This window comes from Chamaea fasciata, unplaced genomic scaffold, assembly GCF_029207755.1.
Source record: "Chamaea fasciata isolate MVZ Bird 193981 ecotype frontalis unplaced genomic scaffold, bChaFas1.0.hap1 SCAF_6, whole genome shotgun sequence".
NCBI classification, from domain to species: Eukaryota; Metazoa; Chordata; class Aves; order Passeriformes; family Sylviidae; genus Chamaea; species Chamaea fasciata.
In genome coordinates, this window is record NW_027094091.1 from 67,217,851 (window position 1) to 67,289,939 (window position 72,089).

At 40.9% G+C, this 72,089-nt stretch overlaps 1 protein-coding gene across 1 annotated transcript; it reads left to right on the forward strand.

Annotated features, from left to right (window-relative positions):
• Positions 1-18,299: 18,299 nt before the first annotated feature.
• On the forward strand, positions 18,300-58,051 carry ANKRD50 (ankyrin repeat domain containing 50). Its single transcript, XM_066186679.1, has 5 exons — positions 18,300-18,559; positions 19,379-20,661; positions 40,698-40,927; positions 49,306-52,853; positions 55,088-58,051. Exons 2-4 carry the CDS (start codon positions 20,183-20,185, stop codon positions 52,848-52,850), a joined length of 4,254 nt encoding a protein of 1,417 aa, XP_066042776.1. The 5' UTR covers positions 18,300-18,559; positions 19,379-20,182; the 3' UTR covers positions 52,851-52,853; positions 55,088-58,051.
• The last annotated feature ends 14,038 nt before the right edge of the window (positions 58,052-72,089 follow it).

Here is a 72,089-nt window from a genome sequence, read left to right on the forward strand (position 1 = left end):
TGAGCAATTTTTTTTTCATCAAAAAGGTAGTAATTTCAGCAAGGAATATTCCTTGTCTCCTGAAGACAGCAACTTTGCTAAAGAGCAAATATTTGCTTAAAAAGAGCCAAATCATTGATATTTCAGCCAGGGAGTTCTGAAAATGGAAAAGCACAAAGTATCTAATAGGACTCAGAGAAACACCAGGGCAAGCAGGTAAAAAAGTAAAGGAAATTTTACCAGTTGTACTTTAGATTCAGTCATATCTTCTAAATTTTATTTTATTTTATGTTTAGAAAATGTTAGGTAACATGAAAAACCTAATTCTTTCAAAATAAGTCAGCAATATACCTGCATCTGGTTTACATCATGAACAGGATACAACTTCTCCAAGTTAACCCTTCTAACCCTTCTAGGGATTATTTGAAAATGAATTGAGAATGTGATTTGTCAGACAGTTTCTCAACAGGATGCAAAAATGCAAACCGTCTAGCTCTTTCTGGATTTTTTTTTTTTTGGTTGGGGGGGGTGTGTGTGTGTGTGTGTGTGTGTGCTTTTGGTGGTTGGGGGGGGCGCATTTTGGGAGAGTTTTTTTGGCTTCCTTGTACTGTTGTTTAAAAAGAAACATTCAAGTATCTTCATTGCTTTTTATGTGCCCCTGCAGATTACCACAACCTGCCTTGAAACATTTTGTGGCTCTTAACTTTTTATTGACAGCAAAATCTCAAATTGTAAAATAAGAACTTCTTTAAAATTCTGGATTTAGAAACATGAACATTTTGTTTGACATACTCACTCACCAAAAGTGAGAAGTATATTGTAATAGATGTTTAATTTGGTCCTTTCACGTGAGCCATTCAGACTGGTACATCTGATTTTGTTATATTAATTATTATTATATATGTGTCAGTGAAGAGGCCAAACTGATGAACTTTTGTTTTCATGTGACCCTTCAAAGTCTCATATTTAATATCCTTTTTTCTCCATTTACTCTAAGTTTGAGGTAGGGATAAGGCCTAAAGACTCATTCTTACAACTGACTATAAAATACTTACTCCACCTTGATGGAATCACCTGTACAATATAATACAATTTATTGCCAGAAAGATTATTAAAAATCAAACTTTAAGTGCCTTAGTCATGTTCAAGACTTGCTTTTGTAGATAGAGAGGAAAATCCTTTCTCTGGGGTATTTTTGAATCCCAAAACACTTTCCATGAATTACTTTTCCAGTGGGCCTTCTAGTACGCCACAGGAAGTTATAAAAGCACTCCAGCACTGAAAATACCTAATTCTTAAAGCATATATCAATGTGCAAAATTAATTAATTTCTTACATGGTCATAGGTATTTTCAGAGATACTTTTGAAAAACTTTATTTTGTTCCAGGGACGGACAGGACAAATGGAAAGAGGGAAGGGAATTTTCCATTATTCTCTGGGGATTCCTTTCATCCTGGAAAAGGGATTTGTACCATATAATAGCATTAAATCACCTGTCCCTGCAAGTTAACTCATAAAATCCAGGCCTTTAGAAATGAAGGGTGTAGACATTAAAATAAATGGAAATTTTTTTAATTCTTCAGTTAAATGTAACAAAATTGCTGTAAAATACTCTTTTGTCCCACGTTACTTGAGGGTAAAGGCAGAAAAGTGCAATTGTTTCTATGAATTCTTACTCACTTAGGGTTTTTCCTTATGAAAAAGGGAGATTTTCCTTGGCAGAAATTAGTCTTTACCCATCCTTTACACCTTAAAAAACTGCTGGGTATGACCACACTAGTAAAGCCTGACTTATGGCAGCTGACATATTTAAAATGATTTAGCAAGCTCATTTCACCATTGCATTTTACATAATGTCATTAGATTACACACTTATTAGAATTAAACTTTGGCAACTATTTGAAAAAAAAAAACCTGCCATGTCTAATGATGGGTTTAGAAATCTAACAGTTATAAGAGAGGCTTAATTCACATGCTGCACCATAGCAAGGGGATTCAGTTCCTCTGGAGAAGAAAAGTAATCAGAAGATTTAAGTATGGTCTTCAAATCTTGGAAAGGTCAAGATCTAAGGATATTTATCTTTGGAACCCCTGATAAGGCAGTAAGTCACATTAACACATTATTTCATAGTAGATGGGTGATCTTGCATTTACATTTTCAAATGGAGAAAATGAAGCAATTCCTGAACTAATGTTCTTTTAAATATTTCTATTGGTCTTCTCTGGATAATGGTTTCACATCACAAAATTCTGTATGTCTTTAGTTTTAGCTTCAGTTCCTTTATTTACGGTGAAACTGGGATGTGTGTTTTGCTTTTCATATACATTGGGACTGCAGACTATGTTTGCTCTTTTCAAGACATATCTTGAAAAGAACTGTGTTTATTAAAGTATCTAAACTCCACATTTGCTAAAGACAAGTAGGTCTGTGCTTCCTCAGAGCAACCAAGTGCATCCCAGCTACAGCTCAAAGCCAGAGGCGAGGGCTTTGCATTCCAGCTCTGCTCCCTACAGTGAAAACAGGTCTGAAAGAGAATACTTCATCCAAGAGAAATGAAAATGTTCGTGCAGAGAGCAGGTGCAGGAATATCTGTGCCATCAGATGAGTAGAAATGCAGACCTAGCAGATCTATCATTGTAACTGAGCTGTGATGTTACCTGTGGCTGTCTCCAGTTGTGGGGGATTCCTCACCGTGGGTTTCTCTCACTGCTGCTGCAGGCCAAAGCAACTGGGACAAATTAAATGCACAAGGATTTTGATGACTGCAAGAGGGAAACTCATTCTGGATTTCGTTTTTCTTCCCTGCCTTCCATCCTGACCGCACACTTTGCTTCAAAGCTGCAGCAATATTGTGAGTGATTTGTTTCCAGATGTTTGAGTCAAGGTCTTTCCCCTCAGTAAAAAGTCTTTAGCGTGCCCTAGAAGTAGCTGCCCGGTTTCCCAAACATTTTTTTTTTCCACTGTTAAATGGGTTGTAGAATGCTTTGTTGGAAAATGTGGAGTCTTCCAAACTTAGATCTATTTCCAGTCAAATAATTCCTTCTTTCCAACGACTAAACATGCACATCAACACTGAGCAGCCAACCAGACATGAGCCAACAAAGAAATTGTGAGCAAATATTGCCATACCACTATCCCATGTAAGATGGCACATAGAAAACCTTAAATATAGAGGATTCCTTCTTGCCTACACATAAGAAAGGTAATTTTTCTTTTTTTTTTTTTTTTTTTCTTGGGCACAGCTACTTGCATGGGATGGGACTCATGTCAGTGAGAAACAAAAGGTTCATTTTACTATAAACATTAACTTTTTAAGAATGTGTTTAAGCACTTTACATGCTTAGAGTACTTCATGTTCATGAATGACCATAAATTTGTGCAGAGTTGTCAAGATTTTAAATGTGCACATTTTTGGAACCTTTCCTGACTGAAATATGGATGTGGATAAATAACAGTTTTATCCCTCTGATTCCCTCTGATCTGCTCAGAAAGCAGGAAGCAACTTTCATGCTAGAGGGACAGAGAGAGCTGTCTGAGAGAAATGCTGAAAGTGTTCACAGGTGGAGCTGTTCTTTCACAAGACCTAGAAGGAGGTACAAAGACTGTGTCCCTGTCACAGTGGATTTGAAATCTTGCACGTTTTTGGCCTAGTTCTGTTGGACTTACTGAAGGTCGGTGTCATTCTCATTTCTACAGCCTCTCACAAACCCCAAATCTAAGAGAGCTGGATGGTTATCTCACAGGATCTGTCCAGTCTCCTGCTGTCATTGCCAGAACTATTTTGTCACGCCTCAGTCTCGTCGGCTTCCCCGCCCAAAGCCTGTTCCTGTCATGGTTGGTGTCCTCAAGTCACGGGCCGCTGGCTACTTCTGATTGTGGTGTTGTCACATTATGCTAGGACAAGGTTCATGGGAAGCACTGACTGGAAATGTAACTCCAAGAAACAGGGAGATGCAAAGCCTTGACTGGCAAGTGAAAAGCCTTCACGGTGCTCCCTTTCTCGCCATTTAAATGATGGGCATTTACAGATGTCATGGCTGAGAACCTGTTGTCTCAGAGTTTAAAAACAAATCCTTTTTGTCAGCTCGCTTGCAAAGCCCCAGTGCTGGTTGATCACCAGGAACTCTGCTCAGATATGATTTCTGCATTAGGATAGTGAGCAGCCTTTCTCATCCTCTGGCAGATTGGTGTTTCAGACCACTTCCCTCTAAAAGCACTGGACTAAGATCCTTGGCTGAAGTCCAGGAAGCATGTTCCTGCTCGTGTTTATGGATGCTGGCATGTTTAAGCCTCATCAAGAGTTGGACCAATGTTTTAATTGTGGTCAAGCGTGCAAGATGACCATGAGAATCAGTCTTTTGCATGGAAAGAAGACTATTCTGAATTGCTCAAAGTGATGTCTCCAATTGTACCTGAATCAGACTATCAGTCTGTTTTCTTTCCAATACCTCGCTCCAAACCTGGGGCAAAAATAAACTCTAAGCCTTACACATCAAGATTTCTTTTACACTTCCCTTAGATGCCATGAAGTAATTTTAATTTTTTTTGTTGCCTTTGGGTTCAGCATAAGGAGAAGTAGTCCCACTCGGCATCTGTCAAAGCATTTTCCTCTGCGAAATCTGCAGGGCTGTTACCCAAAATTCTCTTCACACGTTTGCACAGCTCTGCACTTGTCCTTGCCTCCAAGAAATAATGATTGATTTAGAGGGCCAGCTCCGTGCTCTGTGTTTAATTAAAGCCTACACTGCCCTCCTTTTTGGTATACTGTCTTCCACGTTCCAGAACTCTTTACAGAGTGTACAGTTGGCATTGTAATTAAATTCTTCCATTCTGGGACCTTGGTTTTTACTACTAACCACTGGGTTTTTCACCTTTAGAGCGAGGTTTTGCTATTCCACTCATGCCCTAGAGTATAGACTTCACCTTTCTGTATCAAAACTTCCCAACTTTTCTCCCCTGTCAATTTTCTGACTCCGAAGAGCCTCAATACATCAGTAGCCTTGGTACACTGCTTTTGCCTGGACACGTGTGACATGCTTGTGGTTTTATGGCCATAAACTCCATCTTTCCAGATATTACAGTGCTTGGAGTACCTGTAACTCCTCAAAATGCTTCTCTAGACCCTCAAGAGCAGTCACAGCATTTCTAGTCTCATGTTTCTTGCAGAGGTCCTTGTTTTTAACGCTGCACTGCTGTGTACTGCCTTGCTGCAGGGCATACCCATAGAATTTTCCACAGGTAACTGCATTTATCAGCATTGATTTAACAAAGGTGTGTTGGTGTTCACTCAGTGCTGCTTCAGAAAGGTTTCTCAATTTCACAATGCTGATGTGGGTATGTGAAGGGCCACTCATTCTTATCCAAAGATTTGCTGGTTAGTAACCTTTTTTTCTTTACCAAGCAGTTTATAAAGTTTGCCTATTTGTGTTATAAATAGACCCTGACAAAACAAATTTGATATTAAGTGACGCTTCAAAGAGCTCTACATTTCAATGAAAACTTATACTGGGTTCTCCATATGAATATATTTATTATGTACAAATCTGAATGGTTGCACGTACTGAAGACCTAAAGGAAAGCAATTAACCTTTAAGGATCAAATTTTTAATAGGTGTCTAAGTAATCCATGATATTCTTCCTTGAATAACTTGGGTTCTCAGAGGCAGACAGACATCTGTGGGGTAGATAAGCATGTGCTAAATGTCTGTATTTACATGCCTTCCTCTGGTACAAAGGTACATCTAAAATACAGTGGAAGTTTGAGACTTAGGTGAAGGTTACCTCAGGCTAATGCTGCCATTCTTCAAAGCCACCTCCATAAAGAGGTCTCAAAAAAACAATTTAATATAAGACCTTTATTTAAAAATAGCATTTACAGCATTTATATATTATCAGGCTCCCTCACTGAGCACAATATGTGTACTTTAATCCATTTCTCATCCACTTTTATCTTTGTCCTCTGTAATCTGGCTCATTTCTTCGGTGTGCGGAAAAATACAGGGAGTCAGTCTGCTTCACCTTCTCCTCTAAATACAGAATCTGTTTAATGCAACAAAAAGAGCAAAGCCAATAATGGATGTAAATATTGGCACATTTGAAATGCACCAGAAATCCTTCTTCTCAAAGTATCCCATAATTTTGAAAAACTAACTCCACAAAATTATACTATGTGGAAGACAATTTGGATTTTTCTCCCTTGACTTGCTAAACGGGACCTTTCCTAATTGCAATGAGCATGGTTCAAATAACCTGAAAAAACAATTTGATTAATATAAAAAATTGGTTTCATTTCACTAATTTAAATTAAGTATTTGAAGTACCAAAAGCTTAAATAGGAGAATGCAGATTAAAATTAGCATAGATGCTATTAGTAATAGAATATAAATTTGCAAAATCACTGACAATGAGGATCATGCTTATTATTAACTCAGCAGGATTTCGTCCAAAGTTGAACAACATTATTTGATGTGTGTGCTCAACACACTGACAAATTCAAGGTGTGATTTGAACAAACTGAATTGTGATAACATTTTTTAAAGGAAATGCTGTTAATAATTCTATGTTCAAGGCTGGCAGAAGAATCTTCGGTGACTCTTTCAGGCTTTTCTATATTAATGATGACTGTTTCTCAACAGTAATGACTAAATCATTTTTTTTTCTTCCTGGATAAAGTAATCCGAAAATACCTGGCAACTGTGAAGAATGATATGACTGAGATTCCACCTTCCCTGGGATTTTGCTTCTGTAGTGACAGTAATTAATAATTATGAAGTCATTAGGATTAAATGGAAATGTCACATTGATGTTATTATTAATGAAGAAGGTTTTCCTAGAGGTGACAATGTGCCTTGCTTACAAACCAGCGTGATGACAGCCACTACATACTTTTGTGGCAACTGGTGTGGTCCAAATTTTCTATGCTCCCAGGAACAGCAGCAACATGTGTTGGAGTCATCTGGCTCTATAATCAGAACATGAATGTAATTATACACACACACACACACTGCTCTGACTCCGTACCCATGAGGGCTGCTGCCACTGCGCTCTCCCTGCAGCGTCTGGGGCCAGCTCCCTCTTCATGCTGCTTCCCAGACAGGGAATGAGTTCATACTGGGGTTTTGTCCCATTCTGGAGCTGGAAACTCTTCCTGTTCAGCCATAAGATGAGGAAAAGTCTGGGTTTCTGAAACACTTGTGTTGTATTTTCCTAACTCCGCTTGTGCCTGTCATCCCTGCTCCCTCCCAAAAGCTGTGTATAAAAGCAGGCATTGGATTCAGAGTTTTTAGGAATCTGATTTCCTGAGTTGATTGTAATTCTAATAGAGTTAATAATGTTTTTCAGAAAGCCAAATTACCCAACTAATTATTATACATTTATAGTGAGATAACATTGAAGCTGTCAGTCAGCAGCCAGTGATGCTGTATTTATTAAAAATGAACGCTGTTTCTGCACTCCTCTGCTTGGCATAAAGTGGTGGCTGGTTTAGTTTTGCTTTGTTTTAACTGCACAGCTTCTACTAATCCACTTCTCATTAACAGCACCAAAGCAAATCCTTTCTTTCTGCTTTGGCTGGCAGTTTCAGCACTGCCTGTACATATAGCGCAAACAAATTTTGCCTCATTAATACCAACCGCCTACCTCCCGTGCGTCTGATTAATCCGCCTAATCTATGGTGTTCAAGAAATACCTATTGCCGTGGCATAATTAAATTTCCAGATTAAATATAATTTGATTTCACCAGGAGGGAATTACTTTTCATGGCGTGGGTGGATCTCGAGGAAGGGTTTGGAAGAATCACGCAAGCTCCTTAACAAGCTACTCGGGGATTTAGTGGTGGTAACTTCTCTGCTGGGAAGGCAAAACACTAAAGAACATAACCAGCCCAGGTGAATGGCTTGAACAAGGAGAAAATGCAAGTGTGAAATTAGTGAAAAAAAAAAAATACTGGTGGGAGGATGGAGCCTTGCTCGGACAACTGCTGCAGTACCCACCATCCTTGTGTACTGTTCACATCTGACTTTGGTTTATGTCAATAGGATTGTAAAGCTGTTGATACACATGAATGCTATTACCTCCAGTAATAAGATGCTGAATTAGTAGTAAAATACTTAATCCTCTTCCACTGAATTTAATGCTGTGAATACAGTGCAAGAGAAAACACAGACAAGTGTAAAATTCCTTGGAAACAGACATTTAGCTGTTGATTTTCCTTAAAGGCATCTACTTGACTTTCAGGAATTTCTGAGATCTGGAACACTTGTCAAAGGAGGGAAATTATTGTTTTCCTATAATGGCAATGGCATTAGTGAGTGTCTTAACATGGATAGTTAATATAGTGGCTTCATATAGGGCCATAATTTATCATTCTTAATTAGAAAAACATTGAGTTTATTTTCTCTTTTTCTGACAAAACCTGACGGAACTTTTGATAAACCTGTCTTGAAACAATTTGGTTTGATTTACCATAATACTGATTAGTGGTGGAAGGGGAAGAGAATAAATAGCTGCTAAAAACTGCAGAAAAACACAGCAGATATGATAGTGGAGTCCTAGGCACCAAATGGATTCTTACCCCTTGAGAAACACAGATTAATCTGAAAACAGTTGCAAAAGCATTTTAAAACGAGGCTCTCGGCAATGCAATTGAAAAGCTGTTGATGTCATGGATACACACTGATTTCTAGTGCATGTCTATATGCTGTACAGGCAGCTTCTGGAGTTATTTTCAGACTACTTTCAATCCTCTCCTTTATAGTAAGATTGTCTTTGCCATGGTGACTAATGACTTTTTCCTACGTTTGTCAAGGTTGATTTTTGTGCTGCCCTTCTGTCTCACATCACCGAGTCTCAAGTGAGACACCAAAAGTTCCTTCTCACACTGAGAATTATTCCCCAGGCCTTGGATAATATATGAGACACAGCTTCAAGCACTTCCACCACTGACTGTGTCACCTGAAGGGAAACTTAACCTGCACCAGCAAATACAAAAATCCCTTTAGTCCCTGCACTTCCCCAGCAATTCACACCTGACTCCCACCCAGATAATTTAATCTGTGGAGGCTTCAGAACTCCATTTATCATCTCTCCCTCTTCTCATTTACAAGACAGCTAAAGTTATCTCCACCTCCTTCTGCCTGGGTCCTATTACCCCTTTAATCCATTTAAATCCTTCCATTATTTATTTTTTCCTCTGCTAAATCCTCAGCTTCAAGGTCCTATGTGCCACCTCTTAATGTTTCCAAGTATATTCAACACTAAAGTCCTGGAGTGGCTTTTGCCAAGACTGAGTGGAGCCTTGCTGACAGTTTTTTTGGTTTTTGGTGGGTTTTTTTTGGGGTTTTTTTTGTTGTTTTTTTTTTGGGGGGGGGGGGGTTTGTTTTTTTCTGCTTGTGACTATGCAGCAAAATGGACTTCAGGCCTTTTTTCCCAGACTTCTTGCAGGTTCAGGACATCACCTATAAGAAGGTGAATGATTGGACTCAAGATCTTAAAGGCCTTTTCCAACCTAAATGAATAAATTTGTCAATGGATCTAATGGGTGAATTTGTTTAGTTGAATACAGCATTTCAACAATAGACTCATTTTTGTTTGGTCGTTTTTTTCCAGAGGAACTGTATCAACAAATTCATGCTTTTTACTCTTTTAACCTCAACTCCATTTGTATTTTTTTGGACTTTTTTTATGAGACTTGTTTCCAAGAGAAAGCTAAAGTAAGATGATGTGTGTTGCTCTACATCTAAATATCCTTTAATCTTTTTGGGCAGTGTACTCCATAAAACAATCTCATAAACTCTCTGCTGCCTCAGCCAGGCCTCTACCTCCTCTCCCAGGTTCCATTTCAATTGTCTGCGTCATAAGAGCGTTTTATGAAGATGACACACGCATGGAAACAGCCAGTACCCAAACCCTTTGATCTTGTGTCCTAGATTTTGACTTCAGTTTGGATTTCTACAGTGTGTTAATGCCACAGAGAAAAGGCAGAGAAGGGTGTTGGGTAATGCAAGTGGTAGGAGATCAGCTGATGGTGAGCAGGAAGACACTCAGGAATGCACCATCAATCAGTACTGATGAAGCACTCTTTCAAAGCAGTCATCGTGTTTGTTCTCCAGGTTCCCTGACACTGACTGGGCCAAACCAAATGCTACCGAAATCCAAATCCCTTTGGAAAAATCCGCATCTGTCAATTCAGGGGAATTCTTTGTCAATTACCAAAAAAATAGGGCATTTGTGGAAGCTGTCATTGGTATTATTAGTACTATTTTGGGTTGTAGTGGCTTAAGACATTTCATAGGAACAACCAACAAATATCCAAACTTAGTATCTGTCCTGAATCAATTTTATGTACTTTTTGAACCTCTACTTAGTTAACTTTACCTTCTGAAGCGTCAGTAAATCACATGCCTTATGTGTTTGGTAACTGCAGAAATAACTGGTTTTCCTATTACGACACACCAAATTCAATTTTAGTCCATAAATCCCTGATTGATTTTTTTTTTTTTAATGTGGGAAAACAGTAAGTGGAAGAGGTAGTTGCTCTGATGCAAGTATGTGTCTAAAGTTTTGAGTTATTTTGCTGTGTTGCATGAGGAAACATAATTTGATTCTTTCCTTTTCATTCTCTTTAAATGGATTTTTTTTGGATTCCTAAAAACCATTAGAATAAACAGTCTGGATGATGAAAAACAGAGCAAGTTTCTTATTTAGGGGAAGGGAATTAAATTCTGCTTATCAAATGACACTAATGACCAAACTAAATTCACTTCCACAAAAAATGCACATGCTGTTTTTCAATCAACATTAATTTGTCTTTCTCATTCTATTTTCAAAGTCTAATGGGACATTTCTAAGGATATATTTTAGCTGCCTCTTCTAGATTCAGAAGATCTGCAATTAATCTAAGCAAACTTATCCAAAATATGCTCTAAAAATTTCTCATCTCACTATGTCTCATCTGTGTTTAGAAATGTGTTAGAAGGGAACTAATCAAGTGGTTTCATAGATGCAGTGAAACAGATTAAAAAATCTTTTATATTTACCCCTGTTGATTACAATTTGTCATGAATAATTTTATTTTCTGAGTGTCTACAAGAGTTTAGTGGCCTCAGCCCGGGAAAAAAAATATAGTTTATATTGCAATATTTTTTTAGGATTATGCTGATTACTTGTATTTACTTACTTTGTGGGCACAAAAAAAATTCTTCAAGCAATGGGTATGACTATTCCACTAGACTTTGGTGGAGCAGTGGAAGATGCTGAAACAGTTTTGCAGGGCCAAAGGCCAGAGCTGTCCTATGAGGAATTTTTCCAGCAAGGGCCACCAGGAGAGTTCTGAACTTGCTCCTTCTGCTCCTGGCTCATCCAGTGCTCCCACTGAGCTGTAGGTGCTCCACGCTCCTTGAGTCTCCTCATAGGAAAGGAGGATCTATATTTGCTATTTTGATCACGCCTTATGCTCAGGAACAACTATGGCCATGATTGCATTCCATCTTCTTTTCCAAAGTGCTGATAAGTCTGGAAGCTAAGCATATAGATAACCCCAAAGTTACATTTGATCAATGCAGCACCCTTACAGGTAAAGCGATGGAAGGTAGAATGCTGCCCCGGCTTCACAGGAAACAGGCTGTGTGGATGAAGTTTGTTTAAAAGGACGGGCAAAATTAAATCCTGCCATTTTCTCACTTCTGAAGCCAAGATTTGCAGAGCCCCCACAAACTGAGAAGGGCAGAAGTCAGTGCTAACCGACCTGGGCAGCCTGCCTCCCTAAGAATTGCAGCATCATGTTTAAAACGCATGAATTCACAAATAACATGGAACTCTTGAGCCAGGGTAAACTAGATGGAGAGAAAATGCATTAAAATGACTCATTATAGTATCACAGTGTGCCAGCTTGCATAAAAGCTCTTGAGCTACTACCGGCTTAGGGCACAAGTTTGTAAGAGCTTATACAGCAAAAAGCATTTTGGTTATTTATTACTTCTGGTTTAGCCTGAAGAGTTTATGCTGATTCACTAATACATCAGTCAAACTTAGCTGGTTGGAGCAAGTTTATGCCTTTCTTGTGTTACTGAAGTGGTACAAAATATTTTGGCAAACCTTACTTTAGCTTGCCATTTGACCAGGCATAAGAAAGGAGATAGGAAAGATTTACTATTTGTATTGTACTGATGGAGAAATAGAAGCAGGTAAGGTGACATGGGTTGCTCAAGATCACAGAGCAGGTCAGGGCAAGTGTTCAGACACTGCCTGTAACACAGACTGATGAAAACATTAAGATTATGTGAGAAATATACATATATATATATATTATATATATATATATGTATATAGTTACATTATTTGTACACAAAATTTCTCAAAGTTCACAGCTTATTCATGTGTGGCATAAAGCAAATATTTTGTTAGGTTTCACTAGGTTTACACAGAATCTTGTGCCAGCATAATGTCTTTCATTATTGTAGTTATTTTGAATGTTCACATAAGAATCAGTTGCCTAAGAATGTAACAATTTCTTTCATGCTTGGTCTGAGAATGTTACTGAATGTACTTCTCAACCAACTCACACAAAAAGTCACTTTCATGATTTAGTTTTCTCTTTTGACTTTCTGCTATGGATTTTTTTCTTTCTACTCCACATTTTCATGCCATCACTTAACAGCATCTAAACTCTTCCTTTCCCAAGGAACAGACAATTATATTTTCATCCAACAGGACAACTTATCAACTGCAGCACCTGTTTTCAAGAATATCATTGCTTTAGTGTTAATTTTGGCTGGCCTTGTGCATTGTCAACTGCTATTAAATGGAATGGTGATGTTATACCACAATTCATATTGCACAAATATTGGGTAACATGTTACTTCAAGGCAGGAGGAAGCTGAAGCAGATTCATGTTCCTGTACACACAGAAATATTTGAAATTGGAATGACACAGGCTGGACAGACCACAGAACTCCAGAGCAGTACACCAACATGCATTTCTTGGATACTAAAAGCAGTTGTTTGGAATTTTTTTTTTTTTTTTTGGTTTTTCCTGAAGCTGGCTGAAAACTGCCATGAGTTTTGCAGACAACCACCTAAATCCTTGCCCAATATAAGTATCAGAGGTTGAGCATCAATTATTAATCAGAAGATTCCTATCTTCCTAGTTCTGTGAAGATGCATATTTGCTTGTGTATAAACATTACACATATTTATAAAAAAGATGCTGCAGCAAATCTTTAAAGCCAATGCCTGGGTTTTGTTCAAGAGGCATAAAAAGTGCCTCAAAGCCTACTGACTAAATTTAGTACGCAATCCCAGTGCTACATTGGGAGGATGGTGCTCTCACGTCAGCACAGAGCAAGAGAAAGAGCTACTCCTGAAGGAATTCAGAGGATTTAGACTGATCCCTTATTTTGAACAGTCATCTTGTGGAGTGTTTTCCTTGACAGCATAGCAGTGAGGAGCAACTGTACCAACAGGATGATAGTAACACACAGTAGCAGACATACAGGTACAACTACATGTGATACAAATTTTATTTTCCCGGCAGGGAGAGCAGGACTTTTGAGTATATCTTAATTCTGTTATTAAGCTGCAAAATGAACATCCACCACTGCCGGGTATTCAATGCACACATGTATTTGTACAGAGGATGAGGATATGTGGATGCAAACCTCCTGTTTTCCCTTTTTTGTGACTAAAGCACAGACCTTGGCCCTCGGGTAGCAAGCAACAGAGAATTTTTTAACCCAAAGCACAACAGCCATTTCTCTACCAAAATGCAACTTGATTATGTTGTGATGGCAGTTCTGTAATGACCTAGAAATGAATGCTGTCAGCCTGGAAACAGGAACTATTTCCTTTTCAGGGAGAATGTGAATACAGCTCCCTCCTCTCCTGGCCAAGTGTTCCAGCCACCACATGATTCTATCCCAGATCTTTTGTTTAATTTTGCTTCAACTTAATCATTCTTGCATCCTTTGTTCACAGAGCTCCAGTTTCAATAGATGGGATAGATAGTACTCCTACCTAAATTACCTGGTAATGAGGAAGGGTGAGGAAAGAGCTGAAAGGAACTATTATGTTTCCTGGCTATATTCTTATGTAAAAGAACACTATTGCCTTCATCTATTGAAAATCTAAATTGTGAGTGTAAGTCCCTGATAAGTAGGAAAAAAAGAAAAGAAAAAAAAAAAAGACCATTATGTTCCTCTTTAAAAAAGACAAGAAGGAAAAAGATGGTCAGTCTGGACTCAGTTCCTGAGGAGCTCAGGAAGCATATCCTCTTGGAGTCCATTCCAAAGCATGTGACTTAAGTGACCGGCTAACTCTGAAGGATCTAACAATTATGAATAACAACTAACCAGCCCTCTCTGAGGCCTTTGCCATCCATCCCCTGTAGCATCATTTAGGAGCTGAGGGATTCTGACCTGGGGCAATGGATGACCAGGTGGATCAGAGACTGGCTGTGGGTGCCAGACTGGAGATGAGACACTCATGAACAGGACTTCCAGGTGATTTTGTGGAGGCATCTTAAATGATACTGAGAGTCCCAAGATTAAAGTTGCATCTCAGCCTAGACAGATTTCAGGACTAAGACCTGAAACATCAGAATCAAAGGAATGCTTTTGCCTGAATACTTCACTGTGATAAGATTTCCACTATTTGCTTGGGAAATTATAATTTTTTTAATGTTTATATTCCTATGTTATCCTAAGTCTGCACTACCTTTATTTACCATCAACCTCACTAATTTTACCTGTCAGAGAATGAAAGTATCTGAGTTAAAAGATAATGATGCATGAAAATCAAACGTTACAAAAGCAGCGATGAAATGACTACAAAAATGACTACTCCGTGTTTAAGCAGATAATCACGCCTCAGGCCCACCCTTGCAAAACATTTATTTCTGGACGTGAATCACTGCCTGCCCAAAGCCCTACCCAAGACATGAGGAGCTCGCAAGGATGTGCATCCCCGCTCGCTCTGAGCGCAGCACCGGCTCCGGGCTGGCTGGGACGTGCGTGCACTCCGACCACAGACCCCCAAGGGCTGAGTCATGCACCAACCACCACTGAGGGAAACTGGAAACAGCGCCCTGAACTACACACAAATCAAGCCCAAGTTTGTGTACACACGGGATGGCTCCGATTTTGATGACTTCAAGGATCAGCCTCACGCTTGCCTTTCTCATTGTGTTCTACTAAGTTTCTCTCGTCCATCAGGACTGCCTGCTTTCGCATCCAAATAACATCACACTGTAATAATTGAAAAGCACGTAGCACTCTTTCCTAATACTCTGCAAAAGATGTGGCAAAATCATTTGGGAAGCATAAAAGATTTCTGCTTAACCCACCCCCTCAGGTTTTTCCAGTGTTACCGCAGACTTCTAAATGTTACAACTTTTTGTGCAATCTTTTCACTCCACGTTTCTTCTTTTTTTAGCCTTAACCAGCAAAATACAAAACCATACCTAAAATCATGCATGACACAAACATCCCATCATTTAAAATCAGGTGCCTCGGATCAACGAGGAAGGTTCCCACAGCTTCAGACCCCCTGAAATGAAAAGTATAAAGCCTTTTGTGAGGAGTTTTTTTTTTCAGATAGGAAATTTTGCTCTGTTTCATCTTCTTTTAGGCCTTATCTGCCAACCTTGTAGCCTGCAAGGTTGCAGCCAATTAGATCACGGCTTGCTTGCTATCTGTGTCAAACTAAGTTATACAAAACCACAAAAATAAGGTTTGGTTCTTATCCTGATACTGTCTCATTAACTACAACATTGCACAATTGTATCAGAAATATCTGACCCTTAGCTATAATAATTCACTAGGATGATGTCATCTGAGCTGTCATGTTAGGTATAGGAGGTACTATGCAAATAATCTTGATAACAAAATGCCTCCCCTGCTTTTGAAGGTAGACTTCAGGGTCTTAGTTTCTTGTGTACAGATGAAAGATCACGGCGGTGCCTCTTCATGACAACCTTGGGGTTTTAACCCTTTGAACTTATTTTCAGGATTTTTTCTTTTTTTCCAAAAAAAAAAAAAAAAAAAAAAAAAAAAAAAAAAAAGGATTTACCATTGAAAGTGTTTATATGCTGTTGCTTCCTAGTAGTAATTTGAGGGGGGTTCAGCACAAGGCCATTCACTTCTGGCTTGTACACAGAAAATTTTTGAAAGATCATGCTTTGGACTTTGCAAGATTTTGCCTAATTATGCTTTAGGCCTGCCACATTTTTTTCCAACTTCTATTCCTCTCTCCCTCCCCCTCTTCTTCCCTTTGTAATTCCAGCAAGTGTTTCATACTCCTGATGTCAGCTGTAGGAGTGATATCCTGAAGGGAAACTTAGCTCAGATGCAGTGCCCAGCAGTTAGTTTTAGGGGGTTAATTATTTTGTGTCCTCTGTGCCACGCTAAAATCAAATTACTGTCATCTGTTTTAGGATTTATGTATTAGCATGGAAAGGTTAAGTATTTTCACAGTTATTATCTATAACTCCATCATGCGTACACTTAAATATCTGATTTTAGTAAACCATGCTGTTATTCCACCTGCTTCACTATATTCACACCGGATGTTGTGAAATCTGACAGCGCCTTTTCATCTAAATTGGCTTTTCACGTCTGTCTTGGTCATCAGAAAGGCAGAAGTTGCACCTTCCCCTGCATCTCATCATTGTCCAATTTCTTTTTCTTTTTCCTCCTTGGGTCACCTACCAGTCGAATGCTTGTGCCAAGATCTGCTTCTTAACATGTTGAATCTGCAATTATTTCTTGTGGGTTTTTTACCTTTTTTTCTCCCTGTCAACTTCTGTTTTTTCTCTAGCCTGCTCAGCAGACTAGAGCTACAATCCCATCACTCTAACCATTACCTGTCTCTATCTCTTTATTGTTAAAAGAAAAAAAATGAAAAAAGAAAATATTTTACAGTTCAAAGTCTCTTGAACTTGTATTAGTATTAGTTTTGGATGTCTTGAGTTCCCACAATGTTTCGAAATGGAAGGGTGGTGCATCTGGGAAGAAAAAAAAAAAAACAAGCCTAGAGAAGATTATCTGCCAAAAGCGTAGGGTTAAAAAAACCCAACCAAGTCAGAAAGCTTAAAAATAACCCCAAAACAAAACAACCACACAACATTTTCTTACTACTAATCTTATTTCTCTTTCTCCCCCACTCCCAATTGCTCTGCGAATTTGTAATTCACTGCTTCCAAAGGTTCTTCAAACTTGTTCTACTGGTTTTCAGAAGCAGACAGACTTGTTTTCCTAAGCTCTTCAGTACACCAACTGAATTTATTTAATTTTTCATTTTGCTCCTGCAAAGAACCCCGGGACGCTCCTTGAAGGGCCCTAAATCACTCCGTTGTATCCTATGGATATATTCAGTGTGTGCTCCACAATGCTGTAATTACCTGGTGTACGAATCCACAGAGAGCTGTGTTAAAACCAAGGCACTATTTAGCAGCTGTAAAGACCTTGATCCTTGATGGAAAAGCGGCTTTATCATAACTAATGCAGCCAGCTGCAAGGGGAGCAAATTTTAATGAAAATCCTTCCCTTGCCCTATCACAAACAAAGGAAAAAAAAAAAAAAAAAAAAAAAAAAAAAAAAAAAAAAAAAGAGCGTTTGCTTTGTTGTCATGTGTGGAAGGGGCTTCACAAGGGCCTCGGAAAGGTGTCCCCGGGCAAGATCCACCCTGTTTTCTTCATCATCAAAGCTGTCCTGGAGAAAGTTCTACCCTGGTATCTTCCATATTAAGGTTCCTGGTTCCAAGGGTTTGTAGGGACCCACAACCTGTAAAGCTCAAGGATCACTTTAACGTGGTCTAAGGGAAGGATGTGGGATGCCCCTTGGAGCTCGCACACTCTTGGAAACATGATTTTTGGATCTGTGCATCCCCAGAAGCGCGGTGGGGAAGGTGGAAAAGGTTCAGAATTGGTGCTACGATCTGGCGAGGCTGTCAGGGTAATTAATGGGAGTTCTGTCAGAAACGGGCCAGTTCGGAGCACAAGGAGAACCGGCGAGGGGAAAATCAAGCTCCGAAGTCCGTGCTTGGTTCAGAAAGAAGACTCAAACAAGGCGTTGATGTGAGGGCCCGTGTCAGCCCCGCGGTAAGAAGGGCTCGCCTCCGGCGAGGACCTTTTCCCCTCGAGTTTCGCTGCGGCGGAGCGGGGCCGGGACGGCGCCTCAGGCCGGCGGCGGGAGGCGCGGCCGCCCCCTGCAGGGCCGCGCCGGGAGGCGCCGGGAGCGGGCGGGACGGAGGGCGGCCCCGGGGCCGGGACAAAGCCCGGGGCGGCGGCGAGGGGCACCGCCCGTCTCCCTCCGCCCCGCACTACTTCGCCCCAGATGTCCCCGCCGCCGGAGGGGAAGGGGGGCGGGTCGAGGCGGGGCCGGGGCGGGCAGAGCGGGGAGCGAGGGAGGCGCCGAGCAGCGAGAGCACCGGGCGGGTTGAGGCAGTGGCGGAGCGGGGTGGCCGCGGCCCTGGCACAGCGGCGCCCGGGGGCGGGAGCCCAGGGGCCGGGCGGAGGAAGAGGAGGGGCGCGGGCAGCGGCGAGAGGAGCCGTCTGGAGGAGCCGCCGCGGCGAGGCGGCGACCGAGGTGAGCGAGCGGCGGGAGAGGGCCCCTGCCCGGGTGGGGCTGACACCGGCCCCGGGGCTGGGGGAGTCCCCGCCGGGCGCGGAGCGGGTGCCCGGGTCGCCGCGCGGAGCCGGGTGTGTGCGCGGCGGAGGGCGGCGGGCACGGGGCGTGTGGCGCCGCGCCGGGGGACCGCAGGCAGAGGAAGGGCTGGGGCGCTCCCCAGCTGCTCGGGGGCTTTCCCGGAGGGAGGTGGTCGCGCTGCCAGGCGGCTCCCGAGCCGTGGCTGCGCGGCGGTGCCCGGGCTGGCGGGGCGCGGGGCTGAGGCGCAGCCCGGGCTCCGGCGGGGTGCCGCGGAGGGCACGGGGCGGCGGCGCGGGGTGTCACGCCGTGACCCCGGGGCTGCCGGGCGCCGCTGCCGCCGCGAACAAAGAAGCGTGCGGGGAGCAGCGCTGCCCTGCAACAGAAACTCCCGAAAACGCCCGCAGCCGGCAGGAGGAAAATGGGGTGAGGAGAGGATTCCGTGATGAAGCCTCGCTGGGAGGAATTGTTTCTAGGATGGAAGGATATAGTCAGTTCTCCTCGGGAGAAAATGCAAGACTTGCTGTGGTTCTGAAGCCACTGTCATATCTGCACATTGTTTATTGTTGGGTTTTTTGCATGTGGCTAATCACACCTCGTAACAACATTTTTTTTTTTTTAAACGGCTCTCTCGATTAAAATGACAGTATTAGCAAAAATAAGGAATACGAGCCCTTGAGTTTGGTCTTTGTTGTCTGTGTTTGCAGCTGACTGAATTATGACTTGCATGTAGGGTTAAAAGTGCTGTCTCCTTTATTTCAGAGCTCTAGGGGAAGATGTTGTCTCTTCTGACATCTTGCGATTGAGATACCTGAGAACAGGTTCAGTCAGAATCCAAGTTCCTGAAGAAGACACTACGAATGTATTGAAATAAGAAGCTGTAAACATTTTTTTTTCTCTTTCGCCTGTACTGCGTAAGAAACCGTAATGTGAAGCACTTCTCGGACACTCTCCCAAATGTATGAAGTCTGCAAAGCTCTCTGTCCAGACTGGCTGCTGTAGTCAGTGGTACTTGCCACGTTTGTGGTGTGTATATAGTGCTCTGAAGAGAAATCACGTTTTTTATGAAATTCCCAGAAGGAACATTTTACTATGGACAGCTTTTTCTGTATGTATATCCAGAGAGATTAATGCCTAGAGTTGAAAGGCATTTAGTATACACTGCAAAGTTGGCTTTCCCTCAGCTTTTCCAGATGTATTGTCTCCCCTGTGCACTGGGAGCACACACAACTGCCTGAACCGCAGATGCAGCCATGGAGCTGCTTGAACTTGTGAGCCGCACCAGAAGTCTTGCTGAGGGCTGGTCCCAGCCGCCGCTGCACGATGTCAGCTGAGCTGTGATTGTGCCATGCTGATCCCAACACAGCGCACAGATGGAGTGACGCCCTTCCTGCAGAGGAGAGGCTGATGAGTTTTACGAGGAAGAGTTGACTGGTTGCTGTCACCTCTGTCAAGTTCTGCGCGCAAAGATTTGTCCTGTGCCGGATGAACGCGCGTCTCCCCGCTCCTGAGATGCTGAAGATGTGCCGCAGCTTATGACACATCCAAGAGAAGAAGCTTTGTAAAATGGCTCAAACCAGCTTGCTGCAGGGAAAGCACTTTTACTGTAGGGAGTGGGTTTTCCACAAGCTTCAGCACTGCCTCCAGGAGAAAGCGAGCTGCGGTGGCAGTGCTGCCAACAAGCCATCTCTTGTAGCGAATCCTGGGAATAACACCGGTGTTGTCTCTGGGAAAGGAGCTGCCTGGGGTGTGTTGTTGGTAGGAGGGCCCGGTAGTGGGAAGACTGCCCTCTGCACTGAGTTACTGTGGCCAAGCTCACCTGCAAACCTACAGAGAGGCTTACATCGCCAGGCCCTGGCCTTCCATTTCTGCAGGGCCCAGGACTCTGACACGCTCTGTGTCGGGGGCTTTATTAGAGGTTTAGTCACACAAATATGCCGCAGTGGACTGATCCAGGGATATGAGGACAAACTAAGAGATCCTGCTATTCAAAGTCTGTTGCAGCCCGGGGAATGTGAGAGGAACCCTGCTGAAGCATTTAAAAGGTAAAAAACAAATTAAAGACAAAAAACAAAGCCTATTTAAAACAAACCCAAAATAAAACAAACTTAAAAATCTGCTGTTTAGGTCTTCCTTCCAGTGAGCCTAAGATGCAGATAGTTTAAAACATGTTTGTTTCATGGCTTGTTATCTCTGTCAGAGCATGCAGACTTACCATGGAAAAATCTAACTGTCGTTATAGCTGACATAAATAAATATTTACTTTTAAAACAAAGTTTATTATTAATAGTGAATTTATTTACATTTGTATATTAGAATCCTCAGATCTAACTGGGTGTTTTGGAAAGACTTGAAAGTAGTTGACTTCAGAGTGGAAAATATCTAGTCCATGGTCTCCCATGTGCCCTAAAGGTAGGGCAGTTGTCCTTCACAGACCTGAAACAGACCTTACAGAACCCTTGGAAAAACTTCCAATAACATGCTCTGTCTAAGAGGAAACTGGGCTAATGGATCTCTGGGTCTGATCCAGCACATCGGTTTTATGTTTGTCTAAAAATATGTGGTAGGAAAATGTCAATTAACTCCTTATGTTACTTCTCACAATATGCACAGATTGTGTCAAATCTTTATTGCTGCTTCTTCTGCAAGTACTTCAAAGTGCTGAGGGGATCAGAAGTTGATCAAGAGGGCTCACCCTGCCCCTTAAGAGGTTTGTCAGCTATCTAAGCTGAATGGAAAAGAAATAGATTTTTTTTTTATTAGTGTTCCCTAACAAACCATAGTCTGCTGAGTATGTCGCTGATAATTCTGTTTCTGTGGGGATAAGGATATTTGAAAGGATATATTATATGTATATAGCAGTGTATATTCATAGATATACTTAGAACAATATACAGTCTCGAGCACAGCCTGTGTCAGTGTGTGTCTATTGGTCTTTATTCCTTTGAGTCACAATGAAGGAAAATTCATGAAGGATAAGGCTTGTCTTCATCAACAGAACTTCAGTTGATTGTGTTGCCAGGATAAAACTTCTGTGGAATATTGCTTTAACTGAAATTTTTTTGGTACTATGTAGTGGTGTAACTTTCTGTGGTACTTGAGGGTTTATTGCCTGGTTCCAGTGTAAAATTCCTCTCCTCTGTTTTTTCTTCCCTGATTGCCAGGATTGTGGAGACAAGTACTGAGGTTGAACTGTAGTGCTTGCTGTCATTGTCATGGTGGTGTAAAAGAGCCTTCTAGTTCTGATGGCTGTTGTGTCCTTGCCTGCTGAATAAACAGCATGCATGTCCACATTGTTCTCAGTGTAGTGTCTTAAATAGTCTAAACAGAGACTAGTTCTGGATTTTTTGTTTGCTGCTAAGTGAATATGCAACTTCTAACAGCTATTAGGGTCCTAATTTCTGAGGTATTAAGCCCTCTTAAATTCTCATGAATAAAAACTGGGTGCAATTAAGTGTCTATAAATGGAATAGCAGACTAGCCATCTAGCTTCAGGCAGTCTTCTAAAATCATGAAAGTGGATTAATCTGGTGAGTAAGAGCCTGTTCATGTATAAAAGTATTACAAGGAAATTTTTCTAATTTAGTACAGGCAGGTTCTCAGTTAGAGCTGGAATCCTTCTGTTCTAAAGAACATTTAGAAGATTTCCTTACTGCACAGAACAGGAGCTAGGTAAATATCTTTAGATAAAAATGCAACCTAGAAGTATAAAATATAAGAGATATTTGTTTAGATTGATTTTATTGACATAGGGTTTAATGATGGGCTGGTTTGAGTAGGTCAATATACAGGGTTCTTGGTTTTGTACTGGAGAAATAAAATAGGCACGACATCCAGCAATAGTCTTTTCCTCCTCAAATTTTGCAGCAGTGATTGCGAACTCCCATCATTACACTAAAATACTTATGGGGTAGTAAAACAGCTTCAGTCAGGGAGATTTTTCTTTTCACCCTTCATGTATTCCCTTGCTCCTACTTATCCTGATCCCCTGCTCACAAAAGCAGCTGTGGTGGATGGTCTTCATTCTCCTATCTCAGGATTAAGGGAGAAGAGGTGTTGGGGACAAGGTGCTGTGCTGGGAATACAAGTTTTCAGCACTGTGGCAGGGGACCAGGAGGTGGCTGTTGACAGCGGCACCATGAGCTTGTTCTGCTGGGTGATACAATCTCTGTCCACAAACAAGAGGCACTTGGCAACCCCCATTCCCACCATCAGACACCTCAGTCATTTGTTTAATTGAACCTTTGCTTTGGATAAACCGTGCAAAGAGTGTTTTCACAAAATTACAGTTTAGGGTGTTCCCGTGGTTTCTAAGACTTGCCACTGAGCACTTCAGTCCTCTGCTCCGGTGTGTTTATAGTTTATGTCAAGCGAAAGTTGTTGTGATGTGAAATGAGTTCTAGGAAGACTTACCAGTCAGATGATTGCATCTCTCATTGTGTAAAGGCACTGAAGAGGCACGAAGTGCTTGTCTCAGTGCTCCATCGATTTTTGCCTTATTTTATTTTATTCAGTAGGAGAGAAGAAAAATCTTTCTTTAAAGGGACTGTCAATTTTTTGCTCTGCTTTTCACAGCTGCCTCAGACCCAGCCGTGTATTCATGGCCTAAAATGGAAAGACTTCTCTTCAAAAGTGCTAAACAAGATGATACCACTCTATTTTTGTGCTAATTGTCGTGGAAATAGAAAGAAAAACTTCCCAATGTCTTATAACATGCCAGTTTATAAACAATACAAAGTTTGTTAGTTAGAATAGTGACATGTTTTCCTGAAGGATGTTTCTTAAATAGATTTTTCAACAGTCCTGATGGTCACATGTGCAAGTGATGACCCTCAGACTTAAGACGTTTCTCGCGCTGTTTACATGTCTCCATCTTAAAAACTTCTTATGCATTTATAAGCTTTAAATGCCCTGAAAATTCTTTCAGGCGGATCTTGCAGTTTTGAAGAACCGGAAGGGCTGAATTATACAAATGTCTTTAGCGTTTGGCATTTGTTGCTGCACTGACAGCTGAGAGAAAGAACAGCTACTTACAGCACTTCTCTTATCAGGCACTCAGTGCTGGAGCAGAAAGCAGCTTAAAATGTGAGGGAAAGTGCTGAACCCTCACACTCAGATTTTCAGTGAAAGTAAAGCAGAGGGGAAGGAAAAATATGTTACAGACACCAGAAGTTAAGAAACGATGTGATAAACAAAGAATTTAATTCAAAAGGTCTGTGAGGCTCTTCTTCCCTATTGACACAGAAAAGTTAAATTCTGAATGACCCAAATTTTGCAATGCTGTCTCTAGGGTTGTTTTGGATATGCTGCAGCAGGTTTACGCTCCCAACGATTTGGTAGGAGTACAGGCAGATACCATTATCCAAGGCCATAAGGGCATAGAGGAACTCTGATATAAACTGTGGATAATGCTGAAGTTTGTGTAAACTAGGCTGTAGAAAGGCATTTCCCTTGTGTTCCTGGTTTATGTTTTTGAGACAGAGGAGAGGACACTGAACACCTTCAGACAGAAGGGAAAGGCTTATAATTCCCATGCGTTGTGCTGCTGTTGGGATTCCTGGTGGGAGGCAGAGCTTGCTTCATTCGCAGCCCAGAATGTGGCTGTCACTAGAAGTGTGAGCACAGTTTACTCTGCAGAGTGGATTTGTTTTGTAGCCATTGCTCTTGAGTTTGAAGGATACCCAGGACCAAAGCTCCTGGGACAGAGAATTTAGAGGTGGAAGGTCTTAAATAACATCATGATTTTAAACTTCCACCAAACTCACCTTTAGTGTTATTGGTCTGGTACAAACTTAAACCACACTTGGAATTTTGCTTGGGTATGTTGCTGCAATTAATAAATCACAAAAAAATGGTGGATTTCCAGATCTCCCAGCAGGCTGGTGCAGGTGGAGCTGCTTTGTTCTCACTCACAGGTGAAGTTTTTTTTCCATCCTCTGTCTTTTCAGGGAACTTCAAATCTTGTGAGGCTGTTCACATCCTTATTTCTCACACACTGAATTTGGGTCAGTGATGTCCTAGTGTTTTTTGCTTGTGAAGTATCCTAACATTTTATTATGAAAGTATTTCTCATACAGCTACTTTAATGTAAGAGGGTCTAAGTGATTTTTATCAGGAAAAAGAATGAAGCTGTGAATTCAGATTTCCACTTACTGCATTGCTAAAGTTGCATTCCCGTGCAAGTAGATGTCCCTGATCAGTAGGGACCCAAAAAACCCAGAAATTTAAAAGAAATAAGGCCACAGAACCAAACCAGAAAGAGCTGCTGAACAAATCTATTAAAGAGCTTCACAGAAGTTTTCTCAAGCTGGTGTTAACATCCTTTTTACCAAAAATGAATATAGGGAAGCTGTACCCCAGAGCTTAAGTATCCTTCCTTTTTCAGAAGGGACGCCAGGTTCTATGCATGCTGGTGCTAAATTCAGTGCAGTGGTTCCTTTTGCAGATTCCCAGACTATCACAGCTTTTCTTCTCTTCCTAACTCCTGATCTCTGCGTGCTCAGCAGATTTGCCTTCTGATTTAATGTGACCAATAATGTGAAGTGATGTAAAAAGCCAAGCAATTTTATAGTTCTCTAGAATATGCAAATACCTGCAGACTTGAGTGTAAGAGGTGTGAGAGGTCATGTAAGGTTCTCTGCTGACTGCAAGTTTGAAGCAGGGGTTTATGTTGATTAAATTTGAAAGCTTTGTGTGAGTCACTCCCTTGGACAGCGTTGAAGTGCTGCAGGTCTTGTGCCAATTGCTGTTATCTATGTAAAGTTCCTTCTGCCTGCTTGGAGAACTCCAAAGGATTGAGCCTCTGGTGTTTTGTCTTTGGCAATGTAATGGAAACCTCACAAAGGGCAGAATTCAGAGGAAAAACCTCTGAGTGTCAGCCAGTGCTAACAAGCATTTCCTTCCCCCAGCCCTTCACCTGTATTGCCTTTCCATGTTACTAAGTTGCTTACCTTTTTCTTCTCTCAAGAGTCATGTATCATCAGAAAGTTGCAAATTGTAGGTGATTGGGGGTTTTACTCTTATCTAAATGATACAGGGTAACAAGTTTTATTTTAAGTTCTGGATTCTTTGTCTGGCAATGTAGAAAGAGTGGTTTGTCCAGCAAACCTTCGGTGACTTTTGTCCAGGGACTTACAATCTGCAGCACTGAAATGCATTTTTCCTGCTTAGATGAAGGAAAAGATTTAGACATTGAGTTGTAAATGATAACAGATGAAGAAGATGTTCATTTTTAGAACTTCTTGTACCATCTTTGAAGTTAGTAATATAATTAAAAATCATAATGGATTGTGTAGGCTTTATTGAACAATTAACTAGTGAGCTTTTTGCTGGTTTGGAGTAGCTTGTTTTTAATTGCAAAAATTTGAGTGCATTTTGGAGTAAAATTGAGATGAATTAGGGGTATCCTGACTTTAATGGGTTTTGATATTGCAGCCTACAAACCTGGGAGTTTTCCTTGCTAGTGAATTAACCATGGTATGTGCTTCTACTGCAGTTTGCGGCACCCAAGTTCTGAGACTGCTGTGAAAAGGTGGGAGGCAGCACTTTGGAAGCAGTTAAAGATACCTGAGCTTGGGCTACTGGACAGCCAAGAGCTGCTGGGATTTCCATCAATTTACTCTAGAAGACATTAGTAATTCAGTATTAATCTTTTATGGATGATAAATGACTCAGTTTTTCTCACCCAGGTCTCAGACTGTCTGGGAGTGATCTACCTCATTTTCTCTCATCTACTTTCTTCTGGAAAGGGCTGCTACAGAATCTTTCCCTCTGCTTCCAGAGCTTCAGTACAATCTTAGGAGCTGTAACTCTCCAGTGGTTGCAATAAGGGTGTGAATTTATAGACTTTATCAGACTCTCTTAATTTTATACAGCTCTAAATTGTAGAAACAAAGGCAAGGACTAACTGTATCCTGTTTCATGCAAAAAAAGATCTGAATGTATAATAAATTAATTTACAAGACCCTTTAAAGAAGAAAGCTGTTAATAAACCTCCAGTGGTTTTGTTATACATTTACCACATGTAAAGTTCAAATGTGCAATTGACTGAGTTGAACCTTGAGGAGGTTGGAAGGGGAGCTCAGAAAAATCAAGTCCAGCATTTCCTTCACCAGACAGAAAAAACTGAAGATGCTGGCTTCATCTGCTCTTGTGCCTCACAGTTCTTCTAGGAAAACAAAAAAAATCCATATGTTACCCTGAGTTGTTTTTTTCTTGCTATAATCCAAGTTTTTCACTACTTAGGGTGTTCTCCAGAGACATGGAGAACAAATTCTTTCTTTCCTTTTTGGGACAGCCTTTTACATCTTTGAATATAGCTTTCTTCTCGTTCATCTCAACCTGAAATTAAATAATTCATTCTGCTGTTGTGTCCTCAGAGGTCACACCTAAGAATGTGGCATTAAAAAATTCCTTACCTAAATAAAAGGGTCCAGTTTCTAAAGGGAATTTTTCTTACCAATGTTGTAGATGTGTAAATAGGCAACCTTCTACTTCTGTACTTTCCCAGATTTTTGTCCATTCCTACGTCTTTCACTTATGCTTGACTAGAATCCTGAAGCTAGTTGGACCGTAGCCCAGAAGAGCTTGATCTGATAGAAGACTGAATTCTCGTTTTAGTAGGAGTTTTCAGTTAAAAGCAATCTCATTACAGTTAAAATCAAGTCATTTTGTTTATCTGTGATTTATTTAATACTCAAAAATGATGGAGACAAGATACCAACTGAAAATCATAACAGTTTATGGGTGAGATGAGAAACTGTTTCTGTAAGAGCATGCTGCAATAGGTTAAAAAGAATCTGCCAACTCAGCCTGGCTTTCTAGTGGAGTTTCAGGAGGTAATTTGCTTTGGTGAGAGCATCTTGAATTTGCTCTTGTGAGAGTATCTTGACTCTGCTGGAGCTTCTGAGTTCGTGTATGTAACTGGGCCTTTAGACTTTTAACTGCTGCTGCTGGGTTTCATAGGAAATTCTGTGTTCTGCTGTTCTCCAGACCATTAGAACCGTTGAGCACTGCCTGAAGCTTAAGTACTTTGTGGCATGTTTCTCTTTAGGCTTTTCCCTTAAATCTGTGGAGTTAACGGGTCACCTAGCAGCAGTCAGTGTTTCTGCAAGAGCAAGCTGTATGTTCCTCTTTCATTGTATGGAAGCACAGCCTACAGACTGAACATAATACCGTTTAAGGTTTTAACCTTTTCAGATTAAATTACCATAAGAAAGTTTCCCCAAGGCATTTTAATAATGACAACTTACATAGACCTTTTTGTCTTCTACTTCTATAGGCATTAACATTTTGGCTTTAATCAATGTGGCTCAGGCTTAAACCTTACAGGTTTTCCTATAAGCTGTTTAGTTAGATGGACCTTCATAGCAATTCTCACTTGTTAATTATTTCCTTTCCCTTCAGTTTTCTGTGCACATGTTCGTAGCTTGTGCAAGGGTTTAGGTTTCTTTTCCTTTCTTCTTTTTCAATGAAAAAATGAAAGGGATTTGGCGGATTGTGAAGCAGAAAGGGTGTAGTGTGTCTTATATACTGGGAGAAGATAGTATTGAAATCTTGCCTCCTGAAAGCAATGACTTGAAGAGGTTTCAGTTTCTTGAGTGTGATGATACGTACAGTATGCTGGGAGTGGTGAAAAATCTTCTGTCTTTGTCCAGGAGCAGGAGTGTTTTCAACAAAAAGACACTTTGTGGTTGAAGAATGACTGTTGAAAAAGAAATTATCAGGCAAAAAAGGCATGAAAATAATTACTTTGACCCAAGGGTTGAGTTGTACAGTAGTGTTCAAAGGTATTGCAGAGGAGGTGCCAGAAAGAGTGGATGTGAGTAGGTTCCTGGTCTGCTTGTTGCCATCAGAATGTGATAAGGTAGCATGAAAAAATAACTGAAAACGAGATCATGAGAAGAAGGCAACTGAGGAAATTCGCTTGCTATCAAATTCCCCTCCCTGTCACATGTTTGCAGATAACCTTCATGAAAAATGGGGGCCATGCAGGTAGGAGGCCATCAGACTTTTTGGCTCAGTTGTGGATGCTGCTGTTGGAATTGATGGGAGTGAGAGGAAGGATGGAATAAAGGACCATATGTGAGTGGACTTTGAGTCCACAGACCACCAGCAGTGTCTTTTCCTTGTTTATTTTTTTTTTTTTCTTTGTCATGTCCTAGTAAGAGCTGGTAGAGCTTATGTGGAGAAGGGGAGGTGGGCATCTGGCTGTGCATAGATGCAAGTCATGTGCTTCATATCTGTGATATCTTAGAACATGAGAGGAGAAAGGGACCCTGGCAGCACCTTATTTAAGGTTATTTGCAGCATCATGGAGTTGTCCTGGAAGAAGGAGAGCACAGTTCAGAAGTTCTAGGTTGGTTAAGAAAATACCAGCAGTTTAGAGATGACAGTAACAGGCAGGTAGGAATGAACCTCAGGAGGGAAAACTGTTAAGAATGGGATTACAGTATTAGAGTAGTTAATGACCAAGTCTTGCTTTAACTACATCAGCTCTCCTGTAGTGATACTGAGCTTGATAGACTAAGCTGTCTACCCTATTTTTACGCTTTCCTGGAGTAGAGTTCGGCAGGACATTAGGAAACAAAGCTCAGTTTGTAGGTATAGTGAAGCTGGTTCATGATAAGAGAAATTGTGTCCTATAGGATTTTGAATTATCCTAAATGATCAAAGTCTAACAGGTGGAAACTTCAGCAGCCAACAGCACAGCACCAAATCATTCTGTGTTTCTATACCTTTTTTGTTAGTACCTTATTTCATTTAAAATTGTGGTTTTCATCCACGGTAAGCAATTTGTGTACAAATAATTGGAGGGGAGGAAGATGTAGTTTCTGTCACTTGTTCTGTTGTAGCTAAGGCTAATAAAGATGAGGGTACAAAATCAGTTCCAAGGCTAAATGCATCAGTGCTGTAAGATTATAGATTCAGATCTACACAGTGCTAACCTAACAGTGTTCTTTGGGAGTAAATTATGGCAACAGCACAGAAAGCATCCATTGGAGCTTTACAGGCAAAACAAAGAAACTATATCTGCTTGGGGCTGGGGATGAAAAAACCCAAACCACAAGGTAACTGATAAGGCCCCAAAGGGATGCATGAAGAACATATGCTCATTGTACTTTGGGTAGTATGGGAGAATAATTTTGAAGGGGATACATGAAAGCTGTTCCATCTGTTGCCTCTTCAACTAAGTGCAATAAACATTAGGACAGTCCATTTTACTGAGGTGGAATACAAGATGGATAAAGATATGTGATAACACAAACAGAGTAGGAAAGCTGTCTTGAGTGTGCTTGACTAAGAAGGTAAATTCTCAACAGCTTTTCATCTGGTATTTGTGCAGAGGATTTTCTCAAAATTAAGTTGGACAGTATAATCCTGCAATCAGTTCAGCAGTGGAAGTGTGGGGTGCCTTTTGATGGTGTGCAGGACATGACACAGGCAGGTGTGGGACAACTTGATGAGGGAATGATCAAGATTTTAAAATGCCTGTTGATGTATAGCCTGGTTCTTCCAGGCTGGCAGTTCAGGAGCCCCCTGTTCTGAAGGAACAGCTTACTGCTGAAACAGCTGCTGCAGCTGCTCTTCTGCCAGCTTCCCAGTCAGTAATGTTGGGGTTTTTCCCCTTTGGAATGCATAGGAAAAGTCTAACTAATTTGGGCATTGTCAGACTGAACTGCAATAATGATGGTGGCTCTTTTATTGTGTGTATTAATCTACTGTATTCTGTTTTATGGTCATGGATAATAGAACATAGTAAACTAGCATATAGCTTGACAACGGCCACACAATTGAATTTATTCAGTGCTGTCTTCTACCTGCCTCATCTGGGAGTTTTTAGGTTTCTTTTTGTGCTTAGCGTTTCTCTCATGCCAGCAAATACAAACATATACCTGGAAAGAAAGATCTGTTCCTTCAGATGGGTTTATGCACTGCATAAATAGAAGCAGAAGAAAGAAAGGGATTTTTGTCTCTCTCCAAAACATAGAATAATGGCTCTAAAGCTACAAGAATTTCAGCTCTGTTGTGTACTAATGGGTTCAGATAACACAGCTTACAGAAGTTACATTTTTGTTTAACAAAGAAATATTACTTTTGCTATGACTAGGAAATCAGGTAGTTAAATAGGAAAGCTGAATAGACTGAATGTATGTGTGTGTGTATATATATATTTCTTTTGCTGTACCTTTGATTTCATAAACTATTTAAAACTAACCTTGTCATACTAATACATTCTGTTGCATATATAAACTTGTTCATTTTCTTATTGTGGTGCCCCACTCTTACAAGTTGCATTTCAACCACAGACTTTTGAATATGTGCATAGTAAGTTATTATCCTGACTTTACACGTATGGAAAATAAGGTGCAGTATAGGCAATTCTCTCATTTCTACTAATGGTAGTTTTCGGTGAGTCTGATTTGGTGCTTTCATCTCTTGCATTTGGCGTAAAGTGTACGTTCTTTGGCACCTCCTACTTTTTTAAAAAAAGAGAGAGATGGATATGCAGGAAAAAATACCATTCAGAACTTAACTGATGCTTAATAGATAGAAAAACATTGATTTTTGACCCTAAGTAAAGAGCTTTAAAGCAAAACCTGGTGGATGATAAATTCCAGGAATAAATCTAAGTAGCAGCAACTTAGACAACAGCTCAAAAACTGGGGATGGAGGAGGGGAAATAGGCTTAGTCATGTAGGTCATGGGACAGACAAGAAGATAAGTCAGGGAGTAATCAAATGCCTTAGGTGTCTTTATACTAATGGAAAAAAGGTAAGGGGTGAACAAGCAGAACTGGAAATTTTAGTGTACAGTCAAGATTGAGTTCAGTGCTCCAAAAGATCTGTCAGGATAACTTGTATAACAGGTATGCGTTAAAAAAAGTAGCTTGTTTTGTACATAATATGCTTGCTTGTAAATCTAGAATAAAGTAAAGAAATTAAAGCCACTGGAAAATCTGAATAAAATACATATATCATGTGTGGTGAAAGCACTACTTGTGAGATTTCTATTTCAGAGTTTGTTGGTAAGCCTGATCTTTCATGGACTGTAAATCAAACCACCTACCAACTACCTATCAGACCACCTTGTGTGTCTAAGAGTTTACCTACTTTGTCCAAGTAGAGCTCTTGGGAACTAAGAGAGATTCCCACGCCTCAAAACCGTGTCTTTTGTAAAGTTACAAGTGCTTTACCCTAAAAGCAGCAAGCTCGAGTAAGCTAAGCTGCTTTAAGGTGACAAATGGCATTAATCATGGCATAGAATTTGGATGATAATGTCTGCACAGTTAAAAATTTGAATAACAAATAGGAGATAAACATCAGCTGGTAAGGCATGATACAAGCAGGAGTCTGCCAGTGACCATACTTCTGATGTCAAAGAGGAGAGAATAGCTAGTGGGGAGACATAAATTAGCTTCAGTCAGATTGGAAAAAAATCAGCTGAGGAAATGAAAGAAATCTTTTGGATGCAGTGACTATGAAATTATCTTAAATGCATGTGTTGGGTTAATGGCTGGACTCAAAGGTCTTTTCCACCCTAAATGATTCTATGATGCTTTGCTTAGAAGGGGAGGAGGAAGAAAGACAAACTAAAAGATGGAGATGTTCACCATCTCAGAGGATTTGTAAGATCTGGTGAAGACAAGTATAATGAAAGAAAGGAATTGGCTGGGAGGAGCACTGAGGTCTCAAAGCATTATACTAAATGTCTAGTTCAGTGAAACTGAGCTCCTTGTCACTCACGTGCTAAACTCTAGCAGGAAGGTGGGAGAAAGGAAGTAGAGCAGCCACTACATGTGAAAGTGAAAGAGTAATGTAAAAATGAGAGCAAGACTACAAGTTCAAGGTGCATTAATCATGCTTCCTGTGAAGTGTTTTTTACAAGAAGTAACTCCATATATATGTTAGCAGGAAAAAGACAATATCCACCAAGTGTTGGTGTGCTACTCCTTGGGGAGGAAAAACTGATAGCAGTAGGAAAGCTAAAATTTAAATGCTCGTGTATATTGCCCTTTCTTTAAAAACAGTCATTTTGCAGTCAGCTAACATAATTAAAAGCAGCGAGAAACAGGTAAGATCAAAGAAAAACAGGCCAAAAACCTCAGACATAGAATAGGTGAGATGTTATCAGGAATGCTGAAAATTCAGAGTTGGAAGAAAATTTTCTGTATTTAGTGCCTTGATTTAAAGGGATATAAAAGGCGTGGGGAATTAAAAGTGTGTCCGTCGAGATGAAAAATGCCGGAAGAAATAATCAGACAAACTATTTGCAAGCAGCTGGGAGATAACAAAGAGGTGAAAAACAACTAACATGGTATGACATAGTTTTGTTTTGATAAATTTAATCTAATGGCTGTTTGGAAGAGTCACAGGACTTGTGGATAAGGGATAACCATAAATGCCATCTTGATGGCAGGAAGGCTTTGCTTGCATGAGACTGATGCAGACAGGCCATGTGCAAGGCAGAACTATATTTGGCTACATGGAATAAGAGATTAGTAACTGTACTTAATGATCAAAACTCCACTTTCAAACTGACACAGCATGTCATGTTGGTTTCATAGGGGTCTGTCCTGTGTTTTTTTTCTTTTCAGCCTGTTCCTTAATTCTGTCAGCTGACTGGAGGGAAATGGTTAAAAATTTTTGGGTACTACTGCCTTCCTTGTAACGACCCTGGTGTTATCTGTGGGGCAGAAGTTATAGGGCAGGAAGTACAAGGTTTGAATTGCAGGAAAGCAGGTAAAGGTTAGACACACGAAGGGAAGGAGAGAACTTCCCAGTTCCAAGAACACTGAAGCATTGGAATGGATTGGTATGGGGAGACAGTATTGATTGGTGGAAATCTTCAGGAATGCCTAGTCTTGTATCTCAGGGATGACAGATGTTGAGCTGATCCTGCTGTAGGTGGGGAAGTGGGTTTGGTGACCTCTCCATCACTGTAAAACAGAACTGTGAGAGTTTGTGTAGAGTACATGGCCTTTTTTTTATATTACATGTTTGGGGAAAATTTTTTCATTGTCTTGTGTACTCTCCCCCTCTTTGCCTTTAGGGACACTGATTTTTGTTTGTCAGACTTGGGAATAATATAGAATATGTTTTATATGTTAGCACATACGGCAAGTGTATTCCATTTAAAATACAGTCAGCCTGCTCCTGGTAGCAGTTGTGAATGGTTTTCAGCCACAGTCCTCTGTCCTTTATAATAGCCAAGTTGTTTGCAAACTGTTCTAGGCAGTCCACTGTTACACCAAAATATTTGCTCTTAAGGCTTCTGTTTTCCGAGGTTTCAAGTAAATCCACAAGTGGATCCACTGGGGGTGCTTTGTAGCCAAAAATTACCTCTGTATTTGTGTGAGCCGGTAGGAGGGCTCTAATCAGTACCCAGCGTCCAGCATGGCCTGTTTCTGTGGGACCAGTGGCGCTGGTTCCACCATAAACTCTGCTTTTGTCTGGCCCCATGCCCTAGAGCTGGCTTTTGTGCTCTCCTGGTGGGGCTGCGAGTCTGCCTTACAATTGCAGATAAAATCCAGGTTGCTACAAGACATTGCAAAATCAGGTATTGAGTTGCACAAGACTTGCCTGCTGTTTCTAATTCACCCCTTCTAAAAAGGCCAGACCCTTGATTTACATCTGTGTACTTCACCTAGAGCTTTCCCAATAGGTGATTCTCAGGGTGGGTTTTGTTTTGTTTTTTTCTCTTCTGCTTTCTGCCCCTTACTTCATAAGATTATCCATGGTTGGGTAGAAGTGTTTGAGCCAGTTTGTCTTCCTGTGCAGCCTGCAAATAAATAATTTACTAGAAACAATAATCTGTATTATACTGTAGCCCAGGAGTGTGCCTTAATTCCAATATTTCACTTAGTCAGAAAGTCATAATCAGCTGCAGTGCACTTTATCTTGTTGAGAAAGTACAGAACAAGTACCTCGATAACCAGATCAGATCTGTCAGTGTGTACACAGGTGTGCACACATCCAACTGGGTCACTTCACTTTTGCCTTATGGGTTACATTTTGCAGCTTTTTAAAGTGTGGAATTGTTCCGTGCTTCACAGCCTTTGTATTTCATAAATATTGCCAGTTAGTTAAGGGTCCCATGTGTCTGGTTTTCTGGATGTTATTACCAGTATGAGCAGCTGGGCAATTACTAAGAAGGAAAGGCCTGTATTCCACATGTATATAGTGCCAAGAATTGGGGTGGTGATATACAGAAAGCAGCCTATTGATTTGATCATTAATTTCCCTTTTAATCATTAGCCAGAATGCATTATAAGGCAGGTAAAGTAAGTCATGTTTACTGTAAGTCATCCATAAGACGTAAATGCCTTGTCACAGGACAAAATAAAACACACTCCTCTACAAACAGTGCTACAAGCAATTTGTAAAGATGCTCTGGTTTTTCTTTCTGTTTGAATACAGCTGCTAAAAGTACTTGGAAAAAGAGTAATATTTCATCAGCTGAACAGCAGGAATTGTCAATTTTACTAGAAGTTAAATTCACCTTTTCTTTTTTTATTGTGACCTGCGCCCCAAATGCAGTTTGGAAAACAAAAGAGAAAAATGCAGCAATTGGTGTAAGTCTGTCTTCGCTGAAGCTTCTAACAGTCTTTAACAGCTTTATCTTCTCTGGCTCCATGCTTTTAAATGCAAATTGAGGACTGGGGGTGGTGGGGACAGACAGCTTTAATGGATTATGCTCCCTGCTAACCAACCCCTGGACTATTACGATATACAAATGAACATGTGTCTGTAAGCATATGGGAAGCAAGCTCTGTTGTTTGCTGTCACTTGTGGGAATTTTTCAAGAAGAGATGGTTAAAAAATACCTGGAGTTCAGCATTTTGTTTTCTGTTCTCAGGCATTTAGAACCTCCTACGTTTACTCCATGAGCAGTGGAAGTAGTGACAACCCTGTTGTATAGATCTGTGCCCTTGGGTACCTCTGTCCTTAGGTATCCTGCGGTGGCCTGAGCTCCCCTCTGCAGTGTCTGTACAACGTAATTCCTTCCCCTTGCCCTGGTATGCAGCTCCTCCAGCTCTTGAGTGCCCTACAGAGCCTTCTCCTTCCTTCCCTGCTTGTTCCCCAGCTGTGGGCTGAGGACAGCGGAGCTTCTGCCGCATCCCATCCAGAGCTGGAAGAGTCAGCAGCATCAGGTTTCCCCTCAGCGGTTAGGATTGTTGCTGGGTCTCAGCGTGTGAATTTTTTTAGGCAAAAATCCTGCTGCTTCTTGTGTTGCTGGCAAAAATTACTACAACATTATGTAAATATAGTTGGCTTATTTACAGTCTCACTGTGCACTTCGTTTTCCGTATTTGCCGATACCACATAAATGGAAATAAGTGTCTTAAAAATTACACTGTAAAGGGATATGATAGATCATGTTGCAAACCACTTACAAGAAGGAAGATGCCTGTTTGTTTTTTGGAAGATTGAGATGAACACTTGGAGAATTATTTTGTTATACACTAGGTATTGTTAAACTCTTTATATATAAATACATGCACAGAAAGGCATCGATCCAATGCATAGACAGGCATATTCCTGATCGATATGCAGGGTTTAGGAATATGGCAAATAGCTGGGGAGTTTCCTCAAGGACTCTGGTGTAGAAACATGTGGGAAAAGGAGGAGGAGGCTATTTGTGGAATAACAATGTTGTCCGCTTTTTTATGAACCTTCTCTGGAAAGAACAGAGTTTGTAAATTCCTCATGCAGACCTCTGGGATGCTGCTTCTCTGGAATACAAGTTGGAAATACTGAGATATAACCTCATGGGAGGTGTCTCAAAAAGTTGTTTGTTAAAGCATTGTTACACTGTTTAGAAAAAAGTAAGAGCTCAGTAGTAGTAGTACGGCAGATTTCCAAATATGTCATTTCCGTCATGAAATTTGAAATGTGTCATGCTTTGCTAAAAGTAGCAGCACTTGGAGTCTGACAAGTAGTGGTTGTGTTTTTCTTTGGGTTTGTTTTTTTTTTTCCCCTGCTACTTCTGGCCTGCTTAGGAGATGATTTTTATACACTTGTTCTGTGTGTTTTTCAGTAGTGAATGCTGGCAGCTGGGCAGGGAAATGGGAGCCCTTTTAGGAAGCTACACTCCCAATTTAAGTGGGACATAGCTGAATTTTTATATCCATCAGAGACATTCAAATACGAAGAACACATTATGATTTCTTTCACCCCTAGAGCCACTCATTAATTGCTATTTGGCAATGTGTTTGCTTTATTCTTATTTTTTCTTTTTTAAATAAGTACGTGCACTCCACTGTGACTCTTTTCAGCCTTTGTGGACACTGCTCTCTTTCTACTCTGTTCTGTTGTGTCTTTTGTATTTTGTGGATCCCATCTAAAAATCTCAAGGACAACCATAAGCAGAACTTCAGCATAGCCTGTATATATTCCTTCCATGTGTGGAAAATCATGTTTGCATGGATTCAGTCAACTCAGTAGCAATCCTGAAGAATTCTGTGGGATGGCTCATTGTTCTGTGGAGTTCTGATTTGCTGCAGAGCATGTAAAACATCTTTGGTCCGCATAAGTAAGTCCTTAGATTGCCATTAAAATGAATTCCATCATTTAAAATACCTAATGGTGGTGTTTTCTCTGGAGATTCTGTGCTTTTACTGACTAGTTAACTTGGTTGTTTTTAATGATGACCACTTTTATATCTGTATTAAATATAAAAGTTATAATGATAAGGCTGTTACCCTTTCAGAAGGTAAAGAAAATCAACTTCCAATCTTTTGAGAGGCACTCTGCAATTAAGCAATCTGTTACAACAATCTGTAGATGAATCACCCTTGAGGGAAGTGCTTTAAAGACATTGTTAATTCCGTGTTGATTTATGTTATTTTCCCGTGTAATCAAGAAATGGTAGGGGAGTGGAATTACTAGGTCACATTATGGAGGCGAACACAAACTCACAGGATGCTGTAGGTTGGAAAAGACCTTTGAGATCGTTGACCCAGTGCTGCCAAGTCCACCACTAAGCCACGTCTTGGGAGAAGGGCCTGACTTAGTGAGGGTTCACTCAGTGCCCCCGTCCAGAGCAGCGATAAAGATACCAAACAGAGCTGGCCCCAGGACTGAGCCCAGGCAGTGCCGCCTGTGACCTGTCCCCAGCTGGGTTGAGCTCCCCTCCCCACCTCTCTAGACTCCACCATCAAGCCAGTTTGTCCAGGAGGGTGGTGTGGGAAATGCTGGCAGAGGCTTTACTGAAGTCCAGGTAAACAACATCCACAGCCTGCCCCTCATCCACTGAGCAGGTCACCCTGCCATAGGAGGAGATCAGGTTGGTCAGGCAGGACCTGCCTTTCATAACCCCGTGCTGTCTGGGGCTGATCCCCTGGCTGTCACATAATGTGAGTTCTGGCAAATGAGCTCAGCACTTCCCAAAAAGTTTCACTATTATGTTCCTTGGCATCGGCTGTGAACTCGTGATGTAAAGTGTCTCGGAAGAGCAGAATTTTATCAAACAGTTTCAAAGGGCACTTAAAGAGAAAGCCTGATCAATATCTTGTTAATGCCACACTTTTATTAATATTGCTCTAGGCTGGGGGAAGTCATTGTGCCTCATTTCTTATGTGCATATATTTTTCCTAGTGGAATTTAAATTATGTTAAGATTCAGAAATACAAGTATTGTGAAGTGGAAGGAAGCAGAGCACAGGGAGACAAGGGGCTGTGGAATAGCATTTTGTGGAGCAGCTTCAATATGCTGGGACTCATCTGCCTGGGAAAAAATAGCTCAGAGAGGCTGTGGTAAAAATGGCTTAGATAGGGGTAATATGACATTACTGCTCATTGTCCCTTCCAGTCAGAAGTTGAAGGATATCAAATGGAACAAGGACATTTTGGTTTTTAAGCTACAAAAGGAAGGGTTATTTCATGCAGTGTGTAGCTAAGCTGCAGACAGCCTTGCTGTTGTTGATGCCAGAGCCTTAAACCAGTTCATACAGGACTTGGACAGACCTGTGGAAGTGTGGTCAGTTAAGGGATGTTAAATGCAAAGACTGAATCTCATAAAGTCCCTGGAAGCAGTGACTGCTGAGAATACTGGTAAAATTTGGTCTTCTAGTGCTTGCCCAGTGCTTACATTATTCCTTAGACATCTGCTTCCAGCCCTGTTTGGAGGCAGTGTGATTTGGGAATCTTTCCCAGACATGACTGTTCGCTTTTCTTGGTGGTGTTCCCAACAGGTAAAAAACTGACACAAGAATGCTTCTGGATGCTCCTAAGGTATTTCCCAGGCATTTTGTTAGATTTTAAGTGAGATTTTTAATTTAAGATAACCATTACCATTTCTTCATATCTCATGGTAACATTCATTCTGAAAAAGTAATTTCATATGGAGAACTATGTGAGAAGAAAATTAGTTTTGATAGGGAAAGAAATGTTGCAGGAAAAATGGCTTGACACAAATAGCTGAGGGGGCAAGGCAGCATTGTGGTGGGGGAAGGGGTGGAAAATGTGGTCATTTCCAACTGCCTCCTTTCATTGTGGGATTGGCATCAATTGGGAAAGTAATTTTAACCTCATGGCTACTTTAATTTCCTGTTCTGTAATTTGGTAGCTGCTTAACTTCCCAGCTTACTGAGCAGTGATTTCAGTTGTAGGTCAGGCATCCTCTGAAGGAGTACCTAGCTGGGGAACTACCAAAGAGTTCAAGAAGTCTTGTGCTTCTGAAAAAAAAAGGGGGGGGGGAATGTCATGTTTTAAAATCCATGTAATACTGAACATTTTCAGATCACAAATATCCTGTATTTCCTTTTTAAACCTGAGGAAATTTCCCCCCTAGTCTGTTCTGCTAGGTTCTGCTGTTACTGTCAGACATGAAGAGTGCACCATTGTTTCCATTTTGCTTTTTTCTCAGTCAGAAAACCAGAAAATAACAAGCCTCCCCCTAAAAAGGCTTATGAATAATTTCTGAAATGGGTTAAATTCTTGCATTAACAGGCAAGATTTTCCTATATTCCCATTTGAATGCTTGGTAGGTAATAATGTGTTGACCAAAGTTTTCTGAAGGTAAATTTGTTCAGTAAAATAAATGAAAAAAGGTTATTATGGTCTTGAGTAAAACAAAAAATACTTAAAATGGGTATGCCTTCTGGACATGTGCTAACAGCAAATTTACAAGAGAGTAAACTGTCAGATATGTATTTTTCTCACCTCGTTTCATTTTCCAAAACCTTGTACTATAAAGTCAAAGTTTACTTGCCAAGTGTATTTAAAGATAATTTAGTCAGTGAAACTTCCAGGCCTAAATCACTATGAAATAGTTTCCCAAAAAACAGTAGTGTAGTGTGGAAATACTGAATAGATGCATGATTTAAATAGGGCTTTTTAAAGATACGTGTAAATGCAGTTAGGTATATTTTTAAGAACCACGTGCTAAAGAGACCAACAGTAGATGCAAATTTGAAATTTTTAGCCACACAATCAGATGCGTTGTTAGAGGTGCATCCTGAGGATGCAGATAATCCTTTCCCAGTAACAGGAGCTTGGCAACTTCAGTATAAATAAAAGCTAATACATCAAAGTCACTACCAAATGCCTCAGTCTGCTATTAATTTGCATTTTATTTGTGAAGGTATGGCAGAAGTTCTGTTCTTTGTAATAGCGTTATTCATTCAGACTTGAACTCTTTCAACTTTGATATTTCATGTGTCTTTTAGATTTTTGTTTCATGACCAGCTATTGTTCACTATTAGTTTCTGATAGGCAGTAGCAACAGCTTTGTCAGAGACAACAGTAGTGAAGTTCTTAAGCCTTAGGCCAAGTATCTTCTTAGTGAAGCAACATTTTTCCAAGTCTTCTAATTAGCCTTGAACACTGTGACATAATTTTAAAATATTGTTATAAATTAAAAGTTTGTGAAAAAGTAATGGTGCCTAAACAAGAATTACATCACTGCCTGTTCAAAGTATTTCTTCTAGTTTAGTCTACTTCAATATTTTCCATGGTAACTATTTAAAAAGTAACTTTGCATTTTTATGTTGACCGTAGCTTCATCTTACATGCCTGTATGAGAGTCAATGTATTGTTATATGCATCTAAAATACGGAATTTGTGTCGTGTTCCTTCCAGGTGCATTCTGCTCCCTCTCTTGGGAATGAAGCCCCCTCAGCAGAGCCTCTTCATGCTGGTGGATTCGGTGGACGAGGGCTGTAATGTTTCCGAGGGTGAACAGACCTCCACGAGTTTATCTGGGACGATAGCAGAAATCTTAGCCAGCCACTTCGAGTTCTTCCCCCCCTGGCTGCTCCTCCTGTGTTCTGCCCGCAAGCAGAGTAAAGCTGTTACAAAAATGTTTACAGGTGAGCACAGGAATTGTTTGGGACCTCTGCCTAGGACGTTGTATTTACCAGGCCCTGGGGATGGTGGAAAGCGCTGCTGTAGGTTTAGTTCTAAAAAATGACAAAAGCAAAAATAGCAATCCTCAAAAACCACACATCCCTGTTTCCCAAGGACTATGGAAAGCTTAAATCAGCCAAGCATTTTAGAGTTAAATTTTGTCTTTGCAAAGCATCCATGTTCTCTTCAGTATTTTAAATTTTCCTCTTGCCTTGCTCATTTTACAGTGCTTCAAACAGCGTAGGTAATGTGTAGGTGCAAAAGTATTTTAGCTGCATACACCCATTCCTTACAACCTCAGAAGGTTTTCCTTTCATCTCCCATTAAAATCTCTCCCTGTGTTTGCAGAAAGTGGGTAATAATCTCTGAAGGTGAAATTGGAGAGAGGAACAATGTAGATGTGGATTCTTGGACTGTGCTTCTGGCAAAGGTTGCACAGTAAAAAAAAAATTTACAGCTTCTTCATCCAGGCTTTACTGTGTCATGAGAACGTTTCTTCACTGTAATGACATTGTTACTGGAAGTTCTCTGAAATTTAATAAAAGGCAATATCTGGACTGGATTCCAGGCCTGTGTATAAAGCCTGTGTGTATTAAGGACATAATTAGGACAAAAATGTGATTATAGAACTTAGACCCATAGGCTTGCTCGTTTCCACAGTGGCAGAAGGTCAATGGGATAATTGCCTTTTGGAATGAAGTACTGTATTAAGCAGTGGCAGACATGAAGACTGGTATTTGGAAGTATGTGACAACTAAAAGAAACTTTGGGGTAGCTTCACAGGCTTCCTTCAGGCATTCATATGGAATAGTTTTGTCAAAGTTTGGCTGATTAGATATGTTGTTATTGCCAAAAAACAGACAAGACTTTCTCACAGCAGTCCTATTTCCTTTCAATTGAATCGTAGTGTTTCAGACGAGCCCTAAAAAATTGCGGTTGTCTTCTAAGTATATTTCCAGATGGAATTCCTGACAGGAAAAATCAGCAGAAGTAATGGATATGCCTTTAAAATAAATTTAATTCCATCGAGTTAATTTTTCATTTCCACGGAGTATGACTTGATGAATAGCATAAAGGAAATTGGTGTGTGATACTATAATCCCATCTTCACTGTGGAAAAGGTGCAGCAAAGAAAGAGTTGGATACAAATTGAAAAGAAATTTTAGGGTCTGTTTGGAGGAAGTTGTGGTTTAGCCACTGCGAAAGGAAAATGTGACATTACAGCCAATGTGATGGCTGCCCATTTAATGCAGTTGTAGGATTTTCCTGTTACCAGCCAATATTCAGGTTTGCAGAAGGTGTAGTGAGGATATGAGGAGCATGGCTGGAGCTTCTGTTAACTTCAGAAACTATGCAGCTTGGTGTTGTAAAACTGCAAATAATGAGGATTTCTTTTTGGGTTCTGGCCTGAAAAGGATTGACTGACATTAACTCTTCTACTGGGGCAAGCTCTTCTCCTGCTTTATGGGATTTGACTGTTTACTTTTAGCTGAGCCAATTTTTAAAGCTATTTATATTTAGTTGGTGGGCAGGCAGAATTGAATATCAGTATTTGGACCAAATAAAAATCAGTTGCACTGTAAGATCATAAGAGAGATTGGGATCCTTTTAGGCTTGATTAAGAAAATGTATCCCTTCTGTAGTTTTTCTGTTAACAAAGTTTTGGAGTATGGGATGAAATGTACATTAACCAATATTAATTTGTTTGCAGTTAGTTTATATCTGTTTTCACTTAAAATTTTCATGCAGTGAAAACTTCCTCTGGATCTGTCTGACAAATACATTTAGCTCTCATTTCACTAAAGTGTACCCAGTGACTGGAAGCAGGCTTGCTGCAGTGGCCTTGTCCTGATGCTGCTTTTTTGGGGTGTGCAGTACAGATGGGAGTTGTGCAAGCGGCTCCTGAGTCAAAAATGGTGATAACATGGAAGAGAGAGTCCAGTCTTTCTCACCCACTGTCATCCTGACATCACTGCCAGTGGTGGATAATCATTCCTAGCACTTTCAAGAATGAGAAAAGGAGGAGGGGTGTTTGTTCTGATCCTCTTTCAATTCTGGTGGCGACTTATTTATAAAAACTGAATAGCTGTGCCTGCATCTGCTGCAGCTTGTGCTCTGGGCCCTTCTGTATTCCCAGATTACATAGTAGCACAATGTGCTACGGATTTCTTTCCCCTGAGATTCTCAGCTTTCATTAATTTAAAAAAAAAAAAAAAAAAAAAGTTAAAGTTAAAAAAAAAGTTTTGCCTCTTGTGGCTACAGAGACAACCTCAAAAATATGAACCAAATGTGAGATGATGCCTGGCTGAGTCTGTGGTCACCCTCCACAGTGAGCAAATGCCAAATGAGTTACAAAAGGAAAGGGACAGATAACTGCCTTCTCTTCATATGCTCTGTCACCAGCTGCCACATGCTGCCTGTATGCTTTTTCCCTAAATTTAGCAATTCTGTCTTGTACCCATAGTGATCCATGTTGTCTCCCACATTTTCATTTGTTATCATTTGGCTCCAAGTGCAGATACTCAAGCAGCTACATCAACACAGCCTTTCCAACATGAAAGTGGCACAGTACATATTTTTTTTTATTATTTTTTAGCTAATGAGCTAATTCTAATGCTTCTTCTGAAATGAGACTAAATCTTGAAAGCATGGGAGTCGTGCTTACAAAACTAATTTCCTGTCTTGAAAATCCCTCATATTAGTTGGACAACTTGAGGTATTTTAAAATCAGGCAATTTTACATAGATAAGTTGAATGAGCTGCAGATAATTTCTCATTAACAGCATAAAGGTAATAGGCAGAAGTGCCTATGTACAAATGGTTTTAAAAGGGTTTTTTTTTTTTACTTTTTAATAGGCATTTACCTAATTTCTTTTTTTGCTAGACTCATTAATCAAGTATCTGTGACATCTGGCTTGATTATACCCCTCAGTTGAACACTGACATTCTTCCAAAGAATTCCTTCTCATGCATGAGGCATGAGTGCAGCAGTGCAGCACAACCTGTGCAGGTGTCACATCTCAGGGAGCTGTAGTTCTCATGAAGTTAATGGCAAATACCAGAAAGATACTGGAAAATTCAATAAAAAAACAGAAGTGCAGGGGAAAGGGTCCAGTATAGCCTCAGAGGCAGCTTAAGTTCTATTTACCCACTTGTCCATAGGCAGGAACCTACAATATCATCTATTTTTCACTCATCCTTTTATTTGTCATTCAGTTCCAGACAGACAGGAGCTTTCAGGAGTTGATACTTATCCAAATTTGTTCTTGACTGGAAATCCTGGGAACATGTCTTTCTCATGTTTCTACTGTATACTGGTCTGGGTAGATGTGGAGGGTTGCTTTCCTTACAGCCTTCCCAAAAAATTAAAAAAACCAAAAATGTGAACATTTTAGGGAAATACAGTACAAAATCATAATGCAGCTTCTCTCAGAAACCTTACTGTTTGGTGATTACAGCTACTCAAATAGTTCTGTTGCTGAATCCCCAAATCAGATCAGTTGCCAGATTAGGAGCTGAACCTTTCTGCCATTTCAGAAAATAAATGGCATGAGACTACTTCAGGAGATATTCCTTCCAAAATAAAAAAATCTAAGTTGTCCTCTAGTTTTTCCTTGTAGGTTGGAATTTATTTGGGTGATTTCATGTTTCTTTGAAGTCTTCATGGGAGTTGGGTTCTTGCTATAAAAGATAAACTATATTTTTATGTGGTTGCAAAATTTACTTTTATAATATTGAAGCTTTGAAAAAGTTTATTTCTTGTTTAAGTTTGGGGTTTGGAGAGAAAAATTATTTAGAATGCTTTGGAAATATATAAGGAGCTTTAAATTACTCTGTCCTTTCTGTTCATTACCACTTTGAAAGCATTGTACTAGGGAATTTCAAATTTCCTTGTAAAAAGTTGTGTGTGAACTTGGAATTTAATTGCCTTGTAATTAAAGAGGGAAGACTAAATTGTTTTAAATGGACTGTTACCTGTAGGTCTAATTAAATAAACTTCTGTGCAGTGACACGGAGCAGTGACAGCAGCAGATTTCAGTCTCAGTGTCTCGTAGCACCTGCAGAAGAGGCAGAGAAATTTGTAATGCACGATATACTGCAAATGCACTAAAAGCGAAGTGTGCTGCCTGAGTCTCCAGGTGCCCTTTACTCTGCTGGACAAGTTATTCTTTTTGAGCAGGTGTGCATAAATGGCCACAGAAGTACCTGATTCAATACATGTTGACATCAGCAGCATAAATTATTAATGCCAAAATTACTGCCATGTTTTTAATAATTTGGATTACTCTGAAACTAACAAGTCAGTTAAATACATTAAAATGTATTTAAAACTTCTGTTATGGACTTATGTAAATCCATTCAAAGATATGAAAGTGGAAGAATATTTTTAAGTATTGAAACTTGCTAGTTAATAGCTTTTTTTACTATTAAAGTATGAAAAAGTTGACATGCTACAAAAGTATTTATAACCAAGATACTTTTTTTCCCCTCTTGAATAACCCTAGGTCTTTGCCAAGGAATACATTTGGAACAGATTTGTTTACAGAACTGCCAGAAATGAAATAAATTAGAACAATCCATATTGGAGCTCCCATTGGGTTGAAAGTGATGTGTTGTAAGAAAAAATTTAACAATGCAAGAAGCAGGGTCGTGGGACTGCAAGTTCTGTCTACTGTAACTTCTGTTTTGCTGAGCTTAAGTCGTTCATGGGAATGCATCTGAAACAAAATGAGCTTTCTCTTAGTAGTTTGGTGCTTCTTGTCCATGAAAGTGACTTATTGTATGGCAGGGTTGAAAAATAAGTTTGCAGGAGCTTTGTTTGGAAATGTAAAGTGACTTCACTTAGGCAGATATTTGGGGGAAAAAAACATGGCTTTGTTTTCCTTCTTCAAGCTAGCAACAAAAAAATTCAGGCTTAAAAAAATTCAGTTCTACCTATAAGGCTTCTTTTGAATTATTTGCTTATTATACTATGGTTTGGTGCATGGTTAAAATTAACATCCTGTTTATGTCCAAAAGTCTGCCACAATGGCAGTTTGTTAATTCCAGCCCTTAAAGGGTATGTCATCCCTGGGATGCAAGAAGGTCTGTGTGAGTGTAGTTTGCTTCTTGCTATCCAAGCTTATTTTCAGATACAATATATAGGATCTCATTAACAAGGAATGTATGGAAATACTGCAGAAAAGCAAAAAAGGAAAAGGAAAAAAAAATCAATTTTTGGCTTCCATAAACAGGCAGCCAATCGAATAGTTTAAAACTGCTCTGAAGACTTCTGAAATTTATTTACTTGTCTGAAGTCCTTAGATATTTGGTGTATCTCAGGTAAGAACAGATCAGGGTAATATTTTTAGCTCTAGTATTGAACAAAGTAATCAGAGCATCTTAGAATGTTTTGTGTTGGAAGAGGCCTTAAACACCACCTCATTCCAACCCCCTGCCATAGGCAGAGATGCCTTCCACTATCCCAGGTTATTCAAAGCCCTATCCAACCTGGCCTTGAACACTTCTAGGAATGCAGCAGCCACTGCTTTGTTTCATACTGATACCTCATTTAAAGGGAAAAAAAAATACCAAACATGCAAACCCTTCTGTTTTTACTTCCTTTATTTGGAGGGCTTAGGGTTTGGGGTTTTTTGTTCATTTACCCACTCATTTTGCTTCCCAAAATGAAAATTGTTTTTCAAAATAAGCTTGCAAGACAAGCAAGAGTCTTTTGTTTTTGAAGCAGAGATACAGAGACTGAGACAGAGGCGCTTAAACAGTTATCACTGCAAGTTTCCTGGGAAGGCTGGGAGTCAGGGGAGGTGAAGTGTAGTCATTAGTCAGGCAACATTGAACATCAGCTGAAATCTCAGAACTGCTGTTGTGCTAGTCCATCAGGGGTTTTCTCATGGCAGGGAAATGAAATCCACTACTGGAAAAACACTTGAGCAATGTAAAAATAAAAATAGCTTACGTTTGCAGGTATATATTGGAAGGAAGGATGTGGGCATGGGATTAATGTGAGAGGCTGGGGATTTTGTGAGCAGGGTCACTTAGGTCTAAAGACAGAGGATGAGTGTGCAGAGCTCCCTGCCTATTTTTGTTCAGCCAAGAGACAGGGACAGATCTGTGCGAGGAGAGGCAGAGCAGTTCAGAGGAAGGTGAGTGAGCGCAGTGGTTGTATTTGCTCCAAATTGAGCAAAACAGAGCTGTTCCCTCTGCACACATGAGCCAAGCAAAGGGAGACTTGTCTCTAATTGCAGCTCCTTGTATGCCTGTGACTCTGAGTTCACGCACCAACCAATGCCCTGGATTTGGTGTTATTTTTTAATTTCTGTACCTTCTGAAGGATCCTGACCTAGAAACAGCCTTTCACTTCAAGTGGGAGTTTGGGACCTGCAGAATCACAGGGCACTCTGCTCTTACTCAGCAAAGTTTTTTATTTGGGTTATGTACAAGAATTAAGGGCTTCACAAAGTTACATACAGATTATTTTAACAAAATACATGGTAAAGCAATGATTTATGCCATCCTACAGGTCAGGTTAGGACACTACTTGAATCTGTGGCACATTATGGTGGATAAAGCCTGTTCTGTGTTTTCTTTTAGAACCAAAAAGGAAAAAAAAAGAAGCCTCTGGAATGGAGATAGATTGTTTTCTTCCTCTTGGTCTTCTCATTCAAAAATCTTTAAGTAGTCAATCTTACTTGTGTAAGCTTATCCTCTGAACTGACTGTGCAAAACTGTCCTCCCCAGTGACTTCATTTAGTGGAGAAGCATGATTTTGTTTTAGGTATTCTATTGGTTTAGTTCTGTTTGTAGTGCTTCCATAATTACTAAGGGAAGCAGAAATATTTTAGTAACACTTCCATAGTTGGCCTCTCCATTCTCATCTGTCATGTTTGTACAGTGCTCATGTAGACTAAACAATTAACAGAGTGACCTTAATGGCACATTCAGAGCCTCTGCTGAAGCCACTGGGGAGCAAAAACCACAGCTCTGTTACCAGCCTGAATTTACTGTCAGAACAACCTCACAGACTGAGCAGTTTGATCCACAGAGATCTAGATCTAGAAGCAGCATCCTTCAGAGGCTCACTTAAAATGATTTTTTTCCCATGGAGATGGGGCCAGAATTGAATTGAATGCATTGATCTATGGTTGCTTTTCCTTCAGTATAATATAGTTTAGTAACTTTGCTTTGGTTTGAAGAGCAGGGTTGGTTTTGTGTCTGACTAGCTGAGCTGGCTGTAAGGAAAGGATTACAACCTGTCCCTGGAGAAGTGGGGTGCAGTTCTGGCCTGAAACACAGTCCCTGAAGCTGCTGCATCCGTGACCTCTGTGGTTTTCCCATAACTTCCGCAAGAGCCGCATTCAAACAATGTAGTGTGTCATTAATCAGAGATGTAGGTCCTCATCAAGTGCTTACCTTGGCCCTACCAGAGCAAATGTTTGAAATGGCAGAGGCAGCCGTGTATCCACGCAGCTCTGCTGTGGTTCAGCCCCATTCCTGAGAGCCTTGCAACTTCTAAGGCGGTGGAGGGAACTTCCTCACACGTGCTGCTCAGAACGGTGTCCCTTGAGTGGGGAGGGGACAGACACAGTCTTCATGTATGTCCCTTTTTCCTCTGAAGGATAAACAGGCTGGAAAAACAATGAGATCATATGACTACGAGAGAACCTGTGTCTTTATACAATGAGTCACCTACCAGAGAATCAGGGTGTTTATCTAGAACTCAGTCCTCACTTGCAAAAAGGAGTTATTTTCTGTGTGCAGAGGTCTAAGGGTGTTTAAAACTATTTTTTGAGTGTGTCTCCTGTAGCATAAAAGCTTTTAAAAGAAACTGTGGTGGTCAAGTTAGTGATTTATATACTTTTAGTCATGTATATGCAGCAGGTGTGATTACCCTCTTCTGCAATTAAATAGACATAATAATTGTCCTAATCTAAGTAGCTGAAAATTACTTGGAATTCCATTTTTAACCACACTGGAGAAGGGATTATTCCTTTAATAATATAATAATACTTAATAATCTTATTTTGGTTGCAGTTTTGATGGTTTTGCTTAGGTGTTTATTATCGTCCCAGGCAGATGCACAATGCCTAATTCAGAGTGATTTTCAATATAATTTTTTTAATAGCACACATTTTTTCTTATAGCAGATGATGATAACAGTGCATCTAATTATCAAAATTTTCAGCTATTATAAATAGTTTATGTTCTCTGTGTTTACAGGGGAAAGATTTTATTGTGGGCGTTCCCCACCCAAAAATGTCTGGGCTTTTATTTACTCTTCTTTCAGCACTGTGTTAAGCAGAGCTGGATCAGAAATATTTACAACTTTCTCCCTTCTCAACAGGTTTTCGAAAAATAAGTCTGGACGACCTCCGAAAGGCTTACATTGTGAAAGACGTGCAGCAATATATTCTGCATCGTTTGGACCAGGAAGAAGCCCTGAGACAACACCTCACAAAAGAAACGGCAGAAATGCTGAATCAGCTTCACATCAAAAGCAGCGGTTGCTTTTTGTATCTGGAACGTGTCCTAGATGGAGTTGTGGAGAATTTTATCATGTTACGGGAGATCCGTGATATTCCAGGAACATTAAATGGCCTCTACCTTTGGCTCTGTCAGAGACTTTTTGTGAGAAAACAGTTTGCAAAGGTCCAACCCATCCTTAATGTAATTCTTGCAGCCTGCAGGCCCTTGACCACCACAGAGTTGTATCACGCAGTGTGGACCAAAAACATGACACTGACGATGGAAGACTTTCAACGCAAATTGGATGTGCTGTCCAAAGTCCTTATCGATGGCCTTGGAAATACAAAAATCTTGTTTCATTACAGTTTTGCGGAGTGGTTGCTGGATGTAAAGCACTGTACCCAGAAATACTTGTGTAACGCCGCAGAGGGACACAGAATGCTGGCGATGAGTTACACCTGCCGGGCAAAGGATTTAACGCCGTTAGAAGCTCAAGAGTTTGCACTGCATCTCATTAATTCTAATTTACAGTTGGAGACTTCAGAGCTGGCTTTGTGGATGATATGGAATGGCACACCTGTCAAAGACTCCCTGTCAACCTTAATTCCTAAAGAGCAAGAGGTGTTGCAGTTGCTGGTAAAGGCTGGTGCTCACGTCAACAGCGAAGACGACCGCACGTCTTGCATCGTCCGGCAGGCCCTGGAGAGGGAGGACTCCATCCGCACCTTGTTGGACAACGGGGCATCTGTAAACCAGTGCGATTCCAACGGGAGAACGCTCCTGGCCAACGCGGCGTACAGCGGCAACCTTGACGTGGTCAACCTGCTGGTGTCGAGGGGAGCAGATCTGGAGATCGAGGACACCCACGGACAAACGGCACTGACCTTGGCTTCTCGACAGGGGCACACCAAGGTGGTCAATTGCCTCATCGGCTGCGGGGCCAACGTCAACCACACAGACCACGATGGCTGGACGGCGCTGCGGTCGGCGGCGTGGGGAGGGCACACGGAGGTGGTGTCCGCGCTCCTCTACGCCGGCGTCAAAGTGGACTGCGCAGATGCCGACAGCCGGACGGCGCTGAGAGCGGCAGCGTGGGGAGGGCATGAAGATATTGTGCTGAATCTGCTCCAGCACGGGGCTGAAGTTAATAAGGCTGACAACGAGGGCAGAACAGCTCTGATCGCGGCTGCGTACATGGGGCACAAGGAGATTGTGGAGCACCTGCTGGACCACGGTGCGGAGGTGAACCACGAGGACGTGGACGGGAGGACGGCGCTGTCAGTGGCTGCGCTCTGTGTGCCGGCCAGTAAGGGACACGCCTCGGTGGTCAGCCTCCTCATCGACCGTGGTGCTGAAGTCGACCACTGTGACAAGGATGGCATGACTCCGCTGCTGGTGGCCGCCTATGAAGGACACGTGGACGTGGTTGATCTGCTTCTGGAAGGAGGAGCTGATGTTGACCACACGGACAACAACGGCAGGACACCGCTTCTGGCAGCAGCCTCCATGGGCCATGCCTCAGTCGTGAACACGCTCTTGTTTTGGGGTGCAGCTGTTGACAGCATTGACAGCGAAGGTAGAACAGTCCTGAGCATAGCGTCTGCACAGGGCAATGTTGAAGTAGTACGGACTCTGCTGGACAGGGGTCTAGATGAAAATCACAGAGACGATGCAGGCTGGACACCTTTGCACATGGCAGCTTTTGAAGGTCACAGGTTGATCTGTGAAGCTCTTATAGAACAAGGTGCTAGAACAAATGAAATTGATAACGATGGACGGATACCTTTCATATTAGCTGCGCAGGAAGGTCACTATGATTGTGTGCAGATGTTACTGGAAAATAAATCCAACATTGATCAGAGAGGCTACGATGGGAGAAATGCTCTCCGGGTTGCTGCCTTAGAAGGTCACAGAGATATAGTTGAGCTACTGCTCAGCCACGGAGCAGATGTGAACTACAAAGATGCTGATGGCCGGCCAACACTTTATATCCTAGCATTAGAAAATCAGCTTACAATGGCTGAGTATTTTTTAGAAAACGGTGCAAACGTCGAAGCAAGCGATGCTGAAGGAAGAACAGCACTCCATGTTTCCTGCTGGCAGGGCCATTTGGAGATGGTGCAGGTGCTGATAACATACCACGCTGATGTGAACGCTGCAGATAACGAGAAGAGATCCGCCTTGCAGTCTGCTGCATGGCAAGGCCACGTGAAGGTTGTGCAGCTTCTCATCGAGCATGGTGCTCTGGTTGACCACACTTGCAATCAAGGTGCTACTGGACTCTGTATTGCAGCCCAAGAGGGGCACATTGACGTTGTCCAGATATTACTGGAGCATGGTGCTGATCCCAATCACGCTGACCAATTTGGGCGCACTGCTATGCGGGTTGCAGCCAAAAATGGACACTCCCAGATTATTAAATTACTGGAAAAATATGGTGCATCGACTCTGAATGGTTGCACTCCATCTCCAGTCCATACGATGGAGCAGAAACCCTTACAATCAGTCTCCTCTAAAATGCAGTCCTTAACCATGAAGTCCAATAGTTCAGGGAGTACTGGAGGAGACATGCAGCCTGGAATGCGGGGATTATCCAATGGGCCTGCACACGCCTTCAGTTCTCCTTCGGAGTCTCCCGATTCCACGGTTGACCGTCAGAAGTCATCTTTATCAAATAACTCCCTGAAAAGCTCCAAAAATTCTTCTCTCCGCACCACGTCCTCGACGGCCACCGCTCAGACGGTGCCCATTGATAGTTTCCACAGCCTGTCGTTCACGGAGCAAATCCAGCAGCATTCCCTGCCACGCAGCAGAAGCAGGCAGTCCATTGTTTCCCCTTCTTCCACAACTCATTCCCTAAGTCAAAATCATAATTCACCGAGTAGCGAGTTTGAATGGAGCCAAGTAAAACCTAGTTTGAAATCAACTAAAGCGAACAAAGGGGGCAAAACGGACAACTCCAGCAAGTCTGGGTCAGCTGGAAAAAAAATAAAGCAGAGTAGTTCCTCCCAACCCAAAGTGCTAGAGTATGAAATGACTCAGTTTGATAAACGAGTAGCTATTGCCAAATCTGGCACAAGCATGCCGCTGAAATCAATGCCGCCAGAGCCACAGTGCAAAATTTTGGTCCCTCCAGCTCAGCAAGAAGTTGGTCGATCTCAGCAGCAGTTCCTGATTCACCAACAGAGTGGGGAGCAGAAGAAGAGAAATGGCATTATGACAAATCCAAACTACCATCTTCAGAGCAATCAGGTTTTTCTCGGCAGGGTTTCTGTCCCACGAACAGTGCAGGACAGAGGGCATCAGGATGTGTTGGAAGGCTATCCCCCCGCAGAGACGGAACTCAGCCTTAAGCAAGCCTTAAAACTTCAGATTGAAGGTAGCGACCCAAGCTTCAACTACAAGAAGGAAACACCATTGTAAAAGGTAACTTACCTAGTCACAAAGGAACCAAATGTCTGCATTTCATTTAAAGTGTACTAAAATTACATTTTATTATCCTTTACCATCATACTTCCTTATGTGATGGATGTTAAAATCTTAACCTGGCAAGTATTTCCTTAGCTGTCAATTTAAAAGCACCAGCCACAGAGGAATTGGATCACTGTCGTGTTGTCTGTTGAATTCAGTTGCTCAAATTGTGCCCCACTGTCTTTGATAAGTGAGTTTCACGTAGCATTGATTTGGAATTCCATTTTCAAATGTAAGGACAGGTGAGAATTTCAGTTCATGGTTTTTTCAGATACAGTCTTTATTTCATTTTTTATGAAAATGCTCCTCAGAAAGTTTGTGAAGGTTCTTATAAGTTATAGGCAACCACTTTTCTGAATGTGGATTTCAAGGGTGAAGCGTAAGTATAAAACACTATTCTCAAGCTTCAATTTTATATTTCTGTTACTGTAAAGGTAATCTTCCTATAAAAGAGGTGGCTTTTCTCAGTGCAAGATTATAATCTATGTTATGGTACCAATTTTCTGACCATTCTGTTGTTCTTAATCAGTGCAGGTCATTTAGATAGCTCACCTCCTCTCCAATACTGAATTTTAAACTGAAAAGGTAATTTTAAGTCTCTTTTTTCAGGCATGAATTGTCAGTGAGTCAGCTAAGGTAGTTCTATTTTTCTCCCTCTTCCTGTTGAGGTGTATGTTTTTAGGGTGTTTGGAATGTGTTAATATGTTTTCTACTGGAATTTCAGAGAAGCAGCACCTTTATGAAATGTGTGCCCACCTCTTACTGCTTGCTCGCTTATTTTTGAAAACATTTTTTTTGTGTGTGAATGCGGCATTTTGGACAGCTCAGGCTGCTGCTCCTTTGGGACAAGAATGTTCTTGCCAGTTCTGACTCAGTTCTGCTGCAGGTCATCAAAGACAGCGTGTTTCTAGGACAATTGCAGGGGGTGCAGAATCCACACATGGAAGGTTTCCAGCTGTCAAAAACACATAAACAGGCGTTTTCCAAAAAATGTCCTGGAAATTGATTTTATTGGGATACATCTATAGATGTAGCTGAGGTCACTGGAGAATTGCAGAGCGATAGAATATTGTGCAGGACCCTGTTGGGTTGGCACTTTGGTTAAATTAAAATGTTTGAAACAATATAGTGTTTCAAAAACATCTGCACTAGAGCCTGCAAAAAAAAAGAAATCTGAATTTTATCAAAGGGTCAGATGAGCTGTGGGTTAGGACAGCAGGTATTGAGAGGAATCATCAGCTGGGAGAGAAAAGTCCTTAAATCTTCATGAAAGTTACAAGGACTTCAGATTCCCACAGTAGTACATCATGCCCAAACAGGATTAGAATTTATTTGTAATTTTTTCCTGCTTCCATGAAACTTTAAAACATATAATTAAGGATTGTATTTCCTAACTCTTATGTGCCTGCACCTGATGTTCTTCGCTTGCTTTCATGTTATACTTTATTGTAAATCCATTGCACAGTTCTGACGTGGAATGTGTTCATCTGAACTGACCTGTCATCAAAGGACTGGTTTTGGTGAATTTTTCCATCTTTCTTGATTTTGAGATACGAACAGCATATGAATAAATCTGAACATTCCACGTATAATACTAAAATTTGGCTTTGCTTTATCTGGAACAAATGGTGTGTTACTGAAAATTCACGGTTTCTCTCAGTGAAGTTCTTGGTTATGCAAATGGCTAAAAAAATGAGGTGTGGATAACCAAATGGTTCCTTTTGCTTTTCTCTTAACACTTTACAGAGCGCCACTTTAAAGATGGGATTTCAGAGCAATTCTGTGTGGATTATGAATTGCTTGGCACAGGCTGTAATTTATCTCCTCTTTTGCTACATCTCAAGCAGAAAAAATGGTAGTTTCCCTGACGGGTGGATAAGTGAGTCACCTGTGGGGAATCACATCAGAAATACTCCATGGGAGCACCACAGGAATGGCTTTCCTTCCCTGGCTGCTGCTTCCCAGCTAATTCAACAGGAAGCTCTCCAGTTGTGGGGACCTTGTAGCTGCTTGGGATGGCAGAGAGCACCGGGAATCAATCACAGGACAGGGGTTAGGCAGGAAACACTTCCTCATCAGGTTGTTGTGGACTTTTGACTTTAATTAGGGATAATACAGCTCCATCTCTGACAATACTCTTTGTGTTACAGACTATTTCAAAGCTTAATGTTTTTATTTTATACTTGCAGGCCAATTCCATGATGCTGTGAACAGAAGCGCTTCTGCTCCCGATGATTTATCAGCTGGCTGGGATGAAAGCAAACAATGCTTGTTTAGTCCACCTAGAAATTCAAGAATGTGATTCCTACAGTACAGTTACCTTAATTACTGTAACGTGCCTACATTTTCAGGCTGCCTTCTCAGTATAACCCTCTGTGCTTCAAAATTTTATTTTGTGTACTTTGTATTTAATACACAGAATGAGCACTTTTTTTAATTGCAGAAAGATATATGCTGTATTTCCCTGACCACAGCTGAAAATGGTAAGAACCAGGAATTCTGACTTCCTATTCCAGATCGCTTGGTAGAGGTGCATGTGCCACAGTGAACTGTGTTATGGAAAAGGCAATGCTTTTTGTATTTATTTTTCTGTGGCTAAAGAAAATAAGCAACAAGTTTGTCACATTTGCATTGTTGTCATGTATTGTCAGGTCCCCGTGTACTTCAAATGGTTCCCTCCAGAATTTACAAGTCTTGTAACAGTATTTTATAAATACTGTACTTGTGTGTTCTGTCTGTGTAATTGCTGTTCAGTGGTGGCAAAGAAGTTGGACTGCAACCACCTGCAGTGTCTTTGGGATTTTTAAGAGGCAAAAATCTACTCTCTGGTACTACAGCACCCAATCTGGATGGCAGACTGGGACCACTGAAAGCAATAGGCAAATTTTGGACACTTGGTCTTCAATAGCCTCCGTTATTGCTACAGTGATGAGGTAACTAATATGGGTATGTCTGAGGTGCTAAAAGGTCTGATCCTGCTTTCTTGTATATCTCTATACATTAGGAACAGCTCTTTCTCTTTTCCAAGGTAAAGGACTATTTTTGGGAACGTCAGTAAAGCAAACCATGGAAAAGACAGACCCTTTGTGAGTGAGGCTGAGAGAATATGGAGCGAGAGTGCAGTGAAAAGCACAGCAACAGCGTTGCCTGGGGAGTACAGAGATGACTGAGTTAGCCCTGTCCTGAGACAATAACTCCTTAAAGCACAAACTTGTATGAATGTGGTTACTGCTTCACGGGGATTAGGTAGAGCCAGCGTGTCTCTGTACCTGGAGCACGGTGAATCAGCAGTTGGGAGTGTCCCATCTATGGATCCTGGAAAGGTGGTTTCCCGCCCTTACAGCAGAAATGTTGTACTTGTGTGAAAGAGAGCAAAGTCAAGGTCATTGTTGTGAAAGTGGGCAGTGCGAGTTTTTCCTTTGGATGTGCACATCTTACTTGCACAGTTCTGCAAGTGATAAAATGAAACAAGTGGGTTCTTTTCTCCTACAAATGCAAACTATATTCTCCTATTCACCATTAACACAGCCTTGCTCTTTAGAAAATAAGCCTATTTTTGTATGCAAGTATTTCTTCTAAAGGCTTGGGTTTCATCTTTTTCATACTCTAATTCTGATCATTCCAGAAATAAGATGATAGTGAGCTGAGGTTATTTTTCATAGATGATTAAATAGATCCTTAAACTTTGATGAATGGCCCCTGGATGTAGATGTAGTGCATATTCTGAGGCACTAAAGGGCTCCATGCCTGGTTACTATGATCAACTGTCATCAGAAAACTTTTGGTTTTTTAAATCTTGCACCTCCATTCTTACTTGCTTTTTCCTAAATGTAAAAAAAAAAGGATCTTTTATAGTCAGGCATTCAGCATATAGTAAAATTAGATGTTAGAAGCTGACACACTGTAATATGGATTATTCTGAATTTCTTGTCCCCGTGGGACAATTATAAAATAAACATAACAGGAGTCTGGCAGAATGGCCTTAAGAGGGCTAGTGGTTTAGAAAAGAGAAAGTACCAAAATGTTCTCAGCATACTTGTTCCAAACCTCAAGTATAGTACATTTGCAATACTGTGCAAGAATACAGCTTTTCCTAGTTATTAGATGTATGTGTTGTTCTGTGGAAAGGGATCCCTGAATGCCAACATTTTTTCTACTGACCTTGACTGTCATTGGGATTATATTTATTTATTTTATTGTATTGTTATTAATTGCACCTTGGGACAGAGGACGTAAAAATATGGCGAATTTCACAAGGGGCTGCAACTTACAGATAGTCTGGTGGGTTTGGTGTGAATAGTATTTACATTTGAAACAGTCAGTGGGGAAACCCCCTCTCCAAATCAGCAGAAAGTAGGCCTGTCAAAAATGTTTTCAGAATGACAATTCTGCCACATTTTGAATATCCCTTTGGAACAGGGCATGAATTGCTTTAAATCATCTGTTTTCTCAGAAGGTCTGTGTAATTCCACATTGCTGTTTTGTGTGATTTTTAGCATCACCATTTGTGAGGGGTTTGCGTGCCAAGCAAAGCTGCTGTTCCCCCATTGTTCCCTCTGCTGTGCCCTGTGCCATCTGTAAATGAAATGGAGGTGAGCAGAAGGGTGTAGCTGTGACTCAGCTGCCAGGGCAGAAGTTCTCACCACCCAAAAAACCTGAATACAACAGGAATCCTGTTTCTCTTCATCCCATTTTGCTGGTCCTTCCAAGGTCATCTTCACAAGACATCCAAAATTCTTGATGGGAGAGCTGGGGAAAAAGACTCTTTTGTGGACACGGATATCAATACTGTGTGCTTGTGGAGAAACTCACCTGGAGAGAAATGCATTAAGAGATACCGAGGCACAATTGATGCATTTTTGTCTTTTCTGTGATCAGTATTGAAAACATTACCATTTCTTTAAAAGTGTTTTCCCTCCTCAGTTATTCCGCTATGCAAATGTCTGTTGTGCTTAATATTCCCCATCTGAACTCCTCAGTTAACTTGGTTTGCAGATAGACTGTTTTTTCCTGGAGTGGGTTGTAAATAGCCTTTAATGTACATTGAATGAATTTCACATTGTAAAATTTTTATTTTATTCCTTGTATTATATTAAGCGAAAAATCCCTGTGTATATTAAAGTGCATAATAAATATATTTGCTTTTCAGCAGACATCTAACTGGTTTAATTTTTCTACCTCATTTCCTGGGACATTTCAGGAAAAGGTTATTAAACTTGATTAACTTTCATGTAGTACTAAATGAAGCGTGATGTGTGTGTCCAGTAAGCAGCCCAGGCTAGCAAACCTCAGACCCTGGCATTAATTCCTGTGGCTTTGAGCATTTGCAGGAGAAGATTTGCTGCATGTCCTTCTGTTTAAAATGACCATTATATACTGTAAATACCATGAGGGCAAATAAATTCATCATTTCAGTTGCTGAAAGTTCTTTACAAGTTCAAATGGGTTTTGTTAATTATTACCTTGATGAGTGTTTCTCTGTCGTATTTTCAGCTTAAGCAAAAGCTCTCTTAATGGTGGTGGCTACTCATTTTTCTTGAATTTGTTATTCAAAAAGGTAGGGGAGAGAAGTTTTCTGGTTCTTGCAATAATACTCTTTGGCCCTGTGATCTTGGTTCACTTCTTCAGATCGTAAAGCCACCATGATTTCTCTGCAGAGGGTTTTTGAGTGTGAAGGAGGAGTTTGGCTGTGCCTTCTGCAAATGATGCTTCAGATTTACCCCCCAGGCATTCTGATTCACACAATTCCCAGCAGCTGGTGCACATGGCTCGGCTGATTCCTAAGATTAGGTGAATGGCAAAATTGTCATTGTCTGCTGACTTGTTTTCTATGGATTTCTCTTGTTTCTCACAGCAATTATTGACACTCTTTTGTTAAGTTCTCCATCTGAAATAACAAAGTATGGGATGTATTAATTCAGTGGCTATTTTTCATTGAAGCAAAGAATTTTCACTGAATTAATTGTTGAATAAGTTCTATTATGTTCCAGAAACAGACATTTTCTTCAGATAAGCACTGTAATAATATTTAAATAAAATTATTCAACATCTGTTTTAAATCTCTTATTCTATGGAATATACATGATCACATTAAATAATGCTTCACATCTTCAGTGAGATCTCTTGCAAAAATTTGGCTTGTGTAGTATATGTATTTTCCAAAAGAAGGCTGAGATTGGTTGGCAGTAAACTAAAGCCTTTCAGTTGGAGGCCCTTGGAGAGACAGCAATGAGAGTTTGGCCTTGATCTAAATCCTAATAATTTTGTGCTACAAAGAATCACAGAAACAGGGTATGCGACTGAGAAATCTAGCTGGCAAATCATTTTGATAAAAAAGTCTCCAAATGCATATGTAGGTAATATAAACAGATTGACCTTTAGAATTAAAATGTGAAGTTCTGGTTGCGGGGACAGAAAAAGGCATTGGGGCCTGGTTGGTGGTTTTGGTTTTTTATTTCCTCAATAACTTTTTTAATGTAGCAGCTTTTAAGCCTGCATCTCCTAGGGAAAAAGTTTTTTTCAAATATTAAGATAAGTAATAAAATTCTCTCCTCTCAGAGTTAAGGCTATGAGCAGAGCTATTGTGTGCTTGTTATGTCTTGGTGAACATTAGGAAATCTCACTGAGAGACTTAAAAACTCAAAACTTTATCCATAAATGACAAAGACAGAGTGGACCTTTTATACGATTTATTCTGTTGTTTTCCATTATGCTGGCTATCCAGTTCACTATTATGTTTTCCTTCCCCGAGAACAAAACATTCCAGTCTTGCTCCAGCTTTAATAATAGTGTGATAGTTCTGTTGCTGTTTTTTCATACTGCTCTCACAAAGGGTGTTACTATTCACCAGTAAATCCCAAAGCACTTCACAGAAAACACAGGAGAAATACTGAGATGAAGATACATTTGCTCTGTCAGTCACTGAACAGGCTCAAAACAACGTCAGGAAAAGCCCCTGGGCCTCTCCCAGCACCAGGCAATTCTGCTGCCTTGAATAACCTGTTGTCTGGCATTAACTCATCTCCTGCTTTTTTTTTTTTTTTTTGCTTTTTTTTTTTTTTTTTTTTTTTTGCTTTTTTTCTTTTTTTTACTGGTTGCTTTTTTTGGTTGCTTTGTGTGCATTTGCAGTGCAGCTCGCTGGAGGCTGTCCATGCAGCTGGATGTCGCCAGCTCCAGCTCCTGGCGGGCTGCTGGAGCTGTGGGAGAGGAGTCAGCTCTGCTCTGGAGGCTGCTCCACCAGCAGATTCCTGCAGGCTTGGGCCAGGGACCACCTCACTGCATCTGGCCCGTGCTGAGCAGCGTGGCACTGGGGGAGAGCTTGCCAAGCTCTCTCTGGCATTGGGCTCATTTTTCCTACTGCAATCAGAGCTTTTGAAAAAAAACAGAAAAAAAAAATAAATAAAACCCAGGCTTATCCGGGAGCCTCGTTGACAGGTGAGAGCTTTGTGAGAGACAGTACTGAGCATGCATCCAAGCCTTTGTGTCCCAGTGCCAGTTTTCTGCTAATGTAACACTCTGAATTGAATGGGAGATAAAGCAGTCTGAATGTTTTCTGTCTCTGCTAACATTTCACATCTCCCCTGTGCCTTGGTTAGCTGTCAGCCTGCTGACGAATTAATGGGGATGCCTGTTTCTGAAGGCTGTCATTTGATGGCATTCATGGTGTGGAGAGACAAGATCCTTTTACAGGCACACTGCTCAAAGCAGAGTTGTTTTTCAAAAGCTGGATAGGACCAAGTTGCATACTTTCCCTTCCAGCTGGACTTCTCCATACAGGAACAGGAGCAAAAAGTGGTGTACCTGGACCGGTGATGGACAAGGTTTAGTTGCATGAGAAGAAAGCAGGGAGGAAAGGTTCACGTCATCTCTGAAGTCTTCAAAATGCAGCTCGCTCTTTGCCACATCTAAAAACTTTATAGCTGAAGCAAATCTTGTGATGATTAGAGGGTGCATAATTAAGAGTCCTCATTTGGCTCCTGGAGCTGTTCACTGCAGACTGCGAGCGAGGCAGAAGCGCATTTGCTCCGACTGTTGCAATGTTGGCCCTGGTAACACCATGGTCAATTCACTCTACTTGTGCTCTGCTGAGACTTCCCACAAGAGCACTGGATGGAGTTGGTTTTGAAATGCTTTTGCTAATTACTTTTTTTAACAGGTGAAATTAATGAACAGAATTATTCAGGGACATTCTTATTTACATGGGGCCAAGACCTCAGCAGTTACAATCCACTTCCACAGTAGTATTTGAAGAGTGTGGTTCCCTTCACCTGAGGAAAGGTAGCAAAATCTGTACATAAATTGATACTAAAGTGCTTTTTGGCTCACACTGCTGGCTCATTTACATGCAGCCTATTTTCTAAAATGGGTAAGTCTTTCCTCTTTGCCAGGATGGGATGATGGATTTCAGAACAGCCATTTCAGGACACACCAGAAATTCATCCAGCCCTGCAATCTGTCATTAGCAATGACCAATGTCAGATGTAAATAGAAAAGTACAACAACAGGGTAAATTTTCAATGATTTTTCCTATAAATGTTCTCCAGCTGCTAGTGATTCAGGGATTTCCAAACCCAGAGACAATGTCTTTAATATGTTCTGTGTCAGTCGGTGTTAACTAAGCCGGGACCAAGTGGCTGAGATTGAAAAGGTGCCCTGTAATTTATAAATAATATCTGTTCTTTAAGAGTAAGACCACTGGACAATCAGCTACTGAACCCAAGTTTAAAGTTGTGGATAGATTTATACCAGGTCTCTGTATGTGCAAAAGAACTTGGTCTGGAACAAATGTGGAATAGTTCATACATGCATTATACAATGCAGAAAGTAAAGATACTATTTGAAGCATAAGCATTTCCCTACATCTGCTGAAAACCTGTTTTGCAACAAACTAGAAGGAACATTTCTGTGCCCCAGATCCTTGTAGGGAAGTTGGTAGATGTTTTTGCATAGAGACAAGACAATCCCAGGAACGTCAGAGTTATTCTTCTCTTATTAACAACACGCACAAACTTGAATATTGATTCACCACCTCTCCCTCTTAGCCGAAGCCATCAGATGCTGGTAATAGGGAATGCACACTCAAAAAATGAGTGTTTTCCAGAGTCGTGGGCACAATGGGGAGCACAGGTGCAGGAGCATATTTCCATGGCGCTGCTCGACAGTGCCGCTGTGCAACACAGCAGGAACCAGGTGAAAAGGAAAATTACTCTAGCAGATGTACTCCCTCCTGTATTTCCTAAGCTCCCAGTTTGCCAAGCCGTATCCCCAGGATGAAGCACTTTCACTGCAGAAATAATGATGGTGTTTGCCTTTTCAATCTGTTTTCATTTAACTCTGGGATTTTCACACATCACATGGACAGTGACTAGAAGTTGCCAAGTAGCGTCAGCTGCTTTAAACTTGATATTCCCTGCACTCCTAATCTACTCCTTCAGAAACAAAATAGGTTTCCACAACTTAGGTAACACCATGGTCGAAGTATTCCTTGGCTCCTCCAAGTTTTCCCACTCTGGCAGGACCGCTAGGTTGTGGGCACTGTGCCTCACATGGAAAAACCAGTCACAAATCTGCTGTGTTCTCATTTAGGCATCCTCATTTAGGCATCCTCATTATTAGGGGGCGGGGTTGTGCTGAGCCTGGAGATGGACAGACAGAGGACAGATGTGGAAAAGAGGCTTCATCTGTAGGTTTGTTACATCCCAGGGGGAAGCATGAAATACCTTGTTTGAACACCCAGCTCCACGGTGGGCAGCACGGGCTAACCAGAGAGCTGCCCTTCAGTAACAAAGGAGAAGTGAGACTGGGAATCAAAGCCTTCAAAAACACACAAGGGGCTCAGTTTTGGCACGTCAGAGGAGGGGCTGTCAGTGCAGAGCACAGTGGCATGGCAAGAGCCATACTAGAAAGATTCTCCTCGGGGTAGATTTGGCACAGGATGTGAGGTATGGGAGATTTACCTTGTGAGAAGAAAGCATTGGTCATCTGCCCAAGAGGTTGCTGAGATTGACAGAAGAGGCCCTGAAAAGTTAGGTGTGATCTGAAGACCAAGTTAGCGACAGAATGTCTTCATCCTCCACCTAATGTAGTCTGGGCTGTCCCCTGCTTGGGAACAGCGGGTGGGAGGACTTCGTTTGGATATCAGGGCGCTGCCGTAGCCTTAGGGCAGAAAGCAGGCTAGCACAGCGTGACCCCTCCCTTCGGAGGAGGACTTTAATCCACGCATGTATTACTTTGAAATTACATAAGGCCCTTTAAGTGTGTTTCTTCCATTTTGGGGACGTGTGCCTAAGTCTGTTGTGCAATTAAGACCAACACTAACTGGTTGCGTGCGGCGCTGCTGGGGCTGCGGTGTGGTCACTGCATGCAGAGCTGGAGCACAGCGCCTTTCCTGGGAATAACTCCCGGCCACCACCCGGACTGACGGCTGCCAGCAGGCTTGGCTCCCCTGGGAACAAGCTGAGGGCTATTCAAAGAGCTGGAATCTCTCCTAAACAGGAAATGCAGCCAGTTTATGACACAGTTCGTCCTCTGTTAGTTGAGATTAATCACGGAGTCTCCAGGTACACTCCCTCTAACATTAGCTCTGCGGGATGTGCGTGGGAATGCCGTGCGCACACAACCACACGGAGGCCAGCAGGTTTATCGGCCCCAAGGCAGCGCTGGCTTTTCCTCACCTGTGCTGGCTCCTACAGGGCGCACTCATGCAGGCACTGAGCAGGCAGGAGGAGGTGGTTACAGCTAGCACAGCATCGTCGGAAACAGGGACAAGCGGAGAGATCCCAGCCCAACCCCAGGGCTGCGATCAGCACAGTGCCCATCTCCACTTTCTTCCCCAGGGAGGTGGGTCCACCTTCTTGGCAGGATTTCCCCTCCTGCACCAGGTTCAGAACAACATCTCTGCTCGTTTTCCAAAACCACTTTAATCCCCAAATGACTATTTAGACTGAAGTTTACTGTGTAGTGAGAATGGGTTTAGTTTAAGGTAATCCAGACGGAGCATGATGGAATAAATACTGCTTTCACTCTCTGTTACTATTTCATCTGGCAGTGGGTGAAGGATCTTTAGGAACGGCTGACTAAAAAAGGAAAGCTTCTTCACACAGCAAGAATTTCCATATTGCTTTTAAAAATTAAATAAAATGAAAGAAAGCAACTCTGAGTCCATTTCCTCCCAGCAGACTGGAGCGTCTCAGAAAGAACAATGCAATATCATGTGTGAAAATGCAGGCATAACTCCCAAATGTTTTCCCTATCTCTGTTTTTATTGCTTCAATAGCAGCTTATGAAACATTAGAGTAAAAAGACTCGAAGCTTCAGTCTGAAAAGACACAGAAAACAATAAAGTAAATCCCACAGGAACAACTGTCACTGTCCTTCAGCATTCCATTGTTCAGTGTATAGGACCAGAATGTGAAACATTTATCACTTATTGATCACTTTATTACTAGGCATTAGTATAGGAGTTCTGTAGCTGAAATTCATTCCAGTGAAAGAACAGTGTTTTACTCCAACTTCAAAACCCATGAAAAAACACATCCAGAAACATTTATGATTGCATTTAATCTGTGACAAATCACAGCGGAACACGGTTTGGCCAGTCCTTGGCATTAACCAGATGCAGAGGGATTCAGGCTTCTCCACTGTACAAGAAAATGACTCACATATTCCTCTTTCATCCTAGGGGACAGATGAAAAACTGATTGCAGGCTTTCTTGCCACTATCCTTTTTTTGCTCTTGGACTAGTCCTGTGCTCAAGATGGGTTTAAGGAAAATAAAAGATGTTTATGTCTAAGAGGTTAAATATGCTTTGGCTATAGCCACGAGTTAGTCCCAGCTGTGGCACTGTGCTAAACTTGTGCCATATCCCAATCCTGAGGCACGGTGACAGGGAAAAACCTTGAGTATTTGCCCCATTCCATTTTTTTGCTGGTTTTTTTCTTTCACTGGCTTTGCAGACTTTCATAACCTCAAGATACTGGAGACTCTGCTGGCAAATTTCAATCTAGATTTAAAACATATCAATATATACACTCTCTTTTCAAGGACCTTATATCCAATGGAATTTTGGCCCTGTGAAATGATGTTTATAGTACAGTATTTTGATAACTATAAATGCTGTTGAGACTTGGAGCCCAATACAACTGCAATCATTGCAGACCCAGAGCAATTGTTTTCAGGTTCATGCCAACAAATTGCGATTAATTTCTTTTTTGTGGTGCAAGCTGGTTTCTGAGCATGTTCCCCATTAGCTCTGTGAGCAGCCAGTGCAGTCAGTGGCACTCTTCACAAAACTCATCCACCCTCCCTTCCGCATCATTGCCTGCAAAATGCAGTGTGCAAAGCTCTGCGTGGCGCCCTTCCCTCTATCTATTACCTCCAAGCTAGAAAAATCTTCTTTTTTTAACTGCTCTGAGGAGGCATTTGGGACCAGCAAAGATGAGGGTACTGCTGTCTTTTACAGCAATTACATATATAATTATATACATAATATATACATTTTTTATTATGCATTGCTATATATATGAAGATAGCAGCAATTCGTCTAAATTGAAACTCTTCTGTGGAAAGAAGACTCAGAGTCAGCTCCAATTTTAATTTTCTGCAAAGTTTGAAATCACTGGAGCATTTTCTTTGGTGATTTTGTTACTTCAACTTTTTAAAGTAAAACTTACAGAAGTAAAAAGCAGGCATAAAAAGGGGGGGCTTGAGATGAACAGGCAGCATTTTTTAGCTGATTCGATGCAGTTTCCTCGCTTTTAGAGCTCTGGGTCAGGATGGCTTTTGAACATGAAGTCTTTAAACACAAAAAGTTTAATCCAGCTTTAATTCTCCACTCTTTTCACCATCTGAGTTTATAAACCTACTGTGTGGCAAGTTTTCCAAAGTGTAGGTTTTTGCCTGCTTTTAACTTGTTTTATTTGTCAAAATCACTCAGAAGTATGAGCAAGCATATTCCAGTCTCTCCTTGCTCTGCTTCCTGGCTTTCCTCTGGCTGCCGTCCATCAGGGACATGGCAAGAGGCACAGACACATCTTGGCTTTGTGGGGAGCAGTGGTGAGGCTTAAAAAACAGGTGAGACGGCACCAGAGAGCATGGGGGAGGAAGCTCATTTCCTCCTCTGGCATATTTTTACCCTTGATTTAATCATTGCAAGCACCCTATGGATCTAAAACCCAAGCGCGGGTGTCTTATCTGCTGAGGTGTAACATTTCAGAGCTTCTGCTCAGAATAAAAACCAGGCATGTGTGCTTTCACAGAATATATTAGTTCATACTTCTGATGCCTGGGGAAGGCTGACCTGGAACAGAGACTGGACAGAGCTGGAGAATAATGTAGATATTTATTGAAAGGCCTTTAGGGTACACCTTGGGCAGTACAAGAGTCTGGCCAGGGCTACACCAAAGGTGGACCCAAAATGGTCACAAAATGGACAAGCGGTCACAAGGCTTCACACTTCTATAAATTTTGGTCCATTTTCATATTGGGGTTTAATTGTCCAATAACAGCTTCAGATTATGAGGTCCCATCCTTCTTGTTTTCTCTCTTCAGTCCACCATTGCTTATGCTTTTGGGCCTGAAAGTTGTACTGGTTGTCCTTGATCTTCAGCAGGAAAAGGATTTGTTTTGTCTACCTACTCTGTGAAAAGAGCTTACTAACACTTAATATAAGGCTCAGAACTACACCCCTAGGCAGCACAGAATCTGAAAAACATGAAAGCTGAAACTTAAGGAATTTTTCCCCCCCAAAAAATGGAGCATTTTTGGTCACACTGAGGGAAGTCGGGTTCATGGTCATAAAAACACATAGGTTTGGAACCTGGTGTGTCCAACAGGCAGGAATTATAGAGCCTGATGCCTTGCCTAGCACCAAAGCTACGAGGGGAGGTCATATATATGTAAGGGAGAGTTTTTGAGGGTAAGGATGGTGAAACTGGTTGCCCAGAGAGGGGGTGGAGGCCTCATCCCTGGAAACATTTCAAGGCCTGGTTAGATGGGGCCCTGACCTAACTGAGGATGTTCCTGCTCATCGCAGGGGGGTTGGTCCTTTCCAACCCACACCATTCTCTGATTCTTTCATCTCAGATTGCCCAGAAAACCCACCAGGTTTATAATCCTCAAGTATAACCAAATTTCTTTTACATCTAGAGTAGCTTCATTGAAGTTAACTTTAGATTGGTGCAGATGGAGCCATCAGTGGTTTGGAAAAGAAAGATAATCTGTATTTGTAGGAAAATGTTATGATGAATTGTGCTGGCTTGATTTATAAGGACAGAAATAATGTCTTTGTTCCTTTATAAGAAAGAATAATTATGTTTATTTTAACCACAGCAAACTGTTTGGAGCTGACTACAGGAGATGAAGTAGCTGCTGTGTGATCTCACTCTCCGTGGTTCAGGAGTTAACATTCTTTTGTCTTAAAACCTCCATCAATTCCAGCTTCTGAACAGTTAACTAGCCTGATAGAAGATCATACAAATTTGGCATCTAAGGCAGCTTTAATCAGACTCAAAGTCATGTTGTACAGAGCTTCTGGTGCTGTTATTTACTGCACTTCCTTCATTTCTCTCTTCCTTAGAGCCGCAACTCTGCCTAAAGTCATATCACCTACTGCTGTGATCAGATTTCACAAGTTAAGCAGAGTCACACCAGACCTGTGCGTGATGGGAGCCCTTAAAAATACATCTAGTGCTGCAGGCAAAGGCATCTGAGTCTCAGCTGGATGCCTGTGCTGCTTCTTGGGGGTCTCTCTCAATGGATTAAAACATATTTTTGGCACACATCATGACTGCAGTGTGAAGGGAGAAGGGTGCAGGACATGCTACTTCTCTTTTTGTCTCTTTAATCTCTTTTTACTTTTGTCCTCCTGTTGTCCCCATGCCTTGTGAATGAAAACATTCTCCTGAGATGCTCTGTAACCTCACCTTGGGGGCAGGGCTTTGTTGTGCTGCCTCCCCAGAACTGATAAGGTGCCTCTCTACCTCCCTGCTGGTGCTTCTTCATTCCTCACCACCAGCTTTTTGACAGACACACACAAATGTGACCTCTAAACCAAACCTAGTTGCAAATTATGTTATCATTATTACTATTATTGTTGTTATCGTTATTATTATTTTAGTTAGGGGCACAAAAGTGTCTTTCTTCCTAGCAGAAGGAACCTAGCAGTGGTTCCTTAAGTACTTAAGACCTGCAGAAAATGATAGTTCACATCCTCCTGTATTCTTCTTTTATTAAAACAAGTGCTAAATCTAATTATATAGACCCTTGAGCAATTGCTGGCTCCATTCAGACACAATGAGTGTTAATGAGAACTCTGCCTTTTTTTTTAATTCACCATAAAACAAGGCCTGTTGCCTCCAGCTCTCTGCTGCATAAACCCTGGGTTGTATTTTTATGTTGTTCCATTTGGTTTAGCATTGTCTTGCAGAGAGTGTTTGGCAATAACTTTTAATTTGAGGAGATGCTGCTGCAGACTGTAATTAAGGGAGCCAGTTGGGTGTTGGGGTGGTTGGGGTTTTTTTTGTTTTTTTTTTAAAGGTAATCAACCATCAGCAGAATCTTTTTAAAGACCAGGAGATCTCCTCCTTGTTAAGTTCTTCAGAGAGGATGTCTCCTAGAGCTTTTTTTCTTGAGAAAATAACCTTCTTTTTAAATAAATGAAATATATCAAGGTACTCTATAGATTGTCTTCTTAAAGATGACTTCTTAAGGTTTTGCTGATGTAACAAAAACAAAACTGGGAAGTGTTTTGATTGTAGCTGGGCTCAAATTTCATTTTGAAGGAGAAAGAGCCTTTTAATTATTTCTGAAATAATTGCTTGTGATAATACAATCTCCTTTGTAATGTTTAGACAGAAATAGTTTCTATATAAATAGAGACATTTAATGTAAGAGTAACCTAATCTTTGTTTTGAGCACTGTGATACTTCAAGCCCTATTATATGATCAAAAGCTTTTCGTATCAGCAGATAGCTGTTAAAAAAACAATTTTAATGATAATTGAAGGCCTAATTACTTACTTTGTAATACTTAACTAATATCTTTACTACTTCAAGACTAGCTAAGAGAAACAATAGCTCTGCCAATTTAAACCAAAGGAACTCATAAAATATGAATTGTAAAGGGCTGCTTAAAAACATAAAGTAAAGGTTCTCTTACTAAAAAAAAAAAACCCAACTTTTTAAATTGAGCTAAATTAGAATGTACTTTCTGCTTAAAAGAGGTTCTGAGAGTGGCAGTAACTGCATCAATGGATTTCCACACAAACCACAGAGGAGGACAGCAATTGTGGCTCTCGTTTTACAGAGAAGAAAGTTAGAGAATTGAGGAGGAGGTACTGCAGAGGGCATCCCATCCAGATGCCAAGGAATGACCAAGTTCTCATCCAGTCAGTGTAAAAAAGAGGATATCAAAGTGTTACTTCAATTTCTTTTGCAACCATGTGCTTGTTCCATCCGTTAAGAATATCAGTGATTCTGACAAGAGCAGGAGATTTCACAGCAATCAAATAAAAGGGATTACATTTGCTGTCTCTAGGATGGTTTCTGGGAGGAGAACAAGGGAAGATGTAATATTTATGGTGTGGAAACCAAAATCCAGGCAAAGTTTTCAGCTTTGTTTCACCAATGCTGCTCAACATTACACTCTCTACTGTGCATGTGGTGTTCCTTGGATGGAAAAAGAAGGGATAAAATCACCTGCTTTCTCCAAAACAAGCTCATCCTCATCATGGAGATGCGGACTTGTGGAAAACCACACACTTTTTTATGAAAACATTTGTATTTGTAGGGTTCTAAAACAAAACCATGGAACGTTTTGGGTTGGAAGAGAACTTAAATATCATCCAGTTCCACACCCCCTCCCCGCCCTGGGCAGGGAATGTGAGCTGCATAAGTACCAGATGAAAAAATAAAACATTTATAAATAAGCTTCAAGAGGGCTTTCTGGCCTGCTAGGAAACTGGTTTAAAGCCTTAAAGTTTTGGCTATCCTCAGGATTATACAAATTGAGCATCTCTGATGGGACTTCTGGTCAATGGCTTAATGGTTACAGTGTACTGTGTCAGGGATTATGAACACCCACATGTATGGTGCTAAATTGCTCATGCCTTGGTTTAGCAGAGGAAAAAAAGCTCTGACATTGCACCTGCTACTTTTGATAGAGTCACAACAACTCATGCCAGCCAGCTCACAGCCGTTGTGCAGGAAAGATGGAAAATGGGATGGTTTAGATGGGATAGCAGAGCACTGAAGAGAACTAGGCACAGCAATTATATGTATTTTTAATTAAATTTCATAGATTTTAAATGTCGTTCCAAGTGGGGAGAATTCCCAAGGCTACCAATCATTTTACACCACTTATAATACCCATAAAGTGCTGCTGCCTTTCATCAAGTCACTGGAAAAAAAAAAAAAAAAAAAAAAAAAAAAAAAAAAAAAAAAAAAAAAAAAAAAAAAAAGAAAATCCTTGAACAAAATGTGGAAGATTTATAACTCTGGAAAAGTTTGCAAGAATGACAATGTTGATATCCAAACTTCAATTTTGGCACTGTTTGCTGTTCATTTAATCTTTCTGCTTTAATCTCAGCAAATGAAATCGAGTTAAAACCTCTGATTTTTGTTGCTCTCCAAGCTAATTCTAGGGCCAAAAAAAAAAAAAATCTGTGATGAATATGCCTGAAGGATAATGGAAATTGCTGTGCTTGGTGTTTGCATTAGTGCAGGGTGTGCTTTGTACTATGTATGCAAAAGTGCTACTGCTTTATCATCATACGTGATCTTCTGCTGTAATACTTTCCTAGTGTTTCTGTTTGTATTTAATTTCTCCTTGATATCTGTAGAGTACAACTTTCCAGTGGCAATATCCTGGTAAAGAAAAGCCCAGGGATATATTTCTGCTGAGGAAAACCTCTGAGAAGAAGGGGAAAACAGATAAAGTCCCCCCACAAGAAGCAGCTCTTCTAGAAGATTCTGCTATTGGAGATATGTAATTGCCTAATCGTTCCCATCCTGGTATGAAGCATATAATTAGCTGACATCCTCCCTCCTTTTGAAAGGGAACAAATGCTGCATGGATTCAATTAGAGAATTATTAAGTAAAGTATTGCTGGAGCTCAGTGCAAGGAGGAACCTGAAGGACTCGGATATTTCCTCCCAGTATCTCAGCATCTAAGACAATCACATCCATTGTATCTTCTAAGCTGCTCAAAGCAAGGACTCCAGCAATCCGGGGAGGCAAAACATGAATCAGGAAAAACTGTTGTGTAAATAAGCTGGCAGACATTGCCAATGAGAATACATTTTAAATAATAAAGGTAGGAATGACTCTTGTTCACCTCTGAACCTGAACTTTTCTTTAACATGGCCAAGAAAAACTCCCTCAGCAAGTTCCATGGCCTCTTTAACAGCAGTCATTAGACAGTACTGTTTATATCCCTTTGAATGGAATTATGAGAGCATTGTGGGAAGGCTACAACAATTGTTAAAAGCTAATAATACATATGGTATTTGATGATTTGTTAAATTAATGAATCATTATATACCTCAGATATGCAGTAACTGTGATTCTGGCAAGTATCAATTTATAACTTAACTGTAGCAAGATTGAACTTAATGGAAAAACTATTAAATTAAGAATGTGAAATCTTCCAGAAAATAATGCTACCTTGTGCGGTGAAGACTGCAGAGCCTCTAGCTTCCAATGTCTTCCCTAGCTTCCCCATATCTGAAGCAGATCTTTTGTTAAGTCAATTAATGAAATTAAATTATAAGTTAATGGGAACTGCAGGATAAAATATTCTTTATAAGTCATTTATATATATATGATAGATAAAAAGATGAAAATACTTGAGCAATTATAATTCCATGCACTTTGCTAAACAGTTGCAGCTGTGGTGAGCTCTCATTCACTTACAGAGATACAACTAGTTAAAATGCCATCTCCACACTTCATTTTCATAAATGAGCAATCCCAGCCCTGGGTGTTTGCGCACAGCAAATCCGTATCTGTAATCTGGAGTCAGCCATGGAGCCTGCAAGAGTAGTTTTTCCACAATCACAGTTATTTTTTCCAGCACATGAACCCTGAGTCTGGTTCCAATTTTCCTGGCTGTATGCATCGAGTATTATTCCTGACAAATGCTGTCTCTCTGAATGGTTTGGGGCTTGCCATGTGTCAGCAGGACCCCTGTGGCC

Coding starts and splice junctions, on each gene's coding strand:
- ANKRD50 (XM_066186679.1), top strand. CDS start 20,183: ATGGCTCAAACCAGCTTGCTGCAGGGAAAGCACTTTTACTGTAGGGAG. Junction 20,662..40,697: donor CCTGCTGAAGCATTTAAAAG/GTAAAAAACAAA, acceptor TGTTCCTTCCAG/GTGCATTCTGCTCCCTCTCT. Junction 40,928..49,305: donor TGTTACAAAAATGTTTACAG/GTGAGCACAGGA, acceptor CCTTCTCAACAG/GTTTTCGAAAAATAAGTCTG.